We start from the raw sequence: 72089 nt of genomic DNA, 5'->3' as shown, positions 1-72089 counted from the left end.
GCAGGAGTTGGTTCCGGAGCCGGGCCCCTCCCCACCTCTGCTCCTCTCTCTCCCGAGGCCCCGCTGCCAAGCCCCCGGGCCCCCTGATCTTCTGTCCTTCTCTTCTACGCTACTCGAAGCCCTTTTTCTCTTCCTTTATTCCCTGATTATCCCCAGCTGGTGTGATTTTTCCATCACAGTATATGAAAAAATTTCCTGCAGCTGAAAAAGAGGTCTCCAGAGGTCAATGCCCATATGGTGGTTCCTGAAGAGAGCCCCTGGTTAGGGGGACGCTCACCAACACTCACGGGACATCAGACATGTTGCAGGGTCGAACACCCCCAACAAGTTTGCTGTGACCCCAAGGCACGCACAGCATCCCTGCTCACAAAACTGTAGTTGGCCCACTTATCCGTTATTAAGAATCAAAAATAAAAAAATTGCTCATGTTTCTTACTAAAATTATTTATGAGGGAGAAAAAGAAATTGTAATAGAAAAGAACAAATTTGACTCCATGTTAGATGTGTTCATTTGGCTTTAAACCTGTACCCTATTTTCTAGGCTCAGACTTGCTATCTCTGCACCTTTTGTAAAAGAAAGTTGCCTTTAGCCTGAAATATGCAGTAGAGCCTATTCTCCGGGCTCTAATCTTTAAGGATGTTAGCTCTTCTAGACTTATGTAGAGATGGCAAGTTGCAAAATAGAGAATAACCTTTGGGTTTTTTGGAGGTTTTACGGGGGCACCATGATTTGACCCACATGAACAGCTGCAAGAACAAAGGATTCCAAGGACAAACAATTCGTACAGCAAGAAGTTTTCAACAACTAACCACATCCCCCCCTTTTTAGTATAAAAGGAGACTGAATTCTGACTTGGGGAAGAGAGTTCTCCTGGATATCAGTATGCCATTTTCTGGGTCTGCCAGCTTTTCAAATAGTCACTATTCCATACTCCAACATCTCATCTCCCGATTTATTGGCCTGTCATGCAGCAAGCAGAATGAGTTTGGACTTGGTAACAAAATGACTGCATTAGAGATAGTATGTCTCCACTCTTTCCTCATCTCCAGTATGTCACAACCTATCAATTTTATATGCTGTTTAACAACATGAACAAAAAACCTATTATACAGAATTGATTCCACAGAAATAAAATTATTTCTACTCCTTCAAAACTTTTTCTTTTCTATTTTATTTTGCTTTGATTATTGGAAAGAGAATAAAAGTCAAATCGTTTTATTTCACCAATTTTTTTATAGCTACATATTATAAATACTGCAAAGATATTTAAATTGCAATAAAAATTGTTCATATATTAGTATAAAGTTATATACACAATCAATGCAGATTAGGAAAGGAGAGGATATTTACTAAAAATCCACTGCACATCCAGTCTTTTACAAGCATATCCTGCAATATAAGCTCTATTATCCAGGGGTCCCCCACCCCCATTCTCACTGCGGATTCCCTTAGTAATCAACTACCAAGGCACCAGCATAGAACCATGCGATCACTATTTTAGGTATAAATGAGGGAATTAGCTCATTCAATTCTAAAACAGAAACCTTAAAATAAATACTGAACTTATTTACAGATAAAGAAATATGGATACAAAAAAGAACAGTATCTCCCCCACATCACAAAGATAATAACTGGTAAAGGCAAGATCTGAACTCATCTGCCTGATTCTAAAAACTAAGGTGGAAATCCACTTAGACTGTGGAGGTCCAGTAGCACAGCCTATCACCCTATCTTTCTTCAGATCTAGGCTTAGACAGCCTGAGACAGCACCCCATTCCTATGGAAATCGAGGGCAAATAATAATAATAAGGATTTTATATTAAGTAGTTTCTTAGGTCTCATTTATATAAAGTGTCAGCAGGTCAGCAGAAAACTCTGGGAAATATGAGTGGGTCCAGAACTTTTTGCTGCTAAGAAACTCAATCTATGAGGTCAGAGTGACCTTCCCAAGAGAGGCCTCATGGACATAAACTAAAGGCAGCTGAGCAATCAGAACTAGCAAGAGCATGGAACTCAAGCAAGGAGGATCCCTGCCATCCCCTGCCCAGTTGCCTCTTCACCCACGTGGACAAAATGGGAGAAGACCCAGGTTCTTGTCCAAGTTACAACATCATGGATTCTCACCCATAAAATGTTATAACTCTATGCTGTCTTAAGCCTTTTCCAACTCAAATATGATGACACCAATATCTCAGTAGAATGTCTATGTCTCCACCTTCTCTCTTCTATTAGGAGACTATATCTATGGCCACAAAGCAGAAATCCAATTAAAAACACCATGCACGAAGCCTGGTGAAAGTCTGCGTAAGAGACATTGTTCTCATGCTCAGTGAATGAAAACTCAGAAAAAAATGGTCCTTCTCCCTCTGCAAATGGGAGGTAGCCTGATTTTGTGTGTGTGTGTGTGTGTGTGTGTGTGTGCACGCACGTGTGTGTGTGTAAATCAAATAAAATATATTCTGGGATGTGCACAGATTTTTTTTATGATACTATCATTTCGTGAGGATGAGCCAACCTTTAAAGTAATTTGAATCTAGTATTCTGAGAGAGTCTCAGGCTCTTTTGGTGGAGGATGGTAAATGGGAAAGGAAAGGAGGAAAGAAGTAAATGAAGCAAAGCTGTAAGAATACTGCTAGGGAAAGGCAAGACATTAATTTTGTTCTTACTTGCATCACACACAAATTAGGGACTGGCTTTCCCCCATGTCTTGTCAGGCACTGAGTTGCAGAAGAACAGGTGACAGCCCATTTCTCACTGAGCTTGTGACTGTACGTGGCATCTTATAGACACAAATTATTTAACCTGATCAAACACTCTACCAGCAGGATGTAATTCTCCTACTCTGAGAGACAAGAAAACAGGAAGTGAAAGAGGGTATATAGCTTGACAAAAGTCAGAGGACCAGTAAACTAAAGAGGATGAATTCAAACTCAGATCTGAATGCAGAGTCTGATCTTCCCACTCTGAGGGCTGGAAAATCCTTAACACACAGGGTCCCCAGCTCCTCTGCATTGTTCCTGGCACCAAGCGTTTCCCATGGCGAAGGTCTCCAGTTCTCAGACACAGCGCTCTGTGCAGCCAATAACCTCCATTCGACCTTGATCATCTACCTGCCACACCCACCATGCTTCACCATACAGGCTGGAAAGCTGGCTTTCAAGTGCATACAAAGCCACCCCTGGTCTAACCTGGTCTCTTCAGCAGCTTTTCCAGCATAAAGGCAGCCATGAAAGTGCTCACAGTTTGTACATGAGCTACACTACCTCTCTCCATCTGTCTCCCCACCTATACTACTTAGCTATGACCATTTTGAGAATCTTGGAAACAAATTTTAAACACAGAAAAGGATTCAATAACAAGTACTTAATACTTACAATTTTAAATGAGAATTTACAAATTGAGTATTTACAAACTGAATCTGCCTTCCTAGGTGTCAGTTTTAACAGTTAAAAATATAATAGCAAAAAAATTCTCACTTACAAAATTAACAAAAAGATCAACAGTAATCTGGAATAAACTCAGAAACAATGCCCATGTTGTACATGGAGAAACTACAGGACTGTACTGAGGGGTAAAGTAAGAGGTGTGAATGTAGAGACATCAACATATTGTATGGAAGAAAGCAGTTTTGTAAAGATGTACGTTCTCCTAAAGACAATTCAAAACTTACTAAAAAATCCCATGACAACTCTTATCTGTTTTTTTTTAACTTAAAAATATATTTTAGAATTCTTCAGGAATAATAAAGTCATAATACTAGCCAAGAAAATTAGGGATGGAAAAAAGAATAAAAAAAATCGCACTGTCAGACATTAAATAAATTTTTACAATATGTAAGAAATAGCGCTGGAGTAAGAATGTAAGATTGACAGAAATTAACCATGATCTCAAAAAGAGACTCTAGTGTACATAAGTATTTTTCACAGGTGGGATTTCAAATTAAAGAGCAAAGTATGAATTCAATAATTGTCTTGGGACAATTAGAGAATCCCCTGGAAAAACAAATTCTATTCCAGTCATAATGAGCACAAGAAAAATTACAGAAAGTGATGTAAATATTAGAAAGTACTAATAACAGCAAATACAACCCTTTGCTCATATTAATTCAACTTCTCCTCACTATGACAAGTACTATTATCATCTCCATCTTAGAGATTAAAAAAACCTACAGAAGAGATTTATACCATTATAAGAAAGTATTTCTAAGAATAATATCAAGGATAAAACCCAAAATGTAGACATTTACTATCTTAAGATTAGTTTGGGCCACAACAAAAATGAACCTACTGAACAAAATGAAAGGGAAAAAATGACAAGAAAAAGCTCTGTGATACATGTTGATGAAGACAAGGGGTTAATGTTCATAACATACAAAGAGGTGTCACAAAGCAACAAGAAGCTCCCTGACTTAAATGTGTGCAAAGGACAAAAGGGATCATTCACTTTTTAAAAATCCGATGGCTAATGAGTGAAAAATGCTCAATACCTCACTGGTCATCAAGTGCAAACTAAAACAATGAAAAAACACTTTTGCCCATCATATTGGCAAATATTTTTAAAAGATATTGTAGCTAGTGTCCATCTTTGATAGAACAAACTGTGAGCGATCTTTTTGGAGGATGACATGTCAATGGATATGTAAACTCTGGAAAACATGTGTACACACAGACTGAACTCTACTTTAAGGAATCGTTTCGTTTAGAAAAAAAATCAGTTCAAAAAGATGTACTCATCAGAGAATTTACACAGCACTGTTTACAATGGTGGGAAGAAAAGCTGAAGTGAAATCATATCCAGTGATAGAGAATTGGTTACATCAGTTATTCTACATCTTTTCATTCCCCACAGGAGAAGGAATTTCTAGAGTCACTTGAAAGGAGCCTGTGATGAATGTAGTTGTCATATCTAAGGACTAAATTTCCAGAAACCTTAACTAAATGAATACTCTTACAAGATCATAGGAATGTTTGTACAAGAAGGATGCCAGTCAAATACCCTTTCTGACAGTGGAAAATGGAGAAAACTTAAGTGTCCACCATCAAGACAATGATGCGGTAAATCAAGGTGAGCTGTGGGCACTAAGTGGCCGGTGTTTTGGCGTGGTCCAAGGCCTTGTCCACAGTACTCTCCCACGAAAGATGTCCTTACACAAGAGACCAAACCTGCACATCAGGAGACCCCTCTACTCTGTCTGAAAGGACCAGGTGATTCTGGAGGGGAGAACGTCTATGATATATACCTGAGTGAATAAACCGAGCTGCAGAAAACATATACTATGGCCTTAATTTTCAATAAAGCATATATACACACATATATACATAGATTTCTCATATATGTGAATGTATGTATGTGTATATATATATGATATAGGCATAAAGGTCATGAAATATATACACCACGTTGTCAGCAGTTTTACACTCAGGAAAAAAGGGGAAGGGATGTAGGGGCCTTTCGTTACCATCACAGTTCTCTTTTCAGTATTTCAGTAAAGTATACTTGGAATTTAAAAGTTTATTTAGTCCGAAGTAAAATGGACGATGCCTCCACAAGACAGAATGCTATACTGGTCATTAAAAATCATGCCAGGGGAGATAGAATATTGTAGAAAAACGTGTAATAAGCCAAATGGAAAATGGAGGTCTCCACACAGTTAACAGGCACAGAGTTCTTGCTGGTTTTTATGACAGAGGTAATACACACTGATGAAAAGAACAGAAAATAGATGTTAAAGTGTTAATTACTATCTCTGAGTAGTGGGACCAGGATAGACAGTTTTGTCCCTTTTTTCAGGCTCTTTTATTAAATACACATTATTTTTCATCTGAAAAAAGCATTTTTAGATGTCTAGTAAAACACATTGATAAAAATGCATGAGTAATTACCGAAACAAATAACTAGGAGACAACGCGGCAGCGTCACACAACGTAGAACGGGCGATCCTGAATAAAACCATGCACTTACATAAGGACCCACAGAGTGAGAGCACCTGCTGTAACAGGGCGTGGCCCCCTTCTACTTGTCAGTTGTGTCTTCTGGGCTGAGGCAGTTCTGAGCACGGCCAGTGTCAATGCTAGTATTTGGATGGATGCCACTCGAGGTGAGGGCACCTGAAAGCCGAGAGGAAGAACAGAAATCATCCTCTGCTTTTTCTGTCTTGTTTCTTTGTTACTTTTAAAGAGAGGCGTAAATAAGATAGACAATCTTCCCTACTGAAATTTCAGTAATGAAATCGTTTTTAAAGTGTTCACAACTTTTATTCTGTCTATAACTGTCTTTTCAAAAATGCATCATATTTATTAAATGTTAATTAACTCAGTTAATTAACTACCTGTTGAAACCTATTAAAGAACATGAAATGCACTATGTAAAAGCACCACGCCTGTAGTGACTATCTTAGCTTTCTTGACAGCAGTGCAGTCAGCCCCCACCATTCCGTGGCCCTGAGCTCCTGATGCTGGTAAGAGAGCACGCTGCTGCCTCAGATGGAGAGAAACTGTGAAAGCATTTTCTGAAATCTACAGCACTGACAAAACATAGCTGACAAATCCCAGGCTCCTTTGAGGCTGTCATTTTCTGTTTCTGGCCAACACCCGTCAATGAGCAGATCCACCCCATTCCCGAGCAATGGGACTCACGTGGGAAGCAGTTTTGGAGAATCTTCCAGGTATAGAATGTAACCAATATACATAGAACGCTGAAAAAGAAAAGATGCAATATTCTGATTTTGGAAGACACTCAAAATATTCTCCTAATCCCTTTAGCTGGAAAGGCTGGGCTTCTCCTAAGACACTTAATTATTTCACAGCCAGTGAGCATCTCCCACAAACCCTGCTTCCCTGTGTCTGCTGGGAGCCTCAGGCACACTGTTGCTGTCGATCTTATAAGTCACAAGGCAGACGCGTGTGTCTCACGCCTGCAACCCTCACACAGGCTCACCTCCTAGCCTCACTGTCTGAACTTGGCCCCATTTTCTCACCTGCTTATTTGGTATCTCTTCTTCTGGAAGCTGCCTGAAATGCTTTTTGGAACAAGTCAGAAGAATGACTGGGTAGATAAATGGACAGATGGACAGGTGAGAGATGGGCAAACAAACAGAGAGACTCTAAGAAAAGGGGAACAAAGAAAATTTCCTATGCAAAACCATCTTCTAGTCAGGGAAGAAAACCACCACGGAGAAGTGTGAAGAGGCAGGTGGCTTAGGGCTGTTTCCTGGATTCCATGAAAAGTTACACCTAGAGATGAGAGGGTAGAACTATAAATAATAAAAGAAAAAAAGCACGCATGCTTGAAAAATATATCTACAATATGTACTTTCTAAAGAATAGATTCAAATCAGCAGGGCCCAATAACACAATTCTTGGGTATTTACAGAAGTGAGAATCCCATCTTCAATCCACAAGGCATCCCTTCGGAGCACTGAGAGTCTACACGGTGTGGTCATAAAGCCTTCACCGCAAAAGCTATGCTATCCTGCACTTACGAGGAATGAGCAGCTGTGCTCGGGCTGCCCTCGCGTGTCATTTACACCCCGCAGCACTTCTACGGGGGGGACGACTAGCGAGCCCCATCTCTGCAGGACAGAAAACAAGTCCGGGAGAGGCTAAGCCGACCTACCAGTTCTCCATCTCACAGGACTGGTCACTCCAGATCAGGACTCGAAATCGGACCCACATTTGTATCCACTGTACTACAGTGTTTTATGTGCTATTTGTGTGTATAATACATTTGTTTCTGGCATGAAAGAGTATTTAATAAATGATCGGTTGTCTTGTCTATCTCATTAGCTCACAATCTTTATATTTTTGAATTGTACTCTTTTCCCTGGAGAAAGGAACGGAAAGAGCGGTGGTCAGAATGAGGTGAGGCTCCATTCTTTATCTGTTACCTCATCTCATCCAAGTCCCCAACCAGGGAGAAGGAGCAAATGTTCTCTTCATCTTTTAAAGAGAGGGCTTCAGTGATGGTGACTAACTCAAATCCAAAACCAAGTCTGGGGGAAGGGCACATGCAGCAACGAGAGCAGTATCACCTGCAGGAAGGCGAAAAGAGCTCAGGGGATGGCTCAACGGGTCAGCCTGATTTAACTTCAATCGATTATACAATAACACACTCTAAAAATAGTAGCATGCAATGGATTTGCTCTTTCTTGACATCTAGCAAGTTTCCACAGCCCACATGTAACATTATCGTGAACTAGTGAAAGGAAGAGTCCACAGACAAGGAAAATCAATGCCACAGGCAGGCTGAAACACAGGCTGGAGTTCAGGAAGAGAAAGGGCATAGTTAAGAAGAGGGGAATGTATGGGAAAAAGACATCATCACAAGGACTCTCAAGCAGCATCCAGCAATCATATAATCATTCGTTCAAGGAAGAGTTACTTAGGTTCTATTTTGTACAAGATTTTACAGAGGGCAAACAAAGGCCGCAGCGTCCATGGTGGCAGCAAGTGGCTGGGCAATAATACAATTCAAATCCCGGTACCTAGCACACTTGTCCTCAGTATAAAGGCAAAAAAATAAAGTAAAATAATACTATGTAAACTCTACGCATAGCTGAAAAAAAATTAAAGAAGGCCTAAATGTCTGGAAAGACACACCATGCACATTCCTGGATCAGAAGACAGCGCTCTTGGTATGGCAGTGCTCCCCAGACCGATCCGTATACTCAACGGTGTCTCGATCACAATCCCAGCGGGCTCCTCTGCAGAAACTGACTAGCTGCTGCTACAATTCATATGGGAATTCGAGGGTCTCAGTATCTAAAACGTACTTGAAAAAGAAGAACAAATTGAGAGGACTTGTAATTCTCAATTTCAAAGCTTACAACTGTGTATCCAGGTGAGATTAGAGGCCATTTTTAAGTTATTACTGTGTTTATCCTTATTTTCTAAATTCTGTACAATGAATATACCTGTTAGAATAAGAAAAATAAAACGTAAGGTATCTTTTAAAACACGCACACCGATTCATTCATTGGGGAAAAAAATTATTTTAACTATGAAGAGGTAAACAAATATCTAGTGAAAAAGGAGTACTTAAAAACAAGTGTGCATTTACAATTTTCATAAATTGAAAACTGAAAAGCACAAACACATCAAGTTTCTAGGGAGACCGGTGAAATATATTAACAGTCATTTGCAAAAATTCTAATTGAACAATGAAAACTCAAAGGGAAAATCCTGATTGACAGCCAACTGCAAACACATGGAGAGCAAACGCCTACAAATCATTGTTCCTTTAAATCTGCTACTAACTCAATAGGAGAGGAAATTCCTCACTGAGGGGACAGTGGAATCCTATGCATAAGACAGGATACACAGTACAATCTGCAGTAGTATCGGGAGTGAATATCTTAGGATTCTAAAGTTACAACATTGCTGAAAAACTATAAAAACAATGACAGACAGATTAAAACACACAGTCATATATATTATATAGAAACATATGAAGTCTGCTATCATGTTGCATAGAAATACAAACATATTTGTTCATTTATGGGCATTGATTATTTTATCCCAGGTAGAATATTTCAACTAAAACAAATAATCAATAATACACTCCTCTTGTCAAATCTACTTGATAAGTTACTTTGCTATGTAACCATAATGTGTCTAATATAGATCTATAATTAGTGAAAAATATTTTTGTATGGTTTCTTGAATTCTACTCAAAATTCCAAGCTTAATTTTAAAATATATCTGACCAATATTTCTATATTATCTTTTCCCTTGTGAAATGAACAACACAGTCTGCTGTCAAAATTCTGTCTTTACAATGATTCACGAGCAACGTATCCTCACAAAACTGCTGGAGAGCAAGGCACTATCCAGACACTGTGACCAAACCAACGAAACACAGGGAAGACAGTGACCCTATTCTGGAGGGCTTATAATCTGTGTCAACACCGGGGTTTTTATTTGATTGGTTTGATTGGTTAGAAAAATAAAATCACTCAAGTACATTCTCCTTTGAGCATTCTGTAAATCATCACTGTTTTTAGTGTCATGAGCAGGAAAGACTAAAGCATGACTTGATTAGGTCAACTAGCATCAATCATCACTGGAGAGTGAGTAATAAAGAAGTTAACTGATAGCAATGCTTCTGCCTACATGAGACCTAAAATAAACCTACACTGGTTTCCGAAAGGAAAATGAGGAGATGAGGTCCCCAATGAGAAAACAAACTAGCAAGAAATCAAAAAAGGAAAGACGTTTTCATTAACGATTCCAGGCAGTAGTGGAGCATGGTGGTGAAGAGCACAGATGCTGGGGACAAACATGAGGGTCTGAACTCCCACAGCACTGGGTAGCTTTGACACTGATATGTCAGTCAAATTCTCTGCATCTCAGTCTCCGATCCATAGACTGGGGACAGCACCCGTCTCCTAGAACAGTCCTACGAATTAAGTTATTTTATATATAAAAGCTTAAATAAAATACCTCAGATTTTAAATAATACCCCAAAAGCACAAGGAACAAAGAAAACAGAGATTAACTGGAGTTCATCAAAATTTAAAACTTTGCTTCAAAGGGCACCATTCAGAAAGTGAAAAAACAACACAGAGGAAAAAATTTTTTCAAATCATTTATCTGATTAGGAATTTGTATCTCCAAATTAAACAAAAACCTACAACTCAACAATAAAAAGCAACTTAATTAAAAGTTGAATAATGGATCTGAAAATGTATTTTTCAAGGCAAATGGATCTGAAAATGTATTTTTCAAGGCAAATGGCCAATGAGCACAATGAAACGATGTTCAATATCATTAGCTATAAGGGAAATCAAGTCAAAACCACTAGGAGAAACCGCTTCACACTCACAAAAATAGGATATAATAAAAAAAGAGTAACAAGCACTAATGAGGACACAGAGGAAGCGGAGCGCGCAGTCCTTGCTTGTGAGGACGTAACACAGCATGGCCACTTTGGAAAACAGCCTGGCAGGTCCTCAGAGAGTTGAACATTTGGTTTCTGAATGACCCAGCAATTCTGCTGTCTGAACACACACGTAAGAGAACTGAAAACAAATGTCCACATAAAAACTCTTAAAGGAATGTTCACGGTGACACTACTCATCACAGCCAAAAAGCAGCAATAACCCAAATGTCTATCACGTGATGAATGGGTAAACAGTGGGACCCAGCCATACAGTGGAATGTTATTCAGCAATAGCAAAGCATAGAATAGTGACTCAGGCCACAACGTGGACAAACATTGAAAACGTTAGTGTGAAAGAAGTCAGTCAAAATAGACGGTTCCAGTTACATGAAGTGACTCGATTTACATGAGATGTCCAGCACAGGCAAATCCACAGAGAGAGGAAAGTGGCTCCTTGGGGCTGGGGGAGGATGGGGAAGATGGGAATGACTGCTTATGCATACGGGGCTTCCTGTTGGGGGGATGAAAATGTTCTAAGATTGAATGGGATGCACATTTCTGGGCATAGAGTAAAAACTGCTGTACATTTTAATGGGTGAATTGTATTAAAACTGTTAAGAACAAAAGCACCTCGGGCCAGTACCTTCCATAGTAAATGCAAATTGCTAACTTTTATTAGAGGAAGAAGAAACTGCCCTCAGCATGAAAGCAGGAGATTAGCAAATGTGAATTAACTGAAATTGGACAAGAGCATTTCAGTTGTAACAGTTGCTGAGTGTACACGAAATATTCAGAAATACGAAAATCAATTTGACATCACGAAGAAGCATTTTGCTTCAAATGCAGATAAAGGATTCTTCAAGCCCAGCTGCTAGAAATGACCAGAGAAGAAACCTGGCTCTTAAAACAAGCACCAGAGCCAACAAGGAAATGGTGGTGAGGAAAGCACGCGGCCGAATATCTGGTACAGTTTGCTACAAATAATTTCTCCACCAAAAATTTTAAAATATTATAAAATTGATGAAATGCTCTGTTGACCTCACGTGAATGGGCTTCCTTCGGGGCTCGGCTGTTCTGTAACCCCGAATGAGAGACTCAGTAGAATCAGCATGGCTCCTGGGAGTTTCCAAAGGACTGCCCACCAGCACGCTGACCACCATCACATCTGCCAGGGTTGATTTGCAGAGAAGAGGCCAAATTCTGAAAGGCACAGGAAATGTTGACAAGGGAATAAAAGGCTGCAGTCAGTCCTGGGACAGAGGCCCTGAGAGCAGAGGCCAGAAGGCTGCAGGTGAACTGCAGTGGCCCTGGGGCAGGAAGGGACCACGGGGCAGCATATTTCAATTCTCTTCTCTCTCTCCCTCGGGTAGGAGAGATAAAGCCTGCATCCTTCTAACATGGAACTGTGGGTCCTGGCTGGCAGAAGTCTTACGGACACAGAATGATTATTCAAGACTCTGTGGAAAAAGTAAAGAAATTGAGAGGGAGTAGGGAGCCAACTCCACGAGCCTCTCAAATGCTCCCATATTTATTGTGTATAATCAAAGGAAAAAGTCATTAAAAGTTGTGTGATAATAAGGAGGAAATTCGGGAAAGACTGAATGAGGCAGAGATTGTAGAATACTCAATGAGTAGAAAGGATTAGTGTATCTTTAGGGAAGTAATGGAGTGAGGGGAACAAGATACATTTTTAGATATGTGAATTACAAAGCAGACCACCAGACCAGCCAGGTCCTTGTTTTGGGGATAATAGACTATCTAACAGCACACAAGCCCAGCGTTTATAGCTGAGGGTCTTGGTTCTTGCTTTGCAACCAGCCGAGTGCTATCTAAAACCTCAACTTTGCAAGCAAAGCATTGTCTCTGCTTTTTAAGGCAAGGAGACTGGAGTGGGGATGCACAGGCACTTGCTTGCAAAGCAGTTTCTAAGCATATTTTTTTCTTCTTAAAGTTCACAAGCGGCTGGGGTGTGTTACAATTTGTTAACCCAATCATGGTCTCCCACATGGAACCATTATGAAGGACACCCTAGGATGACAAATCCTGGCTGTGGGTCATTTTCTGTCATCTTCAGCCACTCTAGCAGGGTCTAGACACATCCGAGAATAACGATCCTACAGAACCACCCACACTCTTAAATCCTGGTGCTTGAAACTTAATTTTAGCTCTACACAACTTACCATACAAAAGTTTCAGAAATAAAAGATATAATATTGTTTTTATAACTCATCATATTACTGATTTTTCTGATTGCTCTAAGCTGCTTCTACTTGGTAAAGCACCTCATTCTGCAGGTGAATTCAGTAATTTCCATTGGGCATTTTTAGCCACTTTGGGCTCGCTAACTTCTATTGGTCAAATACCAATACACTTAATTGATTTCTTTGTTTATCAATTTCAGCCGGGAGGAGAGGGAGTGTCACTCTGTTCCTCAGCCCACCCTCAACTTTTTCTCATCAACTCAGGCCTCCTGAAAACAAAACAAAGCATTTGTTTCCCTTCTACTCTTTCCACAAACCCAACAGGAAACATCAGCCTGGAGAAAGTATTCAACACAAATGTTTAAACAAAAATCTATAAACCTGAAGCAACCCCATCTCCGAATCATGATACACAATGACATGAGAGTAAGTGTGTCAGGCACAAAGCTTGCGTGAGCCTGACCACCTGATTTCTATTCCTCAAAGGAAGGAAGGTTTTCGTATTTTTTATTATCATACTTGGTCTTTGTTTATGATTATGCCAAAAAATAGTTTATGAAATAATTATGCACTGCAATAACAGATTTTTATTGTATCAATTATAGAAGGCATTCAGAGGGGATAGGAAAACCCACCTCTGTAAAAATGCAAAATTTCTTCCCCTGTTAAGAACACGTATACAAAATGCAACAGATAATTCAAATTCTTGTGGAGAGGACAAAAGCCACAGAATCAAAGTCATTACAATGAGTCAATTCAAAATTCACTGGACAAACATGCTCAATGCATTCAAATAATTTTAAAGGCACACTGCAAACCATTCACTTAATGATCTGCAGGCTAGAGGAAGAATTTCCCTCTTTAACAGACAACAGAAAAAAATAGGGTGCCCCACCAAACAAGGAGCAAAGTACAATCAGGTTTTTAACAGTTCTGATAAATCAGCATGTTCTAAACAACAAAATCCAGAAATTTTAAACATTCATTCAAACCACAATGAAACAAGCACTTAAAAAAAAACAAAAACAAAGAAACTAAGCACATAGATCATGTAGATAGATCAATGAGAATTTCCTGTACCGCTGGAAGAAATAACAGGCTACTTGAAAAATAAAACTACTTTTAAAGATAACTGCTGAAACACATTTCAACATTCATGTTGCCTTAAAAAATCTGACGTACTTGTATCTGATCAGAAAAGCAAGTCTGAGTAATAGTATGTTACATTACAGTGCAAGTTTGCTTTAGAAGAAAAAAGAAAAGCTACTGTTTCTCATTCTGCACAAAGTGTAAAGAACCTCCCTGCCTTTATCTCCTCCCATTTCGTAAGCTCATACTCCCCAACCCTTCTGAAACAAGTATGAGAAACTCTTATTCCCAATATGCCAAATGACAGAAGAATATCAATTTATTTGTGTAAATATATGACTACACCGTGAACTGGAAGAGAAAGGTATCAGAAGTCTATATGGAACTTATTTCTACCTTCCTGAAATCACACACACACACGTTCACACAGACACAGACACATACCCCCTGGATTACTGGGCACTTCACAAGCTTACTACTTACAACTTGTAGAAGATAACTTTGTAGTTAGTTTAAAATACAAAACTGTCAGCTTTTGAAAGCCTTCATCATCTGCTAAACCATCCAAATATCAAAGAGACCCAATTAGCCTTCTCTGTAGAATGTAATTTCCCTTGATGCAAAACAAACCCTAAGAATTACTGGATCCAAGACTCGTGTTTATCACTACCTATGATCGTTTTTAAGCACATTAACAGATTCAGAAATGTGTGTCTCAACATTTATTCCTATTGAAATAGCATACGTGTTCAATTTTCTATACAGAGACGAGGTCCCATGATGGTGTTTAAGAGATATTTTGTGTATAGCAATACTTATTTTCAAGTGTAGAAAAGGAGGGTGTGTATTACTCAGTTGCAGAGCACCTGCTTAGCATGCACAATGTCCTGGCTTCAGTCCCCAGTACTTCCAAAAAAATAAATAAAAATAAGTGCATATTTAAAAATAAAAATAAAGTTATAAAAAATGCAGATTTAAAACCACTGCCATCTAGGTGCTACAATTATACAAAAAAACAAGTGTTTCTATCAAATATTGACTATATGCCAATCACAGAGACAACCACGAGTCACACCTGAAGCATCATGTGTGATTCTCAACAACCCTACTAAGTAGACACGGATGAGAAACCCGGCTCTGCGGATGAGGAGACGGAGCTCGGAGGAGCCGGGGACGCTGACCGTCCTGCTCCCCGTGACACCGCGTCAGCCCAGGGCAAGCGCTGACAGTGCTGCACTGAGGGGACACGCAGCTGCATGGAACCTTGGGGCACTGGGGAGTCCCAGAAAACAATAAAAATTTTTCGGTGAAAAACCAGCTCAAATATATTACACTGTGCCGCATCCTTTAAGCAGGGAACATGACTGAGACCTTTTTTATGCCTCCGTGTCCTTTCTGCCATCATCAATTATTTGCCCTCTCAGCGCGACCAGTGATGAACTGGACCCCATGTGAAGTGCACTCAGATGGTAGAGCTTTTAAAGCTGTTTTATGAAGTTTGTAAGACTCTGTCTATGCCTCACACAGGCGGTCATCCATCACTTCTCACCAGTGTGGACGTACAACCTGAAATCACTCCTTTCTGCTTTTTAAAATCCCTTCATCTAATCCAGACTTTTCAACAGCAAAGAAGCAGCTCAACCACAGACACAGGACAGCTTTCACCAAATGGACTCAAACAGCCCATCGGACTACCTGGAAGCCCTTTTCTTCTATTAAACCCACTTCCAGGTACTTCATCATTTTCTGATTGGTGGACTCGGCCTCTGACCTACTCAGAGAGCTCCCAACCTCACATCCGGGAGTGGGAGAGGACCCTGCTGTTGGGGGAAATCAGTGAGGAAGGCGGACATCCTCCAGCCAGGTCTGCTCGGGTAGAAGTGCCACAGCGTGCTCAGAAATTATACCGTCAGCACCCCTGGGCTCCCATGGACTGGTTTCACATTAACCAAACTTATGACACACTGATGAAAGAAAACCAGAAACTTAACTTATTAATGTAACAGAAGACGTGAATCTATGAACCAGACTGAAATATCAGAGTTCAAACATGAGTACATTTTCTCCTCCACGGCCCAATCACGGGCAGGCAGTCACACGGCAAGCATGGACAGAAACAGAGCAGGAAGGGTTTCTAGATTAACTCAAAGGACTAATTTTCTGTTTTACGTACAGATCTACTTCCCAGAAGATAATTAATGACAATCACGGTGCAGTATCCGTGGACAGTGGCTGAGACATGACTATGAGCACCTGTGTAACTCTCCTTTCCCTGTCCTTTCTGGGATAACTGATGCACAGAGGTACAAAGATTCAGGGATGCCGATAATGCTAAACACCCAAAGCCCATCTCTGGAAGCCTCAAAACCAGACAGCCAGGGTTTCAATACCAGCTCTGCCACTTACTAGTTCTGTGATTTTGCCAACTTTCTTACCCTCTGTGTGCCTCAATTTCCACACTGTAAACCTGGGATAACAATCAAACCTTCCTTACTCGCTTGTTGAGAAGATTGAAGGATTCATTTCTGTAAAACTCCCAGAAAAGAATGTAGCACATTTTGGGTGTTGAACAAATGTCAACTTAATATCAAAGTGATTTACAAGTCTCCCTTCTAATCATCTTATGTGTTCCCTAGCTTGTCTAAGTCCCAAAGAAAATACTTATTTCTCCTTTTATAAACTCTTGGGGAGCACACTTCTCTTCCATCATACCACCTGTTTAAACCGAGGGAGGTGATGCCTCCTAACCACTCCTCTGGGCCATGGAGAGTGCTTCTCCCTTCACACCCCTGGCCCCTGGTCCACAGCTAGCACTCATCACACTAACAGACTGAGGTGTGAGTCCAGCGAGACAAGCAGGGCGTTTGAAACTCTTTCACTCCAGTGTTGATCACCATTGGGAAGCACCTGGGATGTTCAGCTCCATGGCAGGACAGCACTGTGCATGAAGGGGCAGGTCCCCTCAAGGGAAGGCTCGCTGTGGCCCAGAGCTACATGGGACAGTGTGAGTCTCTATTTCTGGGACACAGTATCATGACACGCATTTTCCCACAGCCCTGAAGTTCATGGAGAACGTGGCTTCATCAGTAACAAGGAAGACATTTATCGCCTGCCTACTCTTTTGTGTCATCTCGCAGTTGGCTGCTGGAGACAACGTGTGTATAAGTATTGGATCCCCTTAAGCCCAAACATATATAAAGTAACAAATAATTCTGTGGCTTAATGTTGGCTCAGGGCGACTGTTTAACAGTTCTTACTCTACTGATGCTTAATTATGGGTTTAGGAACTATGGAACCTCCTCAAATATCTTTCATCATAAAACCAGCTTTTCTGATTTTCCTGTTTCTTACTAATTGCCAAAGACTCTCAAATGATGGCTTCACACAAAACAGCAGCTAAAGTTTATGAACCCTCTTGACATACCCACTGTGATAAGTACTTTACATAATTCCTAATTCTCACAATTCTACAAAGCAGATACGAATGTCCCCATCTCACAGACGAGGGAAATACTCAACACGAACTGACTCAGGCTCACGTAGCTCAGTGGCAGCGCGTGCACACAAACTCAAGTCAAAACACTACACACCTTCGTATATGCACCAAATCACCTCCCACCAATTAACACACAGCGGCGGAGTCAATACTCAGGGAACTCAATACACTTTTCAGCTTTAAAGTGCTCCAGAGGCCGCTTCTAGCCATTTTATAAAATCCCGGCTCACTGGTTTCTAACACTGGAAGACAAGTCCGATTTTGCTATTGTTTACACAGCAAGTCTGAAATGTTCACAGCAAGATGACAGAATAAAACTAAAATATAAGCAGAATAATTTTTCCAGGTAGACAGACATAATGGACATTGTGCTATTCTGAAGCATTAAGCAAAGTAATCAAAATAAAATAACGTTGTTTAAGCCTTCTTTTACAAACAGGAAAATTAAGAATTAAGAAGGTGCAACAGCGCCACCTATGGCTAAAAGACCTTCCAGGTTGCCGGGAAACATGCAACAAAAAAATTGCCTGTAGGATCAGAAACGAGAATCAGATAACTAAAAGCTTATGTAGCACATACTGCACTTTGCTTCCGGGGAAGGGAGGGGTATTCAGTATTTAATCTGATATTGCTAATACTCCTGAATATAAACAGAAGCCATAAGCTCTTGGAAACTCATCTTAGAAGAGGAAAGAATCCAGTCCAGCCACTTCATTTTACAGGAGGGGAAACTGAGACACCGGTTCTGCCCTCCTGGCTATCAGCAGCAAAGCTCTCCTAGGCCTCATGTCTTGCACTGTAGCAAAAACCAACAGATCTGTACTAGGCTTACATTCATAAAAGTCACGTTTGTATTTTTCCAACAGTAAGTTATCTAAGTATCTTGCAAAATACTTCTCAAAGAGCCAGGAAATCATACAAGTTTGCTGAAATACAAAAACATTTATTTACATAATAAAACAGCATGAGCTTCATTCTCTCTATTAAAAAAGTGACATGTCAAAACAATGTTTTGATATTTTAAACCTGTTAAGAGTGCAGGAAAAAAATCAGAATTTTCTTTAACACAAAAGAGAGAAGTGTATTTCCTGAAAATGATCAATGTGGGTTTTACTAAACTTAATGGATCTGGTGAGAATCCCACGAATTTAAAATTCTGAGCGGATGGTTACACGGCAACATGAATTCTGAGTTGTAACAATAGATATTCTGTGTAAATAATCTTCAAGGTCGTCTGCTTAAGGCAATTTACCTAGTCCCTGTCTCACTAGAATGATACAGATTTCATTAAAACTTCATACTGCACTAAAAAAAAAAATAAATCTTTGTTACTTTAAACCATACTCAAATATATCATACATATACATGTAGAATATGCATCAGAAATAAGCGACACCCTTTAGTATTCAGAGTTGATCATTCTAAAATATCTGTCATTGTGACAACACATTTTTATTAAGCACCTCTTGGGTTCTTTGTATACAAGGCATCTAACTCTCACAGTCAGACAAGATAAACGATATCACTCAAATTTCACAAACGAGGAAATGTACTTAAGCCATGAAAACAACTTACATATTCATCATCAGGAAAGAAAAGAGTAAAGATTTTACTTAGAATGCTCACTGACAATCTTTTCTTCCATATTAAGACTTCATAAAACCAGTTCAGTCTTTGTATTTCTGTCAATAAGGGCCACTAGAGAAAAATAACTAACATCATTAGCAGTGGTTGGACTTTCAAAGCCCACTTCTCTTTTGCACTATAATTATTTTCAATGTTTTGTTTTTAGTACTTACAGAGCACTAAAATAAAAAAAATCTTTTTATGTAATTACCTGAGAATTAAACATTTGTGAAAATGTACAATTTTAACTTATGCCACTCTGTCTCACATTCTCAATGGTGTCTCTCCTTTGAAGGCCTCATCAGGCTGAGATCACTAAAATCGGCCATTTATGGAGTCACAGGATTTCGGGTAACCACTCAACGGGAGGCTGATTAGAGGAGCAATTCAGAATGCATCCTGTGTAGCCTGGGTTCCAGCACCGAGCTTGCCACCGCCAGCTGCGTGTGATTTGGGACAAGCTGCTCCAACTCTCAATCCCTCACCTGCAAAAAAGGAGACACTGATACCTACCCTCAAACACCTGCTATGAAGTAAAACATGAGGAAAGCATTTTAGCCTTAGGTAGGTGTCCACTCAGAGCGAGTTTGGTCATTATGATGATGAAGATGGCTGTTAATAAATTAAGACAGACCAAAAAGGAGAAATCACCTTAAAGGAGAAACATTTTAAGTCAATGAGCATTTCCTTTTGGATGGATTGCAGAATATTCTAATGATTTTTTTAAAAAAAACAAGTTTTGTCCATTAATTTTAGATTCACAGGTTCATGGACAAGTCTCCAGAAAAAGAATTAGAGGCCTCTAGCCTCTGAATACAAAGAAAGTAAAGTTTAAAAAAAATTAGGGGGGAGATTATACCTCATTTGGGAGAGTATGTGCTTAGCATGCATGAGGCCCTCAGTTCAGTCCCCATTAACTCCATATAAAAACTTTGCTTTTAAGAAATGGAGAATTAAAAGAAAAAGATGGAGGAATACAGAATTTTTTAAGAGACTCATCTCAGGTTTAAGATGGGGATGAAACCATCCATTTCTCAGAGGAAATCTTGAGAACTTTGTAAACAGGATCTGAGATGCCTAGTCTTCTAACATTATTCATGAATTCATATTACCAAGTCTTAAAACTACCTGATAACCCACAGTGGTGATACTGATCATAACAGCTGCCAACGCGGATCGAGCTCCGGCTAGGACTGCTGTGTTCTGACATCTCTGCCCCTGAGGCCTCACCAGGCTGAGAGCACTAAATTCGGTCATTCATGAGCATCTCGTGTTAAGTCCTCCATTTGTGCTTCTCACTCTCCCCTCACCAGCCCCTCTGAGGGAAGCACTGTTATCATCTTGCCCACCTGCAGATAAGGCCACTGAGGCACAGAGACTAAACCCGTTCCAGGCAACATTGACATTAAAGGACGTCTGTATTTCTGCTGTTTTGCTTTTGACAAAGGAATCTGAGATATCAATTCGAGACTGTTAAATAATCAAATCTGTCTGGTCTTCACCTCAAAGAGCAGATACTATAAATTCCCGATGTAGGATGAGGCTGCCGCCACAAACTGACTCAGCTTGAAATTCATATCCAAGATGAAGCAGCGGATACACGTAAATATTCACGAATGTCAACTCCGCTCACGGGTCTGGGCCCTTCACTGCCTGAACGGGGGTGAAATCCCCACCCGCGTCCGGGAGGGAAGCGCGGCTCTTCCCGGTCTCACCTAGGCTTCACGGGCTAATTCCCCCCACAGACTGTCCTCAACAATTAAAAAGCTCTCAAGATTTTTACACCATGCAAAACTGAAAGACATTTCTGCATATGGAGCACTTTCTCAGGCTTAAACCTATTTTGCCTACACTTAGCAAGGGGAAAATAAGAAACATGACTCTGCAAAGTCTCTGAGTCTCACCACTCACACAAGTAGAAAGGCCTCAGCACAAGATGAGCCTTCACATTGCAGGATGAGAACAAAATAAAGCCAACCCCAACCACAGGCCATCCCAGAGACAGCGCTCAGCAGTTTTCTGCACACTCACGGTTGTGCAGCCCTCACCACCATCTACTTCCAGAACACTTCATCACCCGAAAAGAATCCCCCTGTCACTAGCAGTCCCTCCCTAATACCCCTCCACGCAGCCCCTTGCAACCATCACCTGCTCTCTGCCTCTGCATGTGCCTTTTCTGGGCATTTCAGATCACTTAAATCAATAATATGTGGCCGTTTGTTTCTGGTTCCTTTCACTTAACGTGCTGTTATCAAGGCTTGTCCATGTTGAAGTGGTATCAGCATCACTCTATTTTTTTGAAAACGTTAAAGTTTATTAGAAGTTGGTAAGTACTATAAAATAGAATAGAGTGAAGCATAAAGGATTGGGTTTCAAAGGGAAAAGGGAGGGTTCAACAGTCAGGGTGGACTTCCCAGAACAGGGGGCCTTTTTCATTTTCCTCTTTATTTTTTTTCTTTTTTATTCACTCTTACGTGTGAATAATGTTCCACTACATGGAGATACTACATTCTGTTCATCCATTCAGCAGCTATGTATGGACGAAGTCCAGAAGAATGAGTGTAAGGGGTGACTAGCATGTATGGAATTTAAGCAAAGGGCAAGATGTGCTTTCAAAAAAAGCCAGCAAACAGAGGCACAAGAAAGTTCAGTGCGTTTCTGAGCAAAGTGCATGCTTACTTCGGCAGGACTACCTTGCAGGGCTGGGGCGGATATTGGCAGGAATCACGGTGAGGGGGTCACCTGAGAAGACACCCCACTGTAAGCAGCTCAGCCAATTCTCCTCCCTCATCGTGTATTGTTAGAGCCATGTTTCTAGGTTACTCTTATTTCAAGTAATAGCACTTTAACTGCACATCTGATCATCTGCATTAGACCACATTACCTCCAAGCCACAGAAAATCATTCAACGACTGGAGCAGCACCAAGACATAACGGTGATGGATCAGGGAGTCCTGCAGCAACCCAGCCTGCAGGTACAAACCCCACATGTGCCCTTGTGATGTCCGAAAAATAAAATGCATGGAAATATCTCACTGCTGGTACACATCTGCCCTCAAATTGCCCCAAAATCATGCTGGCAAAGCACTACTCAACCCTCTCAATACAAAAAAAAAAAAAAAAAAGGCTAAGAAGGCAAATTTAGTCTCTTCCATTGAAAACCAGCAACCAGCACTGCCAGTAACTCAGGTGGAATGCTCCTGACTTCAAAAACCACTAAGCAGTTACTTTTCAAACGTGAAAGTCATATATGTATTCCACGTAGATGATATTACAGTAGGATTTTTCTTTTCCAAATTTCCAGTTGCAACATTAGCACAAGAAAGTTTATGTTTCAGGTTTAAAAAAATCAATTATCCTCCACTTTCTTAATTTTGAACCTATTATTATTTTATAAAGGGAGCTATGCTGCAGATTATAAACCAACTTTTTGATTTCTGCAAAAAAGACCTTTATGACCTCACTATTTCAGAGCAAACTTTAATGATGTTTTGAGAGGTGGGGCCTGGGGCGCTCACTAACAGCTCTTTAAATACTGACAAGTATGTGCTATTAAGTAATGCAAAGGCTCTAACTCCACATTAGCTCAGAAAGCAAAGTAACTACAACAAAGACTTACTTTAACATTTTTATCTATTCCTATTCTTTTGAATATTAAATTTCTTAAAAGATAAGATTTTTTTGAAAAAGACAACAGCTGTATTAAATTTCCTCTCACCAATAAAGCAATCTTTATGAAGAATAAAAACCCCTATGGAAATTGAAAAGACGGGACGTTTCTAGCTAAGTGAACATGCAAATATCAACACAAGCCTAAATCTTATCCGATCTCACTCGAACGAGCTCAACAAAGTCTTGGGCTACCCCTGGAACTTAGCTCTTCTGTTCCAAAGTTAGCTGAGCTAAGATCATCCCACAAGGCATGGGAGGAGAGAAGAGGGAACTCCACCTGGCGGCCTCCATCTGTTTTCTTCTAGCCAAAAGCCGCCTCTAGGGCGGCCCCGCTAACAAGCGCCCCCCATAAGGAAATCCGGCATCCACACTGCCCCTGCTGTCCCCAAGCAGCCACGACGCCCCTCTCCCAGCCTGTGAATGGTCTTCTAATGATCCTCCCAGTTGGTGGCACCCTCCCCCTCTTCCCGGCTACACACACACACACACACACACACACACACACACACACAGAGCCACTGCAGCCTTCCGAAATCACAAGTTTGATTACATCATCCCCACTTCAAACCCTTTAGAGGCTCCTTGGTGGAATTCTAGCCACACCCCAGACCCTGCTCGCCCAGCCTCACCTCAGTACACAGATCCCCAGTGACCTCAGAAGCCACCTGACCTGCTCCTACTTCCCACTTGCCTCCAGGCTCATTTTGACTTTTTCCCAAGGAAGCCTTCCCTCCCTCCAAACTCCCCAATTTTTTCCTCTGTTCCTAGAATATTCTAGGCTAATTCAACTTCTGACAATGCTAAGCTCACAAGAACCAAATACATTTTGCTTACCACTGTGGCTGAAACTTTTCTCTCCTTGACACTCAGAAGTGCGCGTGTTATGAATAAATGAATGATGGGATGGGCCTCAAAGGGACAGACAGACCTGCTCTCGCTCGTCCCGACCCTTCTGTCTATAAAATATCAGAAGCAAAACCAGAAGTACCTTTACTGATGGTCACTTTCTGATGAAACCCTTCACTGCCTACTGTGTCAGTTCTAGTAAAACGCAAACTTTTCCAAAGCCCTCCACTCCGGACACTCTCCAGTGTCCTCCCCAGCAGGGGCACACTCCACCCTGGACCACACAGGGCACTCTCACCGGGTACCGACGCCAAAACCTCCAGGCCTCCTCCCGGGCTGCACCTGCCACCTGAGCGACATTCTTGAATCCTTCTCCTGGCTGACACTTACTCTGTCCTCACAACTGAATGTAGAGCCCATTTCTTCTAGGAAGTCCTCTCTCATAATGTCCTTTAGGTCTTGGCTGGGCTCCATCTATAACAGCAGCACATGGTGACCAACTGGGTGTTTGCCCGCTCCTTTGAGACCACTACCTCTTGCGGGCCAGGTGGGAAGGAGTGAGAGATTACAAGAGGGGTGGGGGAAGCAAAAAGCAAAAGTCACAGCCCAAGTCCCAAATTCAAGGATACTTTCTCAGAAAAAAGTATAAACTATTTCACACGTGTGCAATTTGGCTAATATTTTTGTGGCTTGTGGACAGCAAGAGCTTGGTTTTCTAGCCCAAAGCCCAGATTACATGCAAATAAATGTACATATTCATATCCAAAGAAACCAGAGCTGCTCAAAAACAGTTTGCAGTTAGAATTGAAAGGAATTTTGATAAAAGCAATCTCTCTCTCTCTCTTCTTTCTTTTCTGGCATCATATAATTTTAGAAGTATTTGCGTGACTAAGAGATGGCTAGAGCCCGTGATTCTGTACTGGAGTGTTTGGGGCTGAGGAAGCCCAGATTATATTCACTGTGTAAATGCAACCACACCAACACACTGATAGGTGCCGTGGTGGTGGAGCTGATGTTACAAAGCAGGCAACCTTATGCTGTAAGAGAACTCTAAATAGAAAGTAAGAAATGCAATGTTCTGTACTCAATTTCATTTGCTATATGGGCCATTAACTGATAGTTTATCTTCACTAATGAAAACCAAAAATAAATTGTCAACTTCGATTTTCTTCATCTGACCATTTTATGCTAACTTTGGATATTAAACCCTCACTCCCTACGGAACGCTCAGACCTACGCTGCAGCACAGTGACATCCCGCGGAAGAAAGCCGATCAAGGGAGAACTGGAGAGTTTCCCTTCAGAAGCTGCTAAGTGCGGTTTTGCACCTGTACGTCATTTGCAACCACGTCATCGTCAAAGTGTAAGACCTTACAACTGTGGGGCGAAAAGCACTGTGGTGCTTCCGAACCATCAAAGAACACTGAGCTTTGTGAAACAGTCCTGAGGCACTTAAATCGTAATTTTTCTGAAAGGCTCCAAAAGTGACCCACTTCACCATTCTACGTACAACAGAGGGGAACCGGAATTAGTAGAGAAAACTTGCCCTTGAAATCTGACAAGGCCATGCTTGAATCCTGCAACAGCATTTACTTGCCACTAAACGGACCAATTCCTTAACCAGTTTGAGAAGGCTTCCCAATCTGCAAAAGGCGGCTGCCACCGCCCACCTGGGAGGTATGGATGTGAATGCAACACAGAAGTAGGGCGGCAGACTGGTACCTGACATGGGGCCTGGATAGTTTCCCTCTGCTGCCCTTCTCCCCCTTTAAACTTGCACTGATCCCCTGATAAGGATCAAGCCCCCGGACCAGACTGCCCGATTCTTCTGTGTATCCCCGGATACATGCCTTACCCTTAGGAGGCCAGAAAAACAACTGCCTCCTCCCAAGTCACTATCAATGTTCTTAAGAGTCTGGGTATTTTTAACTCTATTTTTCAGGGAGACTGTTTCAGAAATTTCCAAGCACCATCATTCAGGTTGTCTCCCCTCCCAGCGCCCATTCCTTCTCACCTCAGAAACCCTGTATGGTTGCCTTCTGTTCATGGGAAAGCGAGTCCGGTAGGGTGAGGACTCCCAAGGACTCTCCCTCTCCCTCACAGGTGAGTGGGACTACCTTCTCCCCACTCCCAACTCCAACTCCAGCTTCTGAGGATTCTACCCTCTCGGATCCTGCAGACTCTGCATCTTCCCAAGACACACACGCGTGCCACGACCCTCCTTTCAGATTTCTTCCTGGCTGGCCCTGCCCACCCCCCCGGCCCCTTAAAGATAAATGGCATTGGACTGAAAATCTCAAACGCCGCTGACTGACACACCAAAGCTGCATGGTCTGGGCTTTCCTCCAACCAAGGCACAGCCCTGCCCCCACTCAGTCTCAGTCTGCAGCTCTATAGATGATCTGCTTCACATGCAAGGCTGTGAACACCAGCTAAGAATGACGACTCCCAACGTGTATCTCTAGTCCGGCTCCTTCACCTGAGCCCCAGGCTTATAGACACGAGTGCCTCTTTGAAGTCCTACCTTGAATGACAAATGGCATCTTAAAAATGCCAAATGTCCACCATTTACTCTGGAATTCGATTCCTGGCAGGTACCTCCCAGGCTCCACATTTTAGTAACAGCCCTAGCACCCACCTATGTTTCTGAGTTCACATTCAATTTCCACTGATCCCTCCCCCAAGCCCTGCCCTGGAATCAGTCCTATTATTTCCGTCGCTAAGCCCATCTCAAGTGTGGTTCTGCAGGGACCGTGGCTGTAACCCCACAAGCTCACAGCAAGGTGCACTGACTAACAGTCCTCCGTAGGGTGCTCCCTGGAGGGGGAGGCATCTCCTGGCACGGGTCACCTCAGAAGGCACTGGATTCTCACAAAGGAGGCCCAGGAGAAGGGACTCAATGTTCTCCCGTGGTCTGAGCTTTGAAGGGCCCGAGGTCTTGGGGAGCTCCTAATTAACAGTCACACTTGCCAGTGAGCAGATGAGGATGGTGGGTCCCAGGAAAGGCTGTTCTTAATCCGACCCCTGGGCTCTCGGGAGCCACGGGAAAGGCATGTGTCCAGGGCACAGCCCGGCCATCACAGATCCCAGCCAGCATTTGCCAACCTGGACAGCCTAGATTCCAGCTACTTGCGACACTTACTTCTGTTCTGTTCCCCACCCAGAATGTGATCGACTCATTCAAATATTCTGACCTGTCTCAAGCGAGACAAATCCAGTGAAAGGTGAAGTGTCCACATTTGGACCAGAGCATGAAAGGAGAAACAAGGCCTCATGTTCAGCATGATGGTGATGGCCAAACACTTCCCCCAGGTGAGATGTACCAGGGTGGGGGTGAGAATCCAAGGTCCTAGGTCGGCCAGAGCAACTTCCTTCACGGTTGACTGGGGTGTTGGGGTCTCACTACCGCAAACTAACGACAAGGCCGTCAGTGGTGGACGTCAGCTGCAACAGACACGGAGTCAGCTATTTACTGCCACTATGAATTACAAGTGAAGGCCGGGGCAGCGAGGCCTGCACGGCTGATGAGGGAAACCACAGACCTGGATCTGAATGCTCACTGGCTGAAGCAGAGAGGAAGCTACGGTCCCCTTTATTGGTCCCTTTGTCCACCAGATCCAGGTGAGCCAGCTACTTAGGAGAAGGCCATGTTGTCCTGATACTTAGAAGAAACAGCCTCGTAAAGGGAACAAAAGAGTGGCATGGATTTTAGACCCAATTCTGCCCCTTTATGAAGACAAAGTAAAGTAAATGGCACGGGGAAGTTGAATGCAAAACAAAAAAAAAGAAAAAATAAATAACCAAACGGTGACTGCTTCCTCCAACAGCGTCCCCTGCAGCTGCTCACCCCCGAGGCTGCCACTTTCTCACCAGTGACCGCAGGGCAGGAAGCGCCATCACGCACGTCACACAGCGACAGGCAGGAACCGCGTGCTGAGCACGTTTGTGTAAAAGCAGGAATCGAGCAAGATGCTGCAGAATTTGACTTTACAAGTTATATACTCCATGAAAAGAATCCGTCAGCAGCCGCCTAAATCAATTCACATCTCACTTCTTCAAAACGCTGAAACAAATTTAATAAGGGCGCATTTGTCACCAAATATAAGGAGGACCAAACAGGTTCCTCAAAGCAAGGATTATAACAGGTATCAAACTCCAGTGGGTGATGTGGTAACAAAGCAAATATTCCAAAAATTGGAAAATAAAAAATGACTAGGTTAATACATGGATCAAGGCAGCTGTTAAGTTTTTGCTTTTTAAAGCGATGGAGACAGTACGAAGGGCAATCTGGCTATTTCCAATGCAGGGTGTGCACAGCCCACATTTTCAGAAGCAATAACATGCTCAATGGGCAGTACAAGAGAAAAAGGAATAAAGAAAAAGGAAAAGAGGAACAAGAGAAAATTAGAAACACGCAAGAACAAAAATGATTTTGACAGCATGTACAAGAATTTACGTGAGTGTGTGAGGCCAGGGACGCGGGGACGGTGAGACCCATCATCACCTCCTGCTCCAGGGAAGGCAGGGTCCTGAGGGGAGTGGCGCCTCCGGAGGACCCCAACGTGGTCGGCGCCCCTAACCAAAACTCCACCTACATGCGTCTAGGCAGCTTTTGAGCTACAAATTGTGGTCGCATTTCAGGCTGGACAGTTTTACTCACTTCCACCAAGAGTAGCAGGAGAGAATTAGGCTCTGCTCCTGCACTAAAGCATTGTTTAAAAAATTAATGACTGTGGAATAGTAAAAGCAACAATGGAGTAAAAGTGACTAGAGGAGAATGTGCTTGACCTGAGCTCACTGGCCGCGTTATCTCACTGACGTTAAAATGCTGGCTGAGCCCTTATGGTACCACAACAGACAGACGACCAGGAGGGAAGTTTAATGTGCTGCTGTGTTTTGATGCCGGGAGCCATGCCTGGTACACGAGGTTCTGGGTAAACAATGGTGACAGTGTCAACCACTATGGGCTAAGCACACACCAGCTACTCCGCCAAATCCCAAGGGCAGACTTCAAAAGGCAAAAACAAGCTGGCATTCTCTGGTGGTTCTGTAGAATCAGAGCCAAGAAGTTGCTGAGCAAAAATGTCACCTGTGCCTCCTATGACAAAAGAGGAGGCACCGGCCTAGGGGCTGGGGCAGGGCTCCGGGCTTCCACTGCTCACCCACCAGTCTGTTCAGGGGGAGAAGTTGCTCCCTGCTAACATTGCACCGATACACCTACCTTGACTGACGCCTGGGGGCTCAGCAGGTGGTGACATGTGAGGTGAACGGAGCTAGCCTTAGTGTTGCACGGTGCTGGCAGCGATGCCCTCAGCAGTGCTCAGTCTCCTAAACCTGACACCTCATCTCCAAGGAGCAGAAGGGGAATGCGGGCATGTAGATCACAGGGCCCTGTGAGGACAAGTACAGATCATGGCCACGACATGACTTTCCCCTTCCTTAAGCCATAGAGGCATGTCTGGAAGGAACGGAAAATTCATCCAGAGCCCAGTAGGCACCTCACGCAGGTGGGACTCGGGTCCCCTGTGCCTCTCACTCACAGGGATGGTCTCGACATTCTTTTTATCAATTCTCTGGCATCTTCTCCTCAAACTTACCAGTAACCAGAAAGTAGAATCTGATCTTAGTTAAGTTCAAGGATCACAGAGCACAGCCTCCACATCGGGCCCGGCAGCACGTGCCAGGTCCTCCGACCGTCGCCTGTGGGACCGCCATGAGCGCTCTCCAGACTCAAGGCCCGAGGCCATAGGCCAGGGGGACACAGCTTCCCTCACTCTCCCCAGTAAAGGGGGACCACCTCTCGGCAAAGGCATCTCACCCTCTTCTGCCTGAGGGACAGCACGATAGATACACGGGGAAACAGAGCAGAAGGTGGGGCGGTAGGCAGCCCAGAAGTGCCCGTCTGTACTTCCGAGGAAAAATGGGGCCGTTGACATAATTACAGTGACAAAGTGAGGATGAACATTTCCCTGCTCTGTCCCATTCTCCGTGACACGCCTTTCCCTGCATAAGGAGCTCATTCGGAAGTCCCTGGCGGTGTTTCTGATGTCGAAACTTGGCATGGTGTCTGTAGGGCAGGAAGAGAGGGCCAGAGCCGAACAGGTGCTGGGCCTGGGAGGCAGGAGACACCGGCTTCAGCCCCAGCTCAACCAGCGCCTCATTCTGCGTCTCGGGATTCAGCATCTCATGTATAAACAAAGGGATGAGACTGTCTCAGGACAGGCTGCCCAACAGAAATGAAATGAGAGCCATGTAAAGAAAGTTTCCCAGTTGCCACGTTTAAAATGGTAAACAAAGAAACAAACCAACAAACAAAAAACAAATACTAGAAACTGATTTTAAGAACAGATCTTACTTAATCTACTGTATGTAAAATACTATCATTTTGACATGTAATCAATATAGGAAGTAACAATATTGTTTATATACTTTTACTACACAAGCCTCAGCGTCTGATGTGCCTTTGACCTACAGCACATCTCAGCTCAGACCAGCCTACTCCCCAGCCCTTCTAGCATCAGTGGCTGTGGCTACTCTATTGGACAGCAACTCCAGGGGTCCCTCTATGGTCCTGGCTGAAAAGCGGGATTAAATGTGCACACTAACCCTAAAATTATCTCTGTGAAATAAAGGCGGATTCACTTTGAAATGTCTGTAAACCGGCGGGCTGAACCTCCCTCCCCCCTTGGCTACAAGAATCCCTCTTCCTTGCTGATTCCTTTCTTGATGTAGGGAAGCAATACAGCACACAGCCAGGGTGGACTGGCCTCCAGGTAAAATTACCTGCTGTCTGTGTCCAGTGTCATGAAGTCCTCCTCCTCAAACGGGATGCAGAGGAGTGGGATCTTGTCCCCAGATTTGTCGGGGGCCCCATCCAGCCACTTGGACTTAGGCAAGATGAAGAGTGACTCAGTGAAGTCCTCGATCCTCTTCTCCACCACCCTGCAGTCCTCGTAGATTGAAGGACATGTCAGTGAGCGGCTGCTAGGCTACCTCCCCATGCAGCACACAAAGAGCTGAGAGTCATTAATCGTGGTGCCATACAGCTCCTCTGCATGTGGAGCTTCACGAAGGCCTTGGCCGAGGGGCAGTCGGTACTGGTGACAAGGCCCACGACCTTGCGGTGGGTCTGGAAGCCGCTCCACCCATTCTCGGGCGCATAGTGGTGCCTGTAGTGGATACAGAGTGCCCACTGGGAGCCGCACGGGCTGATATGGCTCACCAAGGAGATTCACTTATAGATGCAAAAGAAATTCTCCTCTGAGATGATCCCCATGGGTTGGACCACAATGGGAAGAGTCTGGTGGTCCTCAGCACACTGCACGTAGTCATGGATGCTAATGTTGCAGGACCTGCCGAGAGGGGAGAGGAGATTGAGGTATATTCTGTGCTGCGGGCTGCGGGCCCATCTGGGTTGCGGTGACCTAGTGTGTACCAGCCAGAAGGCAAGGGAAGCCAAAGCAAATCCGGGTGTACAGTTTGTCCTCAGAGACTGCACATGGCTACCGTAGCTTGGATGACATTACCCAGCCTTTGGTCTAGGCTTCCTGCCCCTGCAGAGAAGGTTCATTTCTTATTTTCTGTTTCCAAGCACCTAGCAAGGCCCTGATGCAAAGTCACTGCTCAAAAATGCTGAATAAAGAAATGAACAAAGGATCTGCTTTCTCCAGACCCCTTCAGCAGAATATAAAGAAAAGGACCACAGTAGAATCAAAAAATCTAGATTTCTATCCAATATATTTAATCCCTAAGCTTCATAATAATGGATAAGAAAACTTGCCTTCGGGAGGAGGGTACAGTTCAGTGGTAGAGCACGTGCTTAGCATGTACGAGGTCCTGAGCTCAAACCCCAGTGTCTCATTTTAAAAAATGAAACAAACAAATATACATAATTACCCTCCTCAAAAAATATTTTTTAATTCAAAATTCTAAAAACACCTTGCAATTGACACAACATTGTAAACTTGACTATACTTCAATTAAAAAAAAATCCTTGCCATACAAGAATATATCTGGATTATGCAAGTTTGCAAATGTAAAATGCCTAGGATACCACCTGCATAAAAAGGGGGGACTGTACAAATTTACTATCCCTCCTTTATGAGCTATATTTCCTTTTGGGGGATTATAACCTCTCAGAGCTAATTTTCTCAGATTAAAAAAAATAAATATTACCTGATTCTCCGTACTGCTGAAGAATCAGAAAACCCTACGAAAGCATCTGCCCCACAGAGGTTACTCAATAAATGTTTCTTGAATGTATGAATAAACAAGCAAAGTGAATGCTGCTCCCTGCCACAGACCATCATAATGGTACTGCCTGGACATCGCAAGCCCACGGTCCATCCGAATCTACACTAACCATGTGGGTGACCTGGGCAGGCCTGAGTGATTCTCTAAGCCCCAGTTTAATCGTGAATAGAAATCAGGGCAATAACACAAACCTCAAATTGTTAGTGAGTCAGTAATGAATTGTACCCAAACTTTGCATGATGGATCCATTAAGGAAAACTGGGCAAAGGGTCCATAGGCCCTCTCCATATAATCTCTTACATTACATCTCCAAATAAAAAGTATAATTTTTTAAGAGGTTATTGAGGTTAAGTGAGTCTCAAATAAGGAACACACTGTACAAATAGGACAATGCCCAGTCCATGAGATACACTCAGTTAACATTCCCACTGAACCCACTGGTACCTCCAACTTCAGATGACAAGGATGGGTCCTCGTGACAAGAGGCCACTGCACCTGAAGCTAACAAAGCTAATGGTGCCCACTTCCAAGAGCCCCTGTCACCACCATTGTTCTAATTTTCTATTTGTAATTTTTTTCTTTTTATTAAATAGAAACTCCCAATTGCATAGCCTTCACCTGACCAGACATCATGATGACAGCCCTTCAAAACCTGACCACAGAGATCATGATATCAGCCCTTCTTGGTGAAACAATAAAATGAAAATCCATTTCCACAAGACCTTGTAAATATCTACTAGGGAACTTCATCCTGGACTGAGAGGAAGAGGACTGGGAAGGAGGGGGCAATCTGGGGCACAGAGAACTATGGGCCATCTGTCCCACGATGGACTTTAGACTCAACCCTCACCCTCCAGTAACTTCAAAATACACACCAACAGAGTGCTATGGACAAGGTTTTTTTTTTTTAAAACAAATCCCTGAATCCCAGCATATGTTGTTTCTACCAAGACACAAATGGATTATGTGTATAATGTTTCACAAAAGCCCTAAAATATTATCACCCCAACTTGACACATCAAGAAACTGAGGTAGAGAAGTTTATCACATTGTACAAGATTAGAGAGAGGCCACATCAGACACCGTATTTAAATCCAAGCCCCTGCTCCAGTGCTCACACTAAAAAGTGTGACATACTGCCCCTTTCCTGCCCTCTCTCTGCAATAAATCTCTGAAGAGTCTTTTCTGTGTCACCTGGAATCACAATCACATCAATTTTCCACAAAGAACTATGTCAATCCTTGGAGGACTTACCAAAATCTATAGGGTTGGGTTGAGGGGAGAGATTTGCATTTTCTGTTTCTCAAAGGAAACATGGCTTTAAAAGAAACTGAAAAGCACTTATCTAGTCTAAGCCCTCATTGTGCAGAGAATGAAACGGAGGCTCTGAAGAGATGAGGAAAGGGCCTCATTAACAAATATTGCCTCAGCGCAGCACCAAGCCAGCCCTGGGCACTTCTGGGGGAGGATCTTTAAGGCTCAGGAGAATGAGTGTTAGAAAAAGGAAAGAGAAGAAGCGTACAAGGCCCTGTCTCTCCACCACCATACCATGAAATTCCACCAAATTAACCAGTATGGGTGCAGCCAATATTAAGATGGGCTAAACAGGTTATAGAAACCTGGAATTCTCAACCATAGTGGAAATTCCATCATTTACTGTGCTTTTTTCCCAGTTCAAGCATCACCTCAGTGGTCACTCTGTACCAGGGACTACACGAGGCCTGTAGTTCTCTCAAATACAGATCTGTGTTATCACGTGTGCAAACCACATAAAGGCAACCAGAAGAAAAGCACCCACAGATAAGATGGAATTACTGAAACTGAAAGCAGCCAAAGAGCATATATTACTAGGAAAAACGGTGCTCCTAGAAATGGACTCATGGCATAGAAAGGAAACTGTGGTTAACAGGCAGGAAAGGGAGGAGTAACAGATACACATTAATAAATATAAAATAAATGACAAGGACCTACTATATAGCACAGGGAACTATATTCAATTTCTTGTAATGAGTTGTACTAAATACAATCTTAAACATATGTATATACATATGCATATGTTTATAACTGAGTCTCTGATGTACATCTGAAACTAACATTGTAAATTGAGTACACTTCAATAAAAAATAATTTTAAAAAATAAGTAAAAGTAAAATCAACGCCATTAAGAAAAAATAAAAGAACACTCTAATTCCCTTAGCTGTAAGTGCTGGAGAACTCTGGTTGCAAGTACCTAGTCCACTGGATCATTCCAGCACTTGCTGTCACTCTTTCTGACCATCAGAGAGTCACTTGGCTTCACTGAGGTTCTTTTCTCTTCTGTGAAAGGCTACAGTTGCAACTAACGATGTATAGAATCTCATCATTCACAAGCCCAACAAGTAGTGAGGACTTCCCATGGGCCAGGCTCTGGACAGATGAAAAGATAGGGTCCCAGATATATTCATGGGTAGAAGAAGTTTATGCCATAAAGACATTAATTCTTGTTTTGATAGACAGATTCATTGCAATTCTGATTAGAATTCCTACCCGATTTTTCATGGAATGTAACGTTAATTTATGGTCAGGAACAGCCAAGAAATTTCTTTAGAACCACCACTGGGGAGGGGTGAATAGGTCATTCATTTCCACTGGTCTTTCTGAAGTGATGAAAACGTTCTGGAATAATTATGGTTGCACTGTTACGGAAATGACAGGCCAGCCAAGAAACAAGCACCACTCTGAGGGTTGGAGTACTTAGATTTATCATGACAGCGGGCTCAGAGGGGCTTCTGCTCCGAAGCTCTGAGCCCCTCCAAGACGTGCACATGAGGTTTTATAGGGTTAATTACAAGTATGAGCTATTAGCCAATAAGGCTCAAACAACTAAAAGCAAGGAATCAGTACACTGAAGCTTATTAATTCGGAATAGATCACGTTACTGACACTTGTTGAGCTTGGATTCACGAGTTAGCTTTTTAGTCCTGTAAACTGACACTAAATTTTAGATTTACGAGTTAGCACAGCAGAACTGAAATCAGTAATCCGACACTTGTTACACTTAGATTTGTGACTTAGCTCGTTAGCCCAACAAACTGACACTAAACTTCAGATTTACGAGTTAGCCCAGCAGAACTCAGATCAGCAATCCGACACTTGTTACACTTAGATTTGTGACTTAGCTTGTTAGCCTAGCTGGGCTTTTCCTTCACAAACTCATCTACAAAACAGAAACAGACTTGCAGTCTTAGTAAACAATCTTAAGGTTAGCAGGGAAAGGGAATGGGAAGGGATAAATTTGGGAGTTTGAGATTTACAAATGTTAGCCACTATATATAAAAATAGATTTTAAATAAAGTTTCTTCTGTATAACAGAGAAACCTATGTTCATTATCCAGCAATAAGCTATAATGAAAAAGGCGATACAGCCGCCAAATGAGGAAGCAAGAGAAGAAAGGAGAGTTAGTTATGCTGGGCTAGAGCCCACTTCTTAAATCCTTGTAAGCCACCGAGGGTGTCCCGAGTACACTGAACCTTCCTACAAGGGACAGGCTGACATGACATGCGTCCTGCAAATATGGGGCAGCGGATGCCGTCCCCAGGTCTGGCCCTGGGGGAGATGGGAGCAAGTCCACCTGCTCCCCTTGGGGCAGCACCCCTCCCCGCAGCCCCCGCCACCTGACGGCACCACACCTGCCTCTCAGAAACCCACTGACTTGAAAACAAGTGTTCCACGAACCTGGGGCAGCGGCAGGGAGCTGGGCAGCGGCCTGGCAAGCTGGTCGACTTGCCCCCTTCTCCCCCACGGCCTGTCCAGGGCTCGGCCTCTGCTGCTCCAGGCACAGCCCACAGGTCAGCCTGCTCCCGGGAGGAGGGCGCGGTGTGGTCGAAGGCAGTGGCGGGTTATGGGGTCTGCCCACGGGAGCCCGTGGATTTGCTTCAAACTCCCTAGCGCATGGCCTGAGCTTGGCCTCTGCTGCCCCAGGTTCGTGGAACTCAGGTTACAGGTCAGCCTGCTCCTGGAAGGCGGGTGCTGTACTGTCAGTGAACCGTGGCGGCTCCGATGGCGGGATTGGGGCTGCCCTGTGAGAGCGCGGGGCTTGCAACCATTTCCCGCTGCTGCTGCAGCCATCCCAGCACACTGATCACACGGAGCCCACCTCCCAGGAGCAGACTGACCTGTAACCTGAGTCCCACGAACCTGGGGCTTTAGAGGCCGCCCCCAATGTCAGGACGCGGGGAAGATGGGAGCAAATCCAGGGCCTCTCATGGGGCAGCCTCCATTCCATCCGAGGCCGCACGACCGCACCGCACCCGCCTCCCGGGAGCAGGCCATGATCTGAGGGCCAATCGGGGATGCTCCGGAGCCGTCCGGCGCCCTCCCACCTCCCGGGGCTGTACCTGCTCCCCTAAACCCGGGTTTAAGCGGCGGTAAAAACGCGGGGTTCAGGAACTACTAATAGCGGGGTTACCACGAACCACAGCGGCGGCTGGGACCCGCCTCAGGGTCCAAACGGGACGCGCGGCTGGGACCTCACCTCCGCACCCCTCCCTGTGCGCCTCCCCAGCCGCACAGCCCAGGCGTCACCCGCCGGCTCCCCGAGCAGCGCGCCCCCACCAGCGCCCCCTTGACTGCCCGGCAGCGGCAGCAGTCGAGGGTAAGCGGCGTCCGAGACCCCAGTTCGTGTTCCTCTTCCAGGAGCTGGTCCAGGAGCAACCGGCTCCCGCCAGCTTCCACGCGTTCTGGGCGGGTTCCGGCGTCCGCGCGTCTGTCCATCTGCGCGTGCGCGCCCCTCCTTCTCCCGCCCGCAGCGCAAACTGCTCGGGTGGGTCTCCTGCTTTACCGGCCCTGGCCACTGGTGCCGGGAGGAGCCAGGTGGGGCCCCTCCTGCTCGTCCCGCCGGGTCTTCACCCCCAGAGCCTTCACCCAGCCGCCGACTGTGTCCTGGCACTGAACTAGGACCACGACTGCCCTGGGCCAGGCCACACCCCGCCATCCCCACTTCCCCTGCTCCCCTTCCCCTCCCTGTTACTACCCTCCCACCACTGGCCAGGCCCAGTCTCCCACCAGACCTTGAAGACAGGGCTCCTTCTCCTGAAACCAAGGTCCCTGCCCTGACACTCCATACTGCTAGGTCCTAACCTATGGCTCCTACACACTCATGCCTCACCACAGGACCCCCAATATCCTGAAATTGTCCCCCTCACCTCTCAGCCAGGTCAGTTCCACTCTGAGCGGGCCCCACACTCCTCAACCTATACCCCCTCACCGTGGGATCCCCTTCACTCTGAGTGCACCCCTACCCTGAGCTCACTCCCTCACCCCTCACCCTGTGGGTGGGTTGGGGAAATCCGTGCTCCAGTAATGATGACTACTGCCACCAGTGGGGGATCCAGACTAGTGTGCACCTTCATAGTTAATGTCTGAGGCTACAGGGCGAGGCAGGCTGGTATGAAGGTGGTTCCAATTCCCGCCCTGCCACCCTGATCCCCGCACCCTGTGTCTCATCTGACCTGATGGGTCAGGGTGATCCCAGGCTGACAGCCACTGGCCTGTGGGCCCTGGGTGGTTGATGGTCCTGATGGGGATCTGGACCCCTAAGGCGGAGGATCTGGGCACGCGGACCTTTGGGGTGGGGGAGTTCAAAGGGTCCACTTGAGCCCATGGATAGACAGCAGATGGTGGGCTGTGTGCATGGGACTGTGTGCGTGGCCTGGGCTCAGCCTAGGTGGGTGCAGGGATCTTGTTTATTCACAGCAGGCCAGAGGGAAGAGGGACGGGGGCTTTTGAAGCATCAAAGTTAGGAAGCCAACGCTGGAGAGAAAAGTAGGAAGGTGCACTGTCCAGGCCACCATGGATTACACCACGATGCTTGTCCCTTGCATCAGGGGATACTGGCAGTTGACTGGTGAATGAGACATCCCCTGCTGTTGTATAGTTTACAGGCAATTGAAGGGATTTTGACAGGTAATGTTAATCCAATAATTGTCACTTTCTCTGCAGGAGATCAGGTCCAAAGTCATGGGGACTCTGGTAGTGATCCTGCCTGAACTCCAGCCTGGGAGAGTGGAGGACCCACCCAGGAATCATCCTCTTAGCTCTCACCAAAAGAAACTGTAATAGAGAAGAACAAATCAGACTCCATATTGGATTTGTTCATTTTCCTTTAACCCTCTGCCGTGTTTTCTAGGCTTAGTCTTGCTAGCTCTGCTCCTTTTGTAAAACAATGTGGCCTTTAGCCTGAAATAAACAGGAGAGCCTATTCTCAGGGCTCTGAACTTTAAGGATATAAACACTTTTGCACTCCTATAAAGATAACAATTTTTTGTACTGTGTCTGTATTACTCTACTAATTCTAAAAGGATTAAAATCCTATGTTAATGTGACCCATCCATTACTCATCTATGGAGTAATTAAAGTACATTAATTCTATTTTTAAAAGAATTTAAAGCCTTCTCAGGACTCAGTTCCATGTCAGCTCCATGGCAGCAGAGGTTCTCCAGGAGGTCGTGTCTCTTCTGAATCAGCATCCAATAGAGGTGAGGAAGAAGTACCAGACTTGGACACTGAAGACTACAATAGAGAAGAGATTCTGTGAAGAGAAATTAAGACCTACATTCACAGAGAATATTTCCATATTCATGGAGCAGAAGGCTTCATTCTTCTAAGATGACAGTAGTCCACGAATAGATCTAAGGATTCAAAATATGCCTACCCAAATCCCAGGTGGTGCTATGCAGGAATTGAAAATCAATCTAAAATTCACGTGGAAAATCCAGGGGCTCAGAATACATGAGTGAATCTTGAAAAAGAAGAACAAAGTTCGAGGAATGGAAAGTCAGATGAAACCCACGGTTAATACAAAAGCACTTTAGCTGAAGATACCTGAGATTCAATAGATGTAGAAGAAAATCTATCATGGAAGCCAATTCTCTCCTCTCCCTTTGCCCTATTAAGTTAGGTTGATAACAAAGCCTTTAACTTTCACCATTTAACATGGTAGTTACTTTTCTGGTTGGCTCCTGCGTGTGTATAAATAAACCGTTTCTCTCGTTCATCGCCTCTTTACTTCTGTGGGCTCTTTGGGAGGGACTCTGGATGATGGGGACCTGCTGTTTTCTCACCTTCTTTAGTGATATCTTTTGTGATTAAAAAAAAGTGATCAAAAAAGGAAAGTCTCATTGGTTTTTGGGTCAGAATTGGAAAATGTATACCTTTGGAGACCCCCTGGAGGAACAAGGGGGTTCAATACTGCTGGGAGAATTTACTGGTTGTCTTGTCCAAATGCCTAACAAGAAGCTATTTGCAAGGTTTTTTTTTTTTTTTTAAGATTCTTACCCTAAAAGAAATACCCTATCTAAACCTCTTGGATGATCAAATAGAAAGAAAAAAGGAGAATCATGTCTGGCCTAAGAACACTTCCTTAAAAAAACGGAAGGACGGAATCAGATTCATAGCAAAAATTAAAATCCATTTATACCAACAACCCTCCCACTCTTTTGTACACTGTCCTCATGTAATTTGCCAGAAGGCAGCCTCGAGAAGGCGTTTTTCCCGGAACTCGTGCTCATTTTCAGAGCTCAGCCAAGCGGGAGGTTGGTCCCCAAGGCCTGAGAGGGGTTATGTGTGAAAACTTCTCTGCTGAGACCCAGCGGACTGAAGGGAACTGTGTGCTCTGAGGGAGAGAGAGCACACCAAGCATCTGTGGAGGCATCTCTGAGGTCATCCCAAAGACACACAGCTCTAACTCTGGACACGAGAATTTTTCATTGGCATCTTAGTTGGAAATCTCCTCCTGGATAGAAAGAAGAAGATTGAAGATGTTGCAATTGGATGGGCAGGTCGGCCTCTCGAATTTGTCGATGAGGACACGCAATTCTCTGCAGAAGTAGGAACACCCATCCCTGCTCTGCTGACTTCATCTACAGAGAAACAGAGACGCGGCTCTAGGGGAAATTAAACACCCACCAACCCTTCTTACCGACGTCAAAGTCCCCACTTTATTCTCCTGTCAGGTCTCTGCACAAAAACTGTGGCTCAGCCCCATATATCACATACCCATCACCCTGAACCACTCTGTGTCTGTGCCCAACTCGAGCATTAAGGCCTGTGACCGTTATTGTCAAATCGTGTCCCCCTTTCATCCCGTCTCCCGCCATCATCCGAGCCCAACCTCGGTGTCTCTTTCCAGGTCAGCAGCACTCTTCCCACTGGCTTCCCATCAGCTTACCTTGCCCTGCTTCCATTGCTTATTCCCCACATGTTACCGACAGCGGTCTTTTTAAAGTATGAATCGGATCAAGTTGTTCCACTTTGCAAAATACTCTCGTGATTTTCCATTGTATTCAGAGGGATATCCAGAGTCCCTACCAAGGCCCTGTGTGATCCTGTCCCTCACCCGTCTCTGCAGGTCTTACCGTTCTGCTCCAGCCGATCTTCACCGCCCAGATGGTCCCCACCAGGACAGCTTCGTTTTTAACTCCAAGTCTCGTACTTACACTTCTCCCGGCCTGGGAGGCTTTTCTTGTCTGTTACCTACTTGGCTTATTTTTGCTTCATTCAGGACCTTGTTCAAATTATTTTACCCTCAGAGAGGACTTACCTGATCACATTATTTAAAATAGCACGCACATATGTCCTATTCAATCATTTTCTCTCCTAATATGTTTTATGTTTCTTTGTGGAAATTAGTAGTACTTGGTAGTACATAATATATTTATTTGCTTACTGGTTTATTGTCTATCTTTCTTACTAGACCTATATTCACGGAATCACAAATAAATGTTTTAAGCAGAAACTTTCAAACCACCTTTAAATGAATTATTTTATAAGATGAGAATTTCAGAGGCTTCCACGGGTTGCTTAGGGGAAAAAAGAGAAAGGATTCAGGTTGAACTAGGTTATTAAGGACCTGGGAGTTGGTTATTTATTTTATTCATAGTAGTGTGTACCTGTTAATCCCAAACTCCTAAGCTAGCAAAAGACTGAGCTGATTACTATGTATAAAATGTTTTTTTCTTTTAAAGTTGGATTGTTTGAGATCTCTTTTCTTCTTTGTTTCTTTTTTCTTTTTTTAAAAAAGTCTTTTTCTTATTATTTTTTTACATTGAGATACTGGGAATTGAACCCAGCTCGTACTCTACCCCTTGAACTATACCCTCCCCTCCAAAGACAATTATTTTTATACTTTGACAATACCATACTGAATTAAGAATTTTTTACTCCATTTTCCATCCAGAGAGTTTATAACGGAGGGAGAGAGAGTCAGAGGAAGCCCTGGGCCATACCTTCCTTCTCAGCGGGTCACTACACAACAGTGGAGCTAGGCTGTGGCAAGGCCCAGCTTACCATTCTGCTCTGAGGGGCGACTCAGGCCACTTCTCTAAACAGCGGCGTGTTAGAAGCAGCAGAAAGCCAACTAGCGAGCAACAATGACAAAACTGACCCCCCTGCAGTTGGACATCATCTGCTCTGAAACGAACTTCTTAAAGCTCTTCTTCCTATTAGTGGATGGTTTCCAAAAATATTCCCAAGGAGATGACTCTCACTCTATTTTTCTGGATTTCTTGGGCCTTCTGTGACTTTAACTGCAGGCTTGATTTTCTGCACAACGTCTGCATTGAAGCCAGGCAGAAAACGTGAACAGACCCTGCAGGCCACGGCTGAGGCCTCCGGTCAAAGCATCCTTGTTGTGCAGCGCCTACGTTCATGCGACCATTTTCATGATTGCTGTAATTAGTTCTCATCCATGTGTCCCACCGAAAATGTTTCTAGATGGACGGTGGTCTGACGCAGGTGAGCAGTGGGGATGTGGGATGCAGATGGCAGACAGACTGGAAGGAGAGACGGGAAATATTTCCTCAGGTTTCAGTTTGGAAGATTTCTGATTTTCATATGGACAATAAACTGGGTCAGGCTGAAGCGCCGTATGCTCTAAGACCGGGTGATGTACACGTGTCCCTACAATTTCTAAAAAATATTTTGAAGTTGGATGTTACATCCTAGGGGACAGACAGCTTAGAGTGACACCTACGTTCCAGGATGCCTATGATCTCGGGCTCACAAAGAGGAGAGAATACACATAATTTGCGTGTGTAGCTCTATGTGAAATTATTTTGACCCTTGCCGGATGGTGTAAGATCAGAGATCATGTAGTCTTTCTTATTGTCGCAAAGATGACAATTCTTCTTGAGGAGTCAGCAGACTGTTTCCAATGGCCTGGGGTCTGTGCCAGACGTTAGCTGTCGAGACAAATACCACACAGCCCCCCATCCCTCAAGGAGATGACAGTGTGTCGTGGAAGAGAGAAATTTAAATAGGTTTTCAAAACAATGTGCTAAGAGTCACTTGGCATCATATATACTATATGTTCAGAGGGGCTCTTGCACTGCCTGGGGCAGGGTTCTAGAAGGTAGGGAAGGTGTCAGAGAGGAAATGCTTTCTGCACTGACATTTGAAGGATTCCAGCAAATCTCTAGACCAGGAGAGTGCGTGTGGGCACGGGATCCTCGGCAGCTTGCGTGTCTCGTGCAGAGGTCTGGTGGTGTCTAACAGCATTTTGCACTTAGGGAAGGAAGGTCAGTGAAGCTAGAGGCTGTGGGGAAGTAACGGCAGCTGAGGCTGAAAAAAAGCAGCAAGTGTTGAGAAGGTGTGACGTTGAATCAGGGAGCGTGTACATCCTCACATATGCAGCGGGGAAGTCTTTGGGGTTTTAAGGAGGAGAGTGACACAGATTAGTCATTAAAAGTGAGCAAAGTGGATTGCTCATTCTAAAGTACAGCACTGGGGAGACTAGCAAGGGGTGGAAATTAATGCAGTGGGGAGCGAGGGGCGGGGACTTAGTTGGGGGACATTAAGGAAGAGAATTGTAGTACTGACGGGGGTGAGGGTGTGGAAAAGTAAAGGAAAACTCCCAGATGTATGTCACGAAAAACAGATGGGATAGTGATGTCACTGTTTTAAGAAGTAAACCTAGTTCTGAGCGAGTGTAAATCCAAACATACAGAGCTTGAGATTTTTATGGGCTAATCAAGTGGGAATGTCTACATGTCAATTATAAGTGTATTTCTGGGACTGAAATGAAATGCCCTTGCTGGAAAAGACTTGACAGTTAATCAGTGGACAGAGAGAAGTTGAAGCCACGGGAATAAATGCCACCCACTGACGTTTTATCAAAGAAAAGTGTAGGAGGGCACTTCTGGTTCAGAAAATATGGCAGACCGGAAACTTGAAGACCCACTCACTAAAGACACATTAAAATGTAGGACACAATGCCGCCAATCTTTTCTTTTCTTTTCTTTTCTTTTACAGCACCTTTATTATGGTATGATTCCTGTATGGTAAATTACACATATTTCACATGTACTATTTGATGAATTTGATAGATGTCTACATCCAGAAAACTATCACCACAATCAAGATAGCTAACATTTCCATAACTCCCCAAGAGGGACACTTTTCCAATTCCCATATTTATCCCTTCCCATCCCCTTCTCTCCCTGGTAACAATAAGTTTGTTTCTGTATGTCTGTGGGTCTGTTTCTCTTTTGTAGTTAAGTTCATTTGTGTCTTTTTTTAGATTCCACATATAAGTGATATCATATGGCATTTTTCTCTTTTTCTGGCTTACTTCACTTACAATGACTATCTGTACGTCCATCCATGTTGCTGCAAATGGCATTATTTTGTTCTTTTTAATGGCTGAGTAGTATTCCTTTGTATAAATATACTACTACATCTTTATCCAGTCAGCTGTCGATGGACATTTGGGTTGTTGCCTTGTCCTGGCTATTATAAATAGTGCTGCTGTGAGCATTGAGGTGCATGTGACTTTTTGAATTAGAGTTTTCTTCTGACATATGCCTGGGAGTGGGAAGGCTGGATCATGAGTTAAGTCTATTTTCAGCTTTTAAAGGAAATTCCACACTGTCTTCTCTAGTGACAATGCAGCCCGTTTTGTGAAAGCAGAGCCATGCTCAGAAAGTAATGGGTATTTCTAGGGGCCAGACATGAAGTGCAGTGAGTGTGGCCTGTTCAAGAATCAGGGGGCAGTCTGCCAGGGCTTGGGGAGAGTGACAAGGGAAGTGTGGTACAGGTAGGAGTCAGACCACGTGGGGACATGGCAGGCTGGGATAAGGAGCCTGGACTTCCAGTCACCCTTGGTAACCATGGGGCACTGGTTCCAGGACTCACCCTGACATCAACATCCATGGACGCTGACGCCTCTTATATAAAATGACATAGGAATTGCATGGAACTTATGTGCACCCTCCCATGTACTTTATATATATATATACACATATATATATTTATATACAAACATTTTTTATTGAGTTATAGTCATTTTACAATTTTGCATCAAATTCCAGCTTAGAGCACAATTTTTCAGTTATACATGAATATACACGTACATTCGTTGTCACATTCTCTTTTGCTGTGTCCTCCTGTGCACTTTAAATCATCTCTAGATTACTCACGGTATCTAATACAACATGAATGCTGTGTAAGTAGTTGTCAGTGTATGGCAAATTCAAGTGTTGCTTTTTGAAACTTTCTGTTTTTCCATGAATATTTTCAAACCACTGTTAGTTGAATCTGCTGGATAGGGAGCCCTAGATACGGAGAACCCCCAAGCTCTTCCTTTCCACCTCCTAAATTTCCACTGCAAGCACTGAAGGAGTCCAAACATAGAAGAGCGCCATCTACCTGCTGGAAACGCTGAGGAATTCCTTCAGCTTATGTAGCGCAGGACAGAAACTATAGGGACAACTATTGGGAAAGGAGGGCCTGCCTGGAGAGGAAGGAGGAAGGACCGCAGTGGAAGCCAGCTCGTACCCTTACTGGAACTAGCTGATAGCCGTGAGGGAGGCCGAGGAACTGGAGACACTTCACATGGGGGGCGATCCTGGCCACCATGTGCAGGGTTCGCATAGCTGGGACCCAGTTTGCAAGATCAAAATAACAAGGGTGGAGAGGAGCTGCCTCAGCCCCGGAATCCTGACAACGGCCACAGCGCCGTGACTCCAGCTAATGTAGCTCCCCTAGTAAGCCAGAAAAAGGAAACTCTGAGCCAAGGTATTGCAGATTCCACCGCAGCCACGCGGATAACTAAATCTCTAAGCTGACAAAATGTAACCACCAGAAACAGGAATCGTTCCTTTTCTCTTCATTTGGACCTTTGGACAGGGAGCCACACATCTCTGACGGGAACCATCTTTAATCCAATAGAGAGCTCACTTTTTCAGGAATAAGCATGGAGAAAAAGAGTGGGGTGATGGTTTAAAGCGGAAGTCAAAGTGGAAGCCCATCTGAGAAATGGTAAAAACATGCATCTCAATGAATCCGAGTTATGGCGAAAAGAAGGAGGAAGGTTAAGGAAATCTCTATCCAGCAGACAAGTCTAGCCAGTCATAAAAAGACAGGACTTTAAATCAAGAAAACTTTTTTGGTTTTTTGGTGATGAAAAACAATGCCATATTTTAAAACAACTCTTGGGCCATCAACAACACTCTGAGGGTTGTTGAGAAGGAGAATATAAAGCTGCATATATACATGAAAGTGTTCCAAGTCCAGCACTCAAAAAAACTTAGCGAATCATGTGTCCAGTTGATTTGAAAATCCTGATAAGTAAATAACTCAAAAGTGGGAAAGACATGGTATTAAATTGTGGTAGTGAGCAATGAAATCCAAGAAGTTTATACGTATATTTTCATTGTTAATATAACAAACTGAAAGCAACTGTCAAAAAATAGTAACTGGAGGACACATACACAAACACACACACACACGCGCACACACACACAATCTGGAACAGCAGAGAGGTAAAATATGCTAAATTTATCATTATTGTGGAACAGGATCTAATAGATTATTTCATTTTTGATAGTGTTTTAGGAATACTGGTCCAATTACATATAAAGTTATGAACTTAGAGATGATTTATAAAAGTTTAGAGAGAATTTTCATTAAAAGGCAATATAGCTTCCAAATAATTGAAGAGAAAATTAACGATATAAAATTTAATCAATCCAGCTAATATGGAGTTAAAGAGACCATATTTACCATCCTAAAATAATCCGCAAAGTGGATACAATAAATGAAGCAATGATTTTTAAGACACGTGAAAACAATCATCCACTAGGACCTTGTCCTACCACCCCCATAACAAGGCTGCTAGGCCTCCTACTGCCATCACCAAGAATGTCCACCAAGAGGCTACATTTCCTTCCTCTGCTCCTACTGCAGAGACAGTCCTGAGCAGTCCTTTTCCAGGTGTTGGCAGGCAGCTCCCTGAAATGCTCTCGTGGGCCTTGGTCCCTTTTGGCCACCAGCAAAGGGATAAAGGATGAGCAGTGAGCCTCCTTCCTCATCCAAGACCTAGGAACCTCTCTGAATTCTGAGCAGGGCTTCACTCTTGTCTGCTGTCTGGTACTCTTCGCCCGGCTTCCCAAGTCCCCGGCTTGGACAGCCTGCATGCTGGCCACAGCCCATCAGAATCTGTTCCCCTGCCAAGAGGCCACGTGTAATCGTGAGCAGGGCCCCAGGCCTCTGGAGCAGCGTGGCTTGGACTGCATCCTGGCCCTGGGCGTGCGAGCTCCATGCCCTTATATGAGTCAGTTAATATCTCTAAGCTAAGTTTCCTCATCAGTAAAATGAAGACATATCAATATGGAAAAAAAAAATCAGAATCGGGGGGGTAATAAATTTCTGGTGACTGAAGATTGTTTAATTTTGAATTATACAGCGAAAGACATCATACAAATTTTACTACTTCAGAGTTCTAAAGGACAGCTTCTACTGTTAAAACTAATGCATGCACGTACACACAAACACACGTGCAGACACACTGGCTTTGCTCCACATACTTCCCTACACACACACATACATGGACTCATGTACCACACACACACATACCATACACACAACCACACACGTCCTCAGGCGCACACACACACATAGCATACACACAACCACATACATCCCCAGGCCCGTGTGTGCACAGCCACACACACACTCAGTCATGTACAACACAATTCCCCAGGTGCGTGTGTGCGCACACACACGTCATACACACCTTTGGCGTTATTCTAAATCAATTTACAATTGAGGGTCTCAGTGTCCATTTTTTCCTCTCAGAAGATCCTGGCTTCGGAGCGTGAAGCAGGAGCCCCTCCTCTCTGGAGACGGTCTTTGCCACTTACAGTCTCATTAGAGCCAACATAACTGCTCTGGACTTTTGGAAGTGCAGTTCCAGAGCATACCTGGGAGCTCATATCCTATATATCTAAACATTTTAAGTGCAGGAGGTTAAAGTCCTACCTTTACAAATATACATTCATTATAAGGGGGAAGGCCAGGTTCAAAATTAGAATTCCCAGACTCAGGGGAGTCCTGCAAAGAAAGTGAGTGTGTGGGGAGAGCTGATTCCCAGACTCTGATCACTAGCCTGACTCTTTTCTTCCCAATGCTGGGTCCATCCCTTGCCATAAGGGGCCTTGGATGTGCACAGGGGGACACTCAGAATTCACTTCCGGGCTCTGCCTATAACCTCCATGCAAACAGCTGCCCTTTGGCCTCTCTGCCAGTCCTGGGAATGTGAATTCCGGGGAGAGCCGGTGCAGGCACTAGAAATGGATCAGGGGCTGCTGAGGCAGGGCATTCGGAGTCCTGGGTTTCTAGAGCACGGGATGGAGCCAATGACCATGTCCCCTTGGCCCTGCTGACTCCACCCAATGGAGGGCATGGCCAGAGGAAGTGTCAGGGCCACGGGGACCATCTGCAGTGCAGGACTGAGGGCAGCGGGCCCCCTTGCCGGGGTCTAAGGCGAGAAGCCCTAAGGAAAGGTCTGAGGAGGCTGTAAGGTATCTTCATTCCCATTAATTAAAAAAAAAACAAAAGCTTACCACAGGCGTGCGTGGGAAAGGTTTTGTTCTAACAAGGGAAGGGACTTGCCAATGTCTGGCCATAGAGGGCTGGTGGGCTTGCCAGGTTGATGAGGAACTAAGAGGCCGTTAGCTTACCCTGGGTCTAAACACTGCCTGAATTCCTCCAGGTGACACTTAAATGCAGTGAGACATGGAACCCTCTCAAGTTGCTAAAATATTCATGGTGAGCCATTCAACTCTCTCCTCATTCTTGGCTACGGAAGCACGATAAACACAGGTGGGAATCTCATCAGCCTGTTGGTTGGTTCACTGTCCATCTGGCGCCCCCTCTTGTAGGAGCCTTTATCACCTCACTCAGGGCTGATCCATCCCAGGATTACAGCTGATTTTCTGCAGGTAGCATCAATTGCTGGTGACACGAAGGTGGCATGTTAGCCACCTCCCAAACACTGAGGCTTCTCCTGGGAGGAGCCTGCAGACCCCCAGTCCAGCCTCTGTACAATGATGCTCCTCAGTGTCACTCCTGGCTTGCTGCCCTGGCAAGAACCTCGCTGGATTGTCGATAAATGTCACCCATATACCACAACTAAGCTTGGGGTCCAGATGTGACCATGGTTCTTAGTTTCTTCCCATCGATGGATTGTTTGATCTTTGTGTAATCGTGTGGGCAGGAAGGCCAGTACCGCCCTCTTGAGGCCTCCCCAGCCGCCTCTGTCTATAACTGTCCTAGTGCCCCAGGGGATCGGGTCTGAAGCCTGGCACTCAGACACGAGGATGACAGCTGGAGAGACAGGAATCCACTCCTGCTGTGGCTTCCGCTGAGGCTCGATATGGCCATACAAACGAATCAAACAGGCCCTGAATTCACTTGAGTCGCTGCAGGGATGCTACCACACTGCCGCGTTGCCCCCAGAGACCGAGGGCTTTCTGCTTGTTCCCGAAGGCCCCACCCTCGAGGGGAAACTGGGTCCAGTGGAGCGTCCAGCCTGGTTCCCCGCCAGCCCTTAGGGCTTTCGTGGGGCCTGGAACATCAACTACCCTCCCCTTAAGGGCACGTTTGTACTTTCCAGCCAACAGACCTAGGTCATAAGCACTTTAACTCACCTGAGACTGTCTTCCTCACTTCAGGGGCAGTGAGGACTAGGTTTCTTCACACTCCAAGTGCCCCCGGTCGGGATGCAGACAGTCTGGCTCTCCCCACAGTCCTGCAGGTCCCAGCCACACCTGCTGCTGTTCACTGAGTCTGTGCTGTGTTCTCTTCCAGGACAAGAGTTGCACTCTGCCCCCCGCCCCGCACCGCCCCCACCAGCGGTGGCAGGGGCAACGGACACCCAGGTGAGCTGGGGCCTGAGACCGTGCCCGCAAATCAGTGCCCCAGAGGCCGCTAGTGACTAGAGGGACCACGGGGCAGAAGCCAGCATGCGAAGGGAGGAGGAGGAAAGTTCAGGATAAGGAGATGAAAGGGGTAACGGATAGCACCGTGAGGACCACGACCATGAAAGGGAAGAGAAAAGACAGTGAAAGCTGGAGCGGTGTCGGCGTTAAAAGCTGCGGGCTTTTTAAAAAAATTTTATTAATTACCTATATATTGACAGATTTCTTATTTTATTAAAGATTATGTGCCATGTCATATAACAGGATATAGTATGATATTATTTATTAAATAATACATAATAGAAGATATACTAGCATATTATGCTGTTTATTTATTAGCAGATATTATATAATACATATGTAGGTGTTTATATACATAATATATAATTCATGCACCTATATAACATATAACCCATAACAAATAATGTAAGATTATGATTAATGTATAATATAACAAGATTACATAACAATAATGATGTAATATTATCCATTGTATATCTTGGTTCATGAAACATTCTCATCGTAGGTGCCTGTCAGAGGCTTTTATGTATTAAAATTAATATTATAAGACACAGTTATGAACTTATTACCCAGCATCATAACAGGAATATTGACAGTGACATACTGTGTCCTCTTTCCCTATCCTGCTCTTGGCCCCTTCTCACAGGAAGTAACCAGCATCCTGAATCCTGGCTTACCCTTCTCTTAAATATTGTGTGTGTGAAAATAACACAAGATCAGTTAAAACAAATGAACTGCAGGTACATGCAATGGAATGGATGAATCATACACTCTATGTTAAATTGAAAAAGTAAGCCCTAGAAGGTAGCCTATTGTGTGCTATGATTTTAACTGTGTATATATATGTTAACTAAACTCACTAAATTAAGAACAACTACAGCTAGAGTCCAGGTGGGAGAGGGACAGATAAAAGGTGAGGTGAGCAGATTTGCTGCAGGTGAGCGAGTTCCTTTCCAGTAACATGTCATTCTCTCTGAAGCAGGAGGCAAGGCCATCTGCTGGGAGTCAGGGAAGAGACAGAGGGAAGCTTAGAGGTGTGCAGAGAGCAGAGAATGTTGATACCACTGAGTGATAAGTGGGGAAATGTGCTCACTAGAGAAATCCTGGAGGATTGCCTGGCAGTGGCAACATGCTGGGCATTGATTTGTAGTCTTAGAAATCTGTGCTGGGAGAGCCTGCTGCCTGCAGGCTCAGAACAAATAGAGCTGGGTGAACCGAGATGGAAGTCGTTCTGGTGAGGAACTGAAAAGATCAAGGGTCAAGGGGGTTTTGTTTGTCATAAAGAGAGTGCTGACTGTGGATGCAGAGCTGGAAGGTGGGGAAGTGGAAGTAAGAGGAACGTGGACAGGCAGGAAATCAGAGGAGTCAGTGCTTGATGCCCCAGTGAGGGTGAAGGAGGGCCAGGAAGGCTGTTGGAGAAGCAGCTGGATGGATAGAGTTGGGCACATAAAGGAGAGAGGCTTGACCTGGGAAGAAGACACGCCCGGGTATGAGCCTGGGGACAGGGTGAATGGGGGGTGGCTGGCTCAGGCTGACAGAGAAGAAGACCCTACAATGACCATACTGGGTGGTGGAGGGAGAATCAAATTTGACGTCTTGATGGTAGGAGGTGAGGCAATACAGAGCTTGTGGTCCAGCTTCTCCTGACTGAGGCAGATGAGCAGGGAGGCCAGGGTGGCAGGCACTGCTAGGAAAGGATCTGGGTTTTCCAGGTGCTCCCAAGAGAGGAGGAGCAATGATCTGAAGGTGGAAAGTGAGCACAAGGAAGTCAACCCAGGCTCCTGATCAAACGGGGGTGTGAGAGGGGGCAAAGTGTCAACTCCAGAGATGGTTACCCAGGAAGCAGGGACCACGGGTGAAGTAGGCGACACTCAGAGAAGAGAGGGAGAAAAGTCTGGGTGTAGGGGGAAGAGAGGCCCCAGGACAAAGGAGCACAGAGGCACAGTGATGAGGATGAACTGGCTCTATTGTGATACTGAAAGGTTGGCTGGATCTTTGTCCTGAGGGCTTAGTTTGGGGGGACTATTGGCCTCATGAGGACTCCCCTCTCAGCAGCCTGCACAGAAGCTCTCGCTCCTGAGAGCTGTGTGGCCACCACTGTTCCCGGAGGGGCTCTGCCTCCACCTTCTTTTATCAGACATTCCTGCCCAGCCCCTGACTGCTAGCAAGGGAGCCTGGGCCTCGCAGCTGCTTCCCGTGGAGGGACACAGGCTCCTCGGAGAAGCAGGCTGATCTTACTTTTCTCCGTAACCAACGGCCTAGCAAAGCGCCAGCCCATGTGTGGGCCATGTAGGGGCTCGGATACTTACTGAATTAACTCAAAGCAGTATAAAAGCAGAGCTGGACGAAGTGACCACTGAGCTCACAGAGTTCACTGCCCACACCCCCATTCTACAGATGAGGAAACAGAGACCAAGCGTTGAAGCAAACTTGGCCAAGGTCATGCTGCTCTTAAATGCTGGCCTGTGTCGGGCATGCCAAGTGATGAGCTGCAGTGAAGGGGCTGAGAGGGGGCTCTGGGGCTAGACAGCTTAGGTTCAAGTCCCAGCTCTGCCATTTATTAGCCGTGTGATTAATGAATATCCTTACCTTTAAAGTGGAACTCATAGTGGTGCCTACTCATTGGATTGTCGTGAACACAGCGTTCCTGGAACAGCAGGACAGAGTTCTGTAAGGGTTTGATGTTGCTTTGGTTACTACTATTATCACCAAGTGAACCCTGAAATGAAGAACAAAGGCAACAAGAATTTTTATTTTAAAGGATTTTAAAATCCTCTGATGAATGATTCATTTCATCTATTCAAGTTTGCATTTGACCCTTATTAGCAACTACATAATGGATGACTTTTGAGGCAATCTTGCTTCATGTCTTTTATTCTCACTAAAGACACAGGCTATTTAACAGGCAGCAGTTTCTTTTCCAGGAAGAGGGACAAAAAGTTTAAAATGACTCAGTGCCTCTCGGTCCCCAGTGACTTGGTTGTGACCTGTCAACCCAGCTTTGGGGAAGTGCCCATTCCCCCTGGGCTCACTGAGCTGCCCCGCAGCCCCCAAGGGTCACTGTACCCCCACACGAATCCAGTCTCTTGGTTCCTATCTTTGCTTCAGATCCCTCAAAGTCTTCCCATGCCCTAGGGAACCATCTGCCCCACCAACCTTGGCTGCTGGACTCCAGGACACTATCCTGGGTCTCAACCATCCTCTGTTCCTATGACTGCCCCACTACTCTACATTTTGTCCTTCAAGTGTGGGCTCCTGTGGCTCACCACACAGCAGGGGTCTCCCCGTCCTCCACCTTGGGTAACTGCATTGTCCTGCACGGTGCCTAGCGAACCCGTGTGGAGGTAGGAAGAATACAGAACAACAGGTGCTCAGAGGGGCTGCCTTTCCCACTGCAGGGGCCCTAGAGAGTTTTCTCCAGGCTGGTTTTTCACAGGCGCTGAAGCTGTGGAATCTCGATCTCACCAATTTAAAAGGCATCATCACTAATTACAAAAGCAATCATTTCTTCAGTAGCAAAAGGTGAAAAGACTTTGTGTTCCCCACCTCCAACTTTTTTCCTCCACCTTCAGATGTTTCTCATCTCTGGGCAAGGGTAGAAAGCAACTCACAGAATTTTATTTTTCAATGTTTTTTCCCACTCTGAAGATTGCTTTCCCAAAACCGATGAAGGCTAGAATGGTTTAGCTATCCTGGACTGAGTATTCAGAGTCTGGGGGGGAGGGGAGGGGGGGGAGGGGAGATAACTCAGCAATATTGAACCTAACAGAGATATTAAAAGGTTTTATTCTAAACAGAAAGGAAGCAGGATGCTATAGATTCAGGACAACCATAGTTGGAAATGCAATAACGAGTTACAAGAGAATAAACATAAAGATGTAAACATGAAAAAGGACATCAAAATAAAAAAAGGTGGGAATGGGAGAGGGGAGCAAGAAAATATAGATTTTTTTCTTTCTTTTTTTTCTTCGTTATTCTTAGGATGTGTTGGAGCCTACGTGATTATCAGTCTAAAGGAAATAGATATAGCAATGGGTTGATATATTTGAAGAATAAGGTAACCACAAATCAAAAGCATACAATAGAGTCGCAAAAAAACCAAAAAGAAACAAAATCAAAATGGCTTAAAGGCTTAAATATTAGACAAAACACTATAAACTTCTCACAAGGAAACATAGGCAAAACATTATTTGACACATATCTCAGCAATGTTTTCCTAGGGCAATCTAAGCAACCAAAGCAACAGAAATAAAAGCCAAAATAAATAAATGAGACCTAATTAAACTTATAAACTTTTGCACAGCAATAGAAACCATAAGTAAAACAAAAAGACAACCTATGGAATGTGAGAAAATATTTGCAAAAGATGAGACTGACCATGGCTTAATTTCTAGACTATATAAATAGTTCATACATCTTAATAAGAAAAAAATAAACAACCAAATCCAAAAATGGGCAGAACAACTAAACAAGCAATTCTCCAATGAAGACACACAAATGGCCAATAGACATATAAAAAAATGCTCAATATCGCTCAATTATCAGAGAAATGCATCTCAAAACTAAAATGTTATCATCTCACACCAGTCAGAATGGCCATCAATCAAAAGTCCACAAACCATAAATGCTGGAGAGGTGTGGGGAAAAGGAAACACTCCTACATTGTTGGTGGGAATGTAGTTTGGTGCGGCCACTGTGGAAAACAGTATGGAGATTCCTCAAAAGACAAAAAAAAAAAAAAAAAAAACTTATCACCTAATCCAACAATCCCACTCCTGGGCATATATCCAGAGGGAACCTTAATTCCAAAAGATACCTGCACCTCAATGTTCACAGGAGCACTGTTTACAATGGCCAAGACATAGAAGCATCCTAAACGTCCACTGACAGGTGACTGGATAAAGATGTGGTATTTAGATATAACAGAATATTACTCAGTCATAACAAAGAAGGAAATAAGGCCATTTACAGCAACTTGGGAGGAACTGGAGCTTATCTCACTAAGTGAAATAAGTCAGACAAAGACAAGTATCATATGATATCATTTATATGTGGAATTTTAAAAAAATGATACAAATGAACTTATTTATAAAACAAAAACAGACTCACAGACTTATAAACAAAACTTAGGAGTTTGGAATTAACAGATACAAATTACTCTATGTAAAACAGACAAACGACAAGGATTCACTGTAGAACACAGGGAACAATATTCAGTATCTTGCAACCTATAATGGAAATGAACCTGAAAAAGAATAGACTATGTATACGTACAACTGAATCACTATGCTGTATACCTGAAAAAAACAAAACAGCTCTATATCTGAAACTAACAAAACATTGTAGATCAACCACATTTCAATTAAAAAAATTGATAAGCTCTAAATACCTTTATTCAAAGAAAATCTTGAACTCTTCCCTCTTACAAAACTTAAAATGTGTAGCTTGATCAGGACCAAATTATACTGGATGGGCAGTTACATACCTTCTCAAGCATGTGGCCCATGCTACACACACATCGTGTTTTCCTACAGGTAAGAACAACCCTGAGTGCACAGGGAGCGAGTCCTTCTGGGACAAGGTCTCTGTGGCAGTGGCCTCCTTGTCACTGCTCCATCTCACCAGGAGGCCAGGGTTTTCAGAGGTGAGGGGACATAGAGCTCAAACACTTCAAATTGATTTCCCGAAAAAACTATGGAAAAACCAAATTCACCTGCAGTGTGGGAGATATGAGTAAGGCCCCTAAGCAGACTGACAAGCCCAAAGTAAGATGGCCCGATGTTCAGATCGGAACCAGAACAACGACCACCTGGCCCCAGTTAAATGACCACCGCCTCACCTGCAATGAACTGCTCGTACTCAATGTCAGGGATGTTTCTGTTGAGACTTGGGAGGTCAAAGGAGTCGGACCAGGGAATCCAGACCTGGTTGATGTTAGGGCTCTGCCAGTGGTAGAGGTGGCCCCAAGGGGATAGCACCAGTACCGGCTCCTCCATCCTCAGCAGGGTCTTCAGGAGGAAGGCAATGTGGATGCAGACGTTCCTACGGAGGCTGAAGCCCTCTGGAAGCTTGAAGTCACACAGAATGTACCTGGCAGGGAGCAAAGGAGAGCAGGTCTTCAGGGCCAGGCCTCTTCACAGGAATCCCGGCTTAGATAGAACAGATACAACGGGAATCCCTGCACAGCCCATGGCCTAGACTCCAGACACATACAGCAGCTTCTGGTTTGTAAAGTGGAGGCACTGTCTGCCCATTTCAATGTGGCCAATTACTTCAAGTCCGGGAGCAGTTGCGGAAGACATCTTGGCGTCCATCTAACACCACTAAGCACCTGACTATCACCTGAGCACCCGTTCTCCAGGGGCTCTCAAACTTCTTGTTCTACAGAACCCTATACACTCTTAACAATTACTGAGAACCCCAAAAGTCTGCTATTTATGTGAGTTAAATCTATCAATATTTCCTGTGTTAGAAGTTGAATAAGAAGTTAGAAAAAGTGCATGAATTCACTTAAAAATATTAACAATCTGCTGTATGTTACCATTAATACTCTTAAACAAAATATAATTCTATTTTTCAAAACAAAAATCATTAGTGAGAAGAATAGCAGTGATTTTAATTTCTGCAAATCTCTTTTGGACTGGTGAGAGCTGAATTCTCCTATCTGCCTCTGCATTCCCTGTTTTTTTGATATCACAGGCCAGGTTTTCCCTGGAAAACCCCACAGGGACTCGGGAGAGCAAGAGTGTGCAAAAGGCAGGTGACATCCCGGCGTTTCTATGAAAATGGTCTTGCACCTCAGGGGCCTTGGATACACTTTGATAACTGCTGCCCTATCCTAGGTGAGACTCTTCTATATTAGAGCCAGGCAAGGGTCCTGGATTCTGTAATGAGTTACCGCCACCACACCCCTCCCTTCTCTGTGTGTATCTCACAACCTCCATTACTGCAGATGAGGATGTAATCCTCAGCCAGGGCCTCTAATCCCATAAAACTGCTAACTTCAAGAGAGAGTGTCCCATCTACCATCCCTACACCCCGCATAGTTTATTTTGAGTTAAGCCCTAGATAACTGCTTATCGGCACTGACCCTTGTGTCTTATTCCTGAGGTTGACTGAAGGAACCAACATCTGGAATGAACTGAAATTTCCCCGCAGATAAACAAGGCTGATAAACCACCCCATTCCAACATCTGATTCTGGGGCTCTTCAAAACCCGGATAAGGTCCCGCTTCATATAAGATGGGTCCTCCGCCTGCCCTTCCCGGGGGGTTCTGGGAGGCCGCGGCCACCAAGGGAGACCCAGATTCGCGGCCCCAGCCCCAGGGCCTGAGGGGGAGGAAAGCTTGAGGCTGTGCCCAAGCCCTGCCCCACCCCGCCCCAAAACGCTCCCAGGCACCACAACCATCCCTGGCCACCACCCCAACCCCGATCCCACCCCGGTTCATTTCCACCGGCCTCGCCGTCGGCGCGGAAGTACGTTTACCGTCTGTGGGACGCCACCCCAGACAGGATGTCCGCCGCCTACTGACCAGGCCAGAACTAGTCGCCCGGCCAAGCAAGCCGCCAACCCCAGCAGCAAGCACCGCCATGGTCCCAGGCAGCTACACACTTCCGGAGCCCGCTCCCCGCCCCAGAAGCGCACTGTGGCCCGTGAGGAGCGCGGCGCCTGTAGCCATGGCAACGCCTCGGGGCCCTCCCCTAGCGCATGCGTCGTGCGTCCTCCCGAGTCTAGTTGTGCCAGGGCAGAACTTGCGGAGCCAATGGGGGCCAGGGCGCGGCCTGGACGGGGGTGGGGGGAGGCTTATGGAACAGCTGGGCGGGGCCGTGGAGGGTGGGGCTGGGCGGAGGTCCTCACCTGCAGGTGGCGCCGGCCGGAATCTGGGGCGGTACTACCACCAGTGGGCGGGGCAGAGGGGCAGCTATGCAGGGGGGCAGCTGGGCAGAGGGGCAGCGGGGCAGCGGGGCGGGGGCACCCTCACCTGTCTGTGTGTGGGGATCAGCCTGGGCTCCGCGGCGTCCGCTTGCACCGGACGTGGACCCAGGCTGCCGGTGGGCAAGATAGAGGACTGAGCCCAGGCACGCACGGTTGGCCAGGTAGGGCACCTGAAATGCAGATCCGCCAGGCCAGCTGCCGGCCTTGAATACGCGCTGCTAGGCAGTTTCCATGAAGACGGTATCTGTCATAAGAGGGGAGGTAGGGCTGGGGTGCCAGATGCCGGGTTGGGTGCAGTCTCAGAGGAGAGCCACGGTGAGAAGGCGCAGAGCGGCCCCTGTGTTGGTTGCGCTAAGAGTTTGGGGTATGGGGTGGGGTGAGCCTTGCTTTGTGGTCTCCCCAAGAACCCTCACTCCAGAGCAAGGGGCTCTCCTCCCCCCACCCCTTACTGCACTCCCTGCCTTCCCCAGCACCACCTGGGGTGTGGTCATGTGGGGCAGGGAAGGCCCAGGGAAGGGGCTCATTCAGGGGGAGGGGCCACTCTGTAGGGATGCTGGACCTGACAGCAATGCAGTGCTTCGGAACTCCCCTGGGATGGGTTTCTTACCAGTGGGATGGAAGGGCCTCTCCTTCCTGGGGTGCAGTTGGAGGAAATAGATCCATCATGAATGTCAGCCCTGAAAATGGAGGCTGCACTACATCCATTCCTGGAACGAAAAATCAGGCCCCTCCAGCCAAGGTGACTAAGGAAGTCATTCAGCAATATTCGGGGTCCCCAGTTTAGGCTTTCAATTAGAGCTGAGCGGCTCAGGAGGCCAGATCCCTGTCCGTGGCTCCTGAGTAGGCTTTCTGCTGGGGGACAGGATCCTCAGAAACACCTGTGTCTTTGTGGGTCACTCCCCTTTGACAAGCTGGGAGGCAGGGTGCAGTTGTGGGAAATCGTGTTTCCATGAGGAGAGGGCCACCAAGAGGTGGGGGCACAGGAGACAATGAGAAAGATTCCTGCAGCCTTTCTGGAATCAAAAAACTGGCAAATGTGGAAAAGTGCATAATTTGTTTTATTGAACAGGCTGCTTATGTGCGTTTGAAGGGCCAGGTTCAAGGACTCTGCATCCCTCCAGGACAATAGCCTCAAGAGTAGAACAGACAGAGTAGGAAGAGACGTGGGGCTTCTCCCAGGAATGAGGCAGAACAGGAATTTCTGCAGATTTGCAAGGAGACCCCGATCACTGAGCACAGGGTTACAACCCCACGTGACCCTTGTCATGTTTGGCTTGGGCTCTGGGTCTGGCCTGATCATGTATTCTTCCAGCTGAGTTCCAGAAACTCAGAGGGTAGACTTAGAGGAGCTGAGCTTGGAACCCGGTGTGGCGACGGAGGGTCCTTTATCCTGAGCCCCCTCAGCCTAATCACTGTAGCTGAGTTCCAACACCACCCAGACCCCCAGGGTGGCCGTGGAAGGAGAGCAAGCCTGGAAGGTGACCCAGGGGTCCCACTGCTGTTCCCCTCCCTTATTTTTGTTCCCCTCCCTTATCTTTGTTCCCTTTCTCCCCGGAAAGTGTGATTGTCTCATGTCATGCTAACAAGCCATCTCTCTTCTCTGTCAGGTGGGGTCCCCACCCCCGCTCAGCCTTCTCTCTGCATGGATGCTGAAGGACCAGGCTCACTTGAAGTTCTGAGCTTGAGCAGTAAGGTGGAAACAAAGAAACCAATGGAAACAAAGAAACAAGTCATTGTGGTAAAGCTCCCCACCACAGAGAATCTGCCCTGAGTGGAAGGGAGGGTGTGGGCATGCCCATTTGTTTCCTGTCACCCAGTGCTCTTAGCTTTCTTATTGCAGACCTGCATGGTTATAACAAAATGATCTGCAAAACTGAAATATTTACTCTCTGGCTTTTACAGAAAAGGCTGACCAGACTCTGGTTCCCGTACCGGTCAAGTGATTGGAGAACCTCTCCAGTTTGGAAACATCTGGGCAGGCCCAGGTTTGCAAAATTCTTTAAGAGTAGTTACGGAGATTTGCTTCTAAACATTTTTACGGCTGTATACTTCTGAGCTGAGGTTGTGCTGTGTAATTCTGATCTGGGATTTTCTCAAACTGTTTCTCATTTTTTATACCTGACTCCCCTATATTCCAAGGGGAATGGGATGTTAAGGAAGCCATGGATTTTAGGAAAAAGATACAGATTTCATTTCCATTTAAGCATCGATGTATCTCCTTCCTAGACAGTATCGGTTCTGTGGTACTGATAGAGGAATTAAATAGCAACCAAATTTATAGAAAATAGTGGGTCATTGGGTACACAAGTTCTTCTTTTCAACATTTCTGTAGTGTTTGCAGTTTAAGATGACCAATCCTGAGAAACAGGCAGCCTCTTAGAATGAAATAGCATTTTTCCTGAACCATATTCAATTTTTATTTTGTAGACAGCAGGAAGGACAATCACACATCCAACACTTGGGGACCTCAAAGATAAAATGTAACTTTCTGAGAGCACACTCCCCGCGTCTCCCTCTGTTCTTTTCACTATCCCATTGTCCCTGAAGGCTCTTTCGTATCTTCTGCTCATGACTCCAGTAACACTTCCTCCTCGTTCCTCAGCTGGTAAGTTTACTTTTCTACTTTGACAAAGCAAACGGAAGCCAACAGAAGAGAACTTTCACCAGCAACTCCCAGCACATCCGCTCGCCTTCTGATGTCTGTGACCTCACTCTCGCTGCCCCACCTCTTATTACAGGTGACATCGAAAGCCAGATCATCCAAAAGTCGCCAGGGGGCCCATCCATCCAATCTTCTCCGGGCTGTCACTCCCACATCCATCCTCTCTGTCACTACCTCATCTATTTTCTTCTCCTGCTAGTTGGCTCCTATCAGTATATAAAAGTCCATCCTCTTAAAAGAAACGAACAACACTCCTTGACCCAAAATCGCCCCCACCAATTGCCACCCCATGTCTTTGCAGCAAATCTGTAATGGGTATTTTAAACTCACTGTCTGCATATTCTCTTGAGCCATCCCATTTTGCACCCACTCTGGCTTTTCCCCTGATCCGTTGCTCTATGGAAACTGCTCTGTCAAGGCCATCAGTGACCCCATGTTGCTAAATATAGTGGTCAGTTTTCAGTCTTCATCATGCGTGGCCCTTTGGCAGCATTTGACCCAGCTCTTCCATCCCTCCTCCCCCGTGTTCCTGCTTTACTTGGCCTCCAGCCCATCGCTGTGCTTTCGATCCACTGGCTGGTCTTTTACCAACGTCTCCTCTTTTTTCCAAACATTTACTGCGAATGTGCCCCAGAGTTGGGTCCTGGGTCTCTCCTATATCTCTCTGCTATACTTTTGGTGGAAGCAACCAGACTTGGAAGTTGACATGCTATCAATTTCTCGATTTGTCCAAAACTCCCTGATTTGCCCTTTCCATTTGGAACTCTCTCCCTGATACTCATTTTCTTTTTCTTTCATTCATCTTGCTTTCACATTCATACATATGTTCTACTGTGTAAATTACTTTTCCAAATTTTGAATCAGTCCATACATATCATGTAAAATGCTCAGATCTCTATTATTTCCACTAAGATGCTTATTCTCCCTTAGAACCTTTCTGTATTTCTGTATTTATGTCAGTAAAGGGAATAGTATTTCTACAAGCCTCATAGTTAAACAGTGTGTTTGTTTGGGGCTATTATGTAACATGAAATAATGATACATCAACATACTCCTTTTTTATTTAATTTTATGTAACACAAAGATGAGGTTTTTGCACTGAAGACTGGTTTTATTGAAATTTTACCTACTTTATGGACAGTCAGTTTATGTGAAAGCCCTCATTTCTCCCCTTTTCTGATATATTTTCCATTTGGCTATTATAACATATACCTTGGCATGAAATAAAATTCAAAATTCATTCACATAATAAATTTAATACAATTAAATTATATTTTTTAATGTTAAAAAGAAAGAAAAAAAAACCTAGACTCCTCTGCCTGTTAGGCATTTCTGTGGCAATATCTAATAGACTCCTTAACCATGGCATTTAAGAACTGAGCTGATTCCAGCCCCTTTCCACCTGCTCAGCCCCATCTTGTCCCATCCCCTGTGGATGGAGAGGACATCCATCCCATTTTCCAGGTCCAGATGTTGGAACCATGTTGTTTCTCTCTCTTTCTCTTACACACACACACACAGCAAATCCAGCTTGTTAGAAAATTCTGACTACTCTGAATTCATTAACCACCTACTCCCTGTTCCCCACCCTCCTAGGAGTCACCTTCAGCCCCTTCTTGGACACAAATAGCCTCCTTCTTCCATCTTTGCTTTTCTACAATCTCATCCACACAGAGTCAGAGGGAGCCTATAAAAGCATACATTGAGGGGGTGAGTGTAGCTCAGTGATTGAGCATATGCTTAGCATGCATGAGATCCTGGGTTCAAACCACAGCACCTTCACTAAAATAAATAAATTACCCCCCCAAAAATAACAAAACAAAAGCATAAATTGGACATCACCCATCCCATCAAAACTCACTAAAAGGGTCAAAATTTCATTAGGAGCCAAAGTCGTCCCAAAGTCTTCCAGGACCCGCGTGCTCTGCCTCTCCGCACATACTCTCCCCATCACTCTGGGGGCTTCTGGCTCTGGCTCTTCCTTCTTCCTCCGGATCTATGCTGCTTCAAGTTCATTACTCCGTGCGATCTGCCAGGATTGCCTAATCCCTCCTGCCTGCCTCCCACCCCACCACCATCACCTGAGCTTGCTCATATCACTCTTATTTTTCCCCAAGCTCTTGCTACCCCCAACATGCAGCCTGTTTCCTCTGCTAAAACTCTGAGCCCCCAGTGATGGGGAGTCGTGTCTATTTTGTTGACTAATAAAGCCCAAGAGCCTTGGGAACGGGTCTACTTACTAGATTCCCATATGTAGTAGGAGCTTATACAGATATGCTGAATGAATGCAGAGGCCCTGGTCCAATCCGATGGAGCACTTCTGTGTCCTGCTCAAAGAAAAACTCTCCTTTCCTCCTGAGAGGGGGTGATCACTTCCTTGGTGATCAAAGGCAATATCTATTTTCTTTATGCTGTTAACCTTAGGCGGGGAGACTGGGGGATCTTCATTTATATTTTAAAATTTGATTCACTCTGCAGTTTGTCTTCTGTCTATGTATCCTTTTGAGAAACCGTTTATGAGTGATCATTCTTCCATCAGATTGAACAGGATCCGGGGGAAGGACCAAGCCTGTCCCTTCGGCCATCCTGTGTGTCATGTCCTGTGACCCAGTGGTTGCTCAGCATGTAAGTGAACCGACAGGAGTGAGTGAAGAGATGGGAGAATCTCATTATTGTGGTCGCTGCACTCTGTCCGATGTCTTGAGATTTGGGGAACGGTTAACAAGTGCGGAGGTGTGAGGGCAGGGCCTCTGTGCTCTTCCTGAGTGCCCTGGCCTTAACCATTCCCCCAGCCTCCTCTGGGCAGGCAAGCCCAGGAGCTGGGCCACCGGGGATTGTGCTGATCAATAATCAACCTCACCCAAAGTCTGGGGGTAAGAGCGGCCAGCAAAACTGGTTGTAGACTCTGGAGTCAGGTCCTTGGAAGAATTCCTCACTGAACGATGTTTTGGACCTTTTATTTTTCTCTATAGCCTTCAGCTGAAGAAGAAGATTGCCTTAGATACATGATACATGCCTATCTCCATGGAGCCCAGGTGGGGCTGGGAGTGTGCTGTTTGTACAGCCCGTGGGCTCGTGTTCCTTTGGGCATCCCTGTGCCTGAACTCCAGCAGTACACTCGGTGGTAAGGATGGGGGCGCCTGGCAGGGAGGGAAGAGTGTCGGGAGACTGTGCAGTTGGGGAGACGTTAATCTGGGGTGAGCGGGAGACGACTGAAGCATGGAATCTCGGTGCAGGGAACTCTCCACACTCAGAGAGGTTCCCACTCCCGCAGGGTCCCTTTAATCAGGATGCTGGGCTGTCAGCACAGCAGGGTCCCCGTGAGGATCATGGTGCCTTCAGGCAGTGGGAAATGAGGGGTCCAGTGGCACTTAAATTAACAGTGCACCCGAAGCCAACCCCCGTCTCTTTCAGCCTGTTTCCTAATCTGCAAAATTGGAATGATATTAACCATCCCGCAGGTCCGTTGATGGGCTGGGACAAACTAGACAGCCAGGAACTGGAATTCCTCTGTCCCCTGATTGTTTTCCTTCCATCCCACTATTTGCTCTCACAAGCTCAGTCTCTCTGTCTCTCTCTCTTTCACTTGCAACTTTCTCTCCTGCTCTGGTTTCATTTGATTCCCACCCTCCTCCCAATCCCCAGATGAGTGAAATTAATTTCTGTGTGTCAGTTCCAAATTCCCGGGAAAGATGCTCTGTCCCCCCTGGATTGGTTGTCCAACCTATCAGTTGCAGCCAGAGGAGTGAGTCCCTCTGGATCCAGTGGAGGGGCTCTGCCCAGGCCCCCAGCCACCACTGTGGGAGCACATAGCTCTCCGAGGAGGAGGTACTGGCTGTGACTTGGTGTCACTAAGTGTGAATTTACGTCTCTTCTTGACCCACCTTCATCCTCCTAAACAAAGATGAAAATTAAACATTCCCGAGATTTGTGTAATGGAACCCCCAAGGTGGGGGCTAAGAGGGATGGATTCCCTGCTGAGTGTAAGGGGCTACAGTGACTCCCTTACGATGGCCTATAAAGGGAACAGCACCAGCCCCACCGGGCACTTAGGGTGCTGAGTCTGCGTGACATTGAGCCAGGCTTCTTACCACAGCACAGGGATCTGGTCCGACCGGTTAGTCTTTGAAACCAACCAGCTTTGGATTCCTCAATCCCTCCCTGAGGTTTTACCTGAACCACCAGCTTCTGTATCTCTGAAGACATATGATGAGGACCCTTCACGTAAGACATTTGCACAGCCCTGTGCGGGAATTTGGGCTGCACGGTCTGCCCGGCGATCTGACCGAAGTTGGTATTTTACTGATGTTAGAAATAGTCTGGTTTCCTGATGCACTGTTTCACTGAACAAGCAACAGAATCCACCTCTGGCTGATAAAAGCAAAAAAGGGACTTAATGAAAAGATACTGGGAGGGTGCCTGGAGTGGCCCGGACCAGAGCCGACCCGGGGGCCATAGGAGATTTTGGGGAGCCCCAGGCACCAGGCTGGGCAGGGTGTCACCGGGCCCCCTGCTGCCCCAGCAGGGACCCCCCTCCTCCTGACCCTCCACCTCACTGCAGGTTCATGTCCCGCCAGTGCCAGATCACACTGAAGCCACCGGCACACACCTCAATGGGGGATTTGGCCCCGTCTCAGCTGAGGGCGTGCCCGGTGTGGGGAGAGGCCCTGTTAGAGGAAGGCGGTTCCCCTACTGTTCCGAGTTAACGTGCAAGTCAGTGCCCATCACTCAGGAGAGCCAGGCTGTTCTGACCTCATTGTGGTGACTAGGTCGTCTGAGTTCACTTATTACTGTATAGGTTGGAAGGCCCAAGAGGGAGAAAAAGTGGAGGTTCTAGTATTATTTTATATTTCCCATGTACCAGATACAGTAAGCAAGCCACTTCAGACAAGGCCCAGAACAACAACATAAATAGGCCACAAAGCAAATCGTGCAGTCAGGCCTCTGCAGCCCCGAAACCCGTGTCCCCATCGGCTCCGTAGTTACCAGTGGAAGTTGTAGGGATTTATGGGACTGTGTGCTCCTGTGGGGGCTGGGATGTGTGTGTTTAAATCCACATCGTCAGAAACTCGGCTAGAACCACAGCCACTGATTGCATGGAGGCAGAGGAGGGGAGGCCTCCAGCCTCTGGTCCAGCTTGTGAGGAGCTCAGAAGTTGCCCCTTCTGTCCTGAAAACAACACCAGAGCCAAGGGAGCTGAAAACCCACTGCTCTTCTTAGATCCACAAGAAAACTGAGGGGGAAAGCTGCTCCCAACCCAGAGAGGCAGTCGGGCAGGGTTGGAGAGTCACAGCTCCCAGGGAAGTACCCGCTTTTGTAAGAACCCTGGGGGCAGGCAGATTTAACAGTTCCCTGAGGCCAGCGGGAGGCTCAGCATGAGGAAATCTGAGTGTGACAACTCCAGGGGGACAGTCAGAGGGGCCCCCTGCTCTTTTTCATGCATTTTACCTCCAGGACCGTACCCTGTTCTCAGAATGAAGATCATAGGAAAACTCCTCATGTTTCCTGCCAGGAAAGGAAAAAAATAGCTGTATTGAAATACACCCAGAACATTCTCTTCCATTGTGGGGGGTTGTGTTTTGTTTTGTTTTGTTTTGTTTTAATGAGAATTTATTTTACTAGAGCTTAACCTACCTGGGGGAAGGGAAATAACTTCTGTCTCACCCAAATTGGGGTGGGGGGAAAGAGAAACATTTGTGGAGGTCACAGCTCAGGGCACAGTCTCAATGATAACTAATCACAGGACTACAGATGCCCTGCTCTGTCCCGCTCCCCCAACACCTTACCTACATGTCAGTAGGGCCCCTGTGTAATAACAGGAATAAAATTAGAAGAAGTAAATCTCTCAGGAGTGTCTAGGGAAAACCCAAAGACAGCGGGGAGATGTAAACAAGGACACACAGGTGGCTTTAGCCTCTCGCACGAATAGCTGTAGCAAACTACACACAGCCCAGCCCCAGTAGATAAACAGAAAACCTCACAGAAGAAACTGTTTATTTTGGCTCTCTTACCCAGTGCATTCCATGGTGCATCCTCGCCTAGAATTGAGAGGAAGCAAGTCCATCTCAGAAGGGACATAACTGAAGAGGAATGGCCTTCCAGACTCTGAAGGGCAGAGAGAGCACCAGCCTGGGTGAGAGCAAGGTGAGGGGTGGGGTAGGGGGTGGGCTGCCTTCTTCCCCAAATAAGGAACCTTCCTGAGGCCAGCACAGTGGGAGGGAGGGCCATGGGGTGGAAGCAGACAGACTTCTTCCTGAGAAGTGATAGGATGCCTCAAAGGGACCGTTCAGGTGCCCAAACTTGGCCCTGAGGGTGGGAGCCAGTCGGTCTGCCTCAGAGCCCAGGACTGAGGTGGGAGCACAGCAGGCCGGTCTTACTTGGCCGGATGCATTTCACTTCTCCGAAGCCCTGTGTAAAACATGAAGAGTGGACGGCCTGGTGAGCCCAGCTCTGCCCTCAAGACCGGTTTCAACTCCTCCCTTCCCAGAGAACAGCATCTCTGAGCCCGTCCTGGGTGACCTCACAGAGATCACCCTAGTGGCCCAGGCTAGTGAACGGGAACATGTACCTTCCTGCAGCCAACCCCAGACGTTCACTGATGCATCATATACTGGCAAAGATGTGAGTCCCTGTGCATTGGTCTAACAGCAGAAACTCTGCCACAGGCCCAAGAGGTGGTGTGTGGGACATGCAGCGGTGCAGGAGTGTAGGCAGTGTAAAAGTGTAAGTTGTGGCAGGGGTGCAGGAGCTGTGGAAGGTCCAGGCAGTTCAGGGGATGCGGGGGTGCAGACAGTGCATAAGTGCAGATAGTGGCAGCGGTGTAGAGGTGCAGGGAGTGTAGGGTTGCAGGGAGGTGCTTAGGCACGTAGCCAGGGTTAGAAGTCAAGTGCACATCCTCGCAGTCAGCCTGACCCTGGGAGGCTGGTGTAATGGTTTGGGGCGGCGGAGGCGGCGGTGGAGGCGGCGACGGGTGGGAGGCTGCCCGGGCAAGCCGGTCGATTTCTTCTCTTCCCTGCAGCCTGGCCTCGGGGGGCCTTGGCCGCCGGAGATTTGCCAGATGTTGGGCTCCAGGTAAGCTTGCTCCTGGGAGGTGGGGCGTTTAGGTCAGGGGGCGGCGGCAGCGACAGAGGGGCGGAGCGGGGCTGCCCCTGGCGAACTGGTGGAATAGCTTCCTTGTCCCGGCTGCCGGGCCTGGGAGCGGCGTCTGCTGCCCCACGTCGCCGGACACAGCTGTCCCACTCAGCTTGCTGAGTGGGGAGTGGAGGCGGTGTCGTTAAGGTGCGGGTCCCACGGGGGGAGGGGGGCTGCCACGGGGAAGCCGGTCAATTCGCCCCGCTCTTCCCCGCGGCGGAGCCTGGGAGTGGCCTCCGCTGCCCTAGAGGCGGGACGCCGGTCTCCAGGTGAGCTTGCTCCTGGGAGGCGGCGGCGGCGGCAGCAGGGGGATGGGGGCCGTTCCAGGGAGCTGCTCCATTTCTTCTCTCCCTCGCGGCCTGGCCTGGGGGCGACCTCTGCCGCCGGAGATTTGCCTGAGGTCCGACTCCAGGTGAGCTTGCTCCTGGGAGATGGGTGCGGTGCGGTCAGGGATCTGGTAAGTTGGTGGCTGCGGGGATAGGGAGGCTGCCCCGGGGTAGCTTGTGGATTAGCTCCATGTCTGCACCACGTGGCCTGCAGGCGGCTTCTGCTGCCCCAGGTCCCGGGACACCCCTGTCCCACTTTGCCTGCTGGGGGCTGGAGGCAGGGTAGTCAGGGTGCAAGGGTGGCGGGGGTCGGAGGCCTGCAGCGGGGGAGCGGGCCCATTTACTCCCATCTTCCCCGCGGCTCGTCCTGGGGGCGGCCTCTGTTGCCCTGGGTTACGGGACACGTGTATCCTAGTCAGCTTGACCCCGGGAGGCGGGCGTGATACGTTTGGGGTGGTGGAAGCAGCGGCGCGTTTTCCCATGCAGCCGGTCCATTTGCTCCCATTTCTCCTCATGGTTTGCCCTGGGGGCGGTCCCTGTTGCTCCAAGTTCGCCGGACGTCCATCTCCAGGTCAGCCTGCTCCCTAGAGGAGGCCACTGTGAGGTCAGGGGGCAGGAGCGGTGGCTGATGCGGGGGGATGGGGATGAATTGGGGAGTTGGTAGATTGGCTCCCGTCTCCGCGATGGCCTGGTGTGGGAGTGGCCTCTCCTGACCCAGATCAGCAGACACACCTGTCCCATTCAGCCTGCTGGGGAGGGGCGCCCTGGGCGGTGCCTTTAAGGTGCGAGGGTGGCGACGTCGAGGGTAGAGGGCCTGCAGGACGGAGCTTGTCAATTTGCTCTTCTCTTCCCCGCGGCCAATCCTGGGGGCGTCCTCTGCTGCCCAAGAAGCCCGATTCCCAACTCCAGGTCAGCTTTCTCCTGGGAGGCGGGCGCGATGAAGTCGAGGGGAAGGGGCAGCCAGCCGTCGCAGCTGCCTAATGGGGCCACTTCTCCTTTTCCCTGACCTGGCCTGGGGACGGCCTCTCCTGCCCAAGATTCGCCTGACACACCACACCAGGTCAGGTTGCTCCTGGGAGGTGGGTGCGGTGAGATCAGGGGGTGGAGAGGAGAGGGTTACTGCCTATTGCGAGCTGGAGGATAACCTCCCATCTCTCTGGAGGCCTGACGTGGGGGCGGCCTCTGCTGCCTCTCGTTCCCAGGTCACAAATCTCAGGGTCATATTGTCACGGGGGTGAGTTAAGTTGCGGGGGCGGCGGGGTGATGGTGAGAGTATGGGGCCTGCCACTTGGGAGCTAGTGGTTTAGCTCCCATCTCCCCAGCAGCTTGGCCTGGGGGCAGCCTCTGTTGCCCCAGGTTGCAAAGCACAGTTTCTCTGACAGCTTAGCCACCGGAGGTGGGCAGGGTGTGCTGAGGGGACTGAGGCAGCCACCAATGCAGCAACGGAGGGGGCTGTCCCTGGCAAGCTGGTCAATTTGTTCCTGTCTCTACCTTTGCTGCCCTAGTTTCGCAGGACGTCCTTCTCCAGTTTATCCTTCTCCTGGGAGGTGGGCTCAGTGCATGCAGCCCAAGGTCTGGGCTCTCCCCTTGGGAGGGGAAGAACTCTCTTGTTCTCCTTTGTGTTTATTCTTCAGTGAAGGGGTTACTTGGCCCAATTCTTAATCCTGAGAAAGTGTAGCCTGTGTTATGGAAGAGCTGCTGGACAGTGTGCTTTCTAGGTGGGTTTTCACATCAGCTGATGCCCCAGGCAGACAGGAAAGCTATTACTCAGAGCTTCTTAGTGTGGAGTTGGGGGATGGCCCTGCTGTCCTCACCATACTTTTTAAAAATATGTTACTTCCCTCTTTTTCCTAGGTGACATTTTAGGTTATTGGGTCACAGATTGCTGGCACACACATCCCTGTTCTCAAACATCTTTTAAACTTGGGTGAAGTGATAAGTAGGGGAAGAAGATGATTTACTGAAAGGTAAGAATACGTAAATTTGCATTAAAGCTACCTTCTGTCAATCTTTCTCAAATGATTTTTGTCGGATTCAAAATCAACGACCTAGTGAATGTTGTACTCTTGTGTAAATCATTGATCTTCACATCACATTTGTTGAGTGGTCAACGAGATTTGTTTAGTAGATTATTCCTGAAAGGAAAAGCTCAAGCTTTTGATAATTCCGTGTCTGATGTTACCCAGGCAGTCACAGTAGAAGACACAGCTGATATAAAAGTCCCTCACCTGCCTGAACTGCAAAGCTTCTGGGATTACCGATTCCTGAAATGCAGGTGACTCTTGATGATAATCTGGGGGATGGTTTATATGATCAGATTCTTCCAGTCCTGTAAATGGGTTCCGTGGCCCCAGCCCCGGGAGAACTGGTCATAAGGGCTATATCGTGAGGGGTGGGATGGGAAGGCAAGGTGTAAGAGCTGGAATCACTGAGATTCAACACTCGCTAAACACAGACTCCAGAGCCTAGTTGTTCTGTTCTGGATTTGAGAGTTTGTTCAGACATGATTCTTGCCCTTCAGGAGTCACTGCCTGGGTGGAAGTAACCTTTACATAAATCTGAGGAGGATGGAAATTAAGTAGATGGGCTGTTATGGTTCTCAGTGTGCCTAGGCTCGCTCTTCCAGGCACTCATTGGACTAACGAGAGTCATGTTATTCACTCATTCACTGATTTATTACCCTTGAACTGATCATTTGTCCCACAGTAAGTGTAACAAGGGATCAGGAACCTGAGTTTTGTCCCCTCTCCTATCACTGATTGTATCTGTCAGTCGGGCTCCCTGCGTATGCATTGTGAAATGGTGGTATTTCTTGCCCAATGGGGCTGCACTGTCAGTTCTGAGAATCAGGGGAGACACGTGGGTAGGAAAGCACCCTGACACACATGGCCCCCCCACCCCGTGAGACAGCATTGTCGATGCTCAGGTGACCCGATGTAGACCGCGCTGCTAAACCTGAGCATGGTTAGTGATCTTGGTGGCTATGAAAATACAGACTGCCGGTCCCTACCTCTGGAGGCTCTGAGGGTGTGTACCCCAGAATTCTGCATTTTAAAAAGGACTGTAATTCTGGTGAAGATGATCTGAGTGTCCCACTGAGAAACACTGGTGTTCGAGGCACCAATATTGAGGATTCTCAGGGAGCGATGTCTTTTCAGGATGGTCCTAGGGCCCTCACTTGAGACTTTTGCCTTGGGTTTAATTGTATGTGTTCAGAAGTGATGTCTCTCACTTCCAGTGCTTGTAAGCGTGCTCTGTGCAGGGATTTACTCTCAGTAGATGGCAAAAACTATGATTCTTCAGGTCACCGAGCTAGAGTGTGAGCGATCTTTTATTTTGGTTTTCTTTATAGCAATGCAGAGTCTCCCGAGAAGAGATTCAGACTGAATAGCTTTGTGTCAGACTTTGGAAGACCGCTGGTGCCCAAGGTGTTCTCTGGCAGGGCAATGACGAATCTAGGTCCCTCTTTCACTGCTACATCAATGAAGTGGACCACTTGGACAAGGCCAAAGCTGGTATCTCAACCATTGCCCTTGACAGTGATATTCGGCTCCAGGAAGCCTTCAGATGCAGCAGGTGGCCAGAGGAGGAGCTGAACAGGCTCATGAAATGTGACATCCCCAACTTCATCAATACAGACCAGAACTCTTCCGTTGGGGAAGATGATCTCCTGATTTTGGAACCACCGATTGTTCTAGAAAATAAGCCATTTGCTCAGACCTCACACAAAGACTTGAATTGAGAAACGTGCTTTGTCAAGTGTCTTTCTGAAGATGTGAAGTCTGTCTTTGTATGGCAGGAATTGCCCTTTCACAAAATTGTATGTGTTTGTGTCTGAGAGAGGGAAATGGAGACAGACAGAAAGACAGAGACAGAAGAGAGCCCCCTCAGAAGAGAGCTAGTTAAGGTGAGTTTTTGTGCCTTTAAAAAAAAATTTGGGGTTTTGGGGGGAACAAAGTATTTACACTGTTTCATTCTCCTACTTGGAAACCTGGCCCCATCCTCAGTGTCAGTGGCCTTGAATGGGGTTGGCACGGTGCGTTTCATCTGGCACTGTCACTACCACGCTCTGCCTTTAGCATGTTGCTTTGCCTGTCAGGGCTGCCACCCTTTTAACCTTAAGGCTAGGAGTCTGGGGTAGATGATTCATCTCAGCTCTGCTGTTTTGAAAATTCCTGATGGCAGCATAAACCAGGCCCTACCTCCTGTCTCTTGCTGGGGCACCCCTCAGGTCTGTGCCTTCTACTCAACCATTTACTAAGCCCAGTTTTATCAGGAGCCCAAGTGCCTACCGGGATGGAAGGAGACTTGTCTCTCGTGGTCACGGTGGACGACATTTCCATTGGTTGTGCTGAAACAGCTCTTCTGAGATCCCCTGGCCACCCTTGCTCAAACCTGAGGACAACACTGTCGTTTCTTTCCTAGGAGGAGGATCAATGCATGGTGCATTTTATGACAATCCTGTCCTCAGGAATGCACGGAAGTTTTTCAGCTGAGTGAGGGGAGGTGCCTCTGTGTCCCTGTGTCCCTGTATACCTGTCTGCTCACACTACCCTGCCACCGGCTACTGAGCAAGAAAAGTGCTATTCACCATGCTGTGTTTTGCAGATGTGTAGGTGATGGTCGTCTGGCTCCTGTGTGTGGGCTTGGAGCTGGGATGTTGAAGGGCTTATAAATACCTCATCAACATGTATTCAAGGTGGCCTGGTGCCACACA

The 72089-nt window shown here is 45.9% G+C and overlaps 2 long non-coding RNA genes across 2 annotated transcripts; one reads left to right on the top strand and one right to left on the bottom strand.

Moving 5' to 3' along the window:
* Positions 1-50802: 50802 nt before the first annotated feature.
* On the bottom strand, positions 50803-55283 carry LOC140694649 (uncharacterized). The gene is made up of 3 exons (XR_012070231.1): positions 55157-55283; positions 51907-52036; positions 50803-51057 (listed from the first exon to the last, which is right to left on the bottom strand). It is a non-coding gene; the product is annotated as an uncharacterized lncRNA (long non-coding RNA).
* Positions 55284-68833: 13550 nt separating this feature from the next.
* On the top strand, positions 68834-70992 carry LOC140694642 (uncharacterized). The gene is made up of 4 exons (XR_012070224.1): positions 68834-69090; positions 69227-69339; positions 69559-69647; positions 70725-70992. It is a non-coding gene; the product is annotated as an uncharacterized lncRNA (long non-coding RNA).
* Positions 70993-72089: the final 1097 nt, after the last annotated feature.

Source organism: Vicugna pacos, unplaced genomic scaffold (genome assembly GCF_048564905.1).
Source record: "Vicugna pacos unplaced genomic scaffold, VicPac4 scaffold_77, whole genome shotgun sequence".
NCBI classification, from domain to species: Eukaryota; Metazoa; Chordata; class Mammalia; order Artiodactyla; family Camelidae; genus Vicugna; species Vicugna pacos.
This window is presented reverse-complemented; position numbering and strand designations above follow the sequence as displayed.